This window comes from Quercus lobata, chromosome 10 (genome assembly GCF_001633185.2).
Source record: "Quercus lobata isolate SW786 chromosome 10, ValleyOak3.0 Primary Assembly, whole genome shotgun sequence".
NCBI lineage: Eukaryota > Viridiplantae > Streptophyta > Magnoliopsida > Fagales > Fagaceae > Quercus > Quercus lobata.
This window is the reverse complement of record NC_044913.1, coordinates 6778490-6850317: the sequence shown is the minus strand read 5'-3', so window position 1 is coordinate 6850317 and position 71828 is coordinate 6778490. Positions and strand designations below refer to the sequence as shown.

The following is a 71828-nucleotide window of genomic DNA, read 5'->3' as shown; positions in this document are numbered from 1 at the left end:
AGGATTGTTTCCCATCTTTTCCTTGTCTGAATTTTGTCTTGGTTTTAGGATGAAGATAAGTTTGATTCCGTCCTTTTGTAATATGTTTTTTTTTTCCACTGAAATTAATTCTTACTTAGGAAAAAAAATTCACATTGCTACATGTTAGTCTACAACTATATAATTAAATTGGTATTTTGGGTCTGATGATATATAAAGAGCAATCATCATAGAGTAAACATTATATGTTAAAATTTTATATTATTTATTATATTAAAAAAAAACCACCTTGAGTTAAATTATAGACATGAAATTTCAAATTTGACCTAATTACTTTTTTTTTTTTTTTTGTAATGAAAATTTGTAATTTACAACCTAGATATTATAATATGTATTAATCTATCATTTCTATCAACATTTGTTATAATATGCTTCTCACAATTACTTTTGTAAGTTACAATCAGTACCGTAAATAATCTTAAGCCTGTGATGAAAGTTAAATCTTTAAGGGGTAACTGATAAGCCCTCTTGTTTATAGGAAGCCCAAAAGGAAAGAGCCCACCATGTTAATTTTCCCTTGATGGTTTATTTATGAATCCCATTGGTTAATTTACTTTTTATCCTGTTTCTTTTCCTGTGTTCCGGTTTTTTTTTTTTTTTTTTTTTTTTTTTTTTTTAACTCTTTTTATTAGCCAATTTTTTTTCTTGATGCCAAAATAAAAACGGTATTTGGTCATCATTAAAACAAGAAGAGTACTTTTTATTTTTTATTTTTATAAAGTGGTAATTTTGATTTGAACATTGCTTTCATATGATTCTACCACCATTAAAATAATTCAACGCAACTGATATGATATACTTTCCTATTACATAAAAGTGAAACTTATGTATGAATTCCATACATGTGACTCACATTTATGTGAGAGAAATGTATAATTTACCGGATATATGACATGATCTCTCCTAACACCTAATATCTTTTTTATTAGCATCATCATCACAACAAAACAACTTAACAATTACAAAAGATATTTAAAAAAATGGTTGTCTCTAAACTTATATTGTTAAAATAATAAAATACATGGTTTAATAGTGATTTTTTTTTTTTTGAGTTATTATAAGATTACAACATTTACTACCATCTTTTTCACAATTGTTCTATATAATCGACTGTGATTAGACTTATGTCATTTTCTCATGAATTTATTATTGTTTTCTATCTTTGTAACAAAGTTATTGCACAAAAGATTGTACTTTTATATTTGATCCTTTTTTTAGTTATTTCTTTTTAAATTCTGACAAGAGGTTCAAACCTGTACTAATTGGAATTTTCTAAAACTATTTTTAATCAGAGGCAATGACCCACCACCACCACCACCACCACAATCTTTAATCTTTTTGGTATTTGTCATTTTGGGACCTTTTCTAGGTGTATAGCACCGCCCATAGTTCACGTTACCTGGACAAGTCACTCGGGTCACCAGTCACCACCATCAAATAGAAACTAAACCAACTTTTTGTCCAAGTATAATCTCATTTCCGTGTCTGCAGTAGCTTGTCCTATATTAGACTTTTCTTAGCTTTTGGTCCCTTTTTTTAATTACTATATTAAATTAATCAATCACCTAATAAGTTCCTCTATGACTTGTTAGTTGTTAGACCACAAGTCCTATAAAATTTAACAGTTTGTGAAGTAGTGTTGAATTTCATCATGACCAAAACTTCTAAGAAAATTTGCTGACGGTTGCATAGAACTCTATTTTTTAATCTGAATTTATAATTGTGAATTGAAATTTAGCATCTTATTAAAAATAATTATTGAATTTTAGTTTTGAAAAATCATTTCAATATTCAATGTGGACTAATTAGGTATTTAGACACGTGGTTAAGAGAGTGTGATGTGGGGTTACAATGGCAAAGTATGGAATCCCCAAAAAGAAGATTTTTATAATTATGATGATGACAATGTTTGACACAAAGGAAAAGGAATGTAAGCATTTGTCTTGGAAAAGAATTTCCTTGAAGGCATGATTCCTTGAGGATGAAGGAAAGTCATATAGATTATTTTTTGTTTCATAAAGTTGAATTTTACCAATAAACTAATTAATAAAGTTATTATGTTATTGTTATCAATTTTTCTTCTTTAAAATATTTGCAATCTTTCCCTCAATATATACACACTGCACATGCAAGCATGGTTTGCGAAAAAGTTGAAAAGTTAATGACACTAAGCCACAAGATCTGCAATTAGTACAATCTGTTTTTTAGGTCATGAATCATGATATATAGGCTTTTATGTCAATAATTTAACATAAACTAAACTAGTCTAAAATCTTAGGAAATTATTAGGACCTAGGAAACAAATAAAAAAAAACATAAGGTCACAAAAAAGCATTGTAGATGTTCAGATAATTTTTTCAATAATCTAAAATATTTGCAACCTGCAATACCAAATAATTACCATGGAGCATGGTTCAATATTGTTTCTAAAAACAACTAAACATCTAAAACACTATTTAAAAATTGGAGCTTATGTGAAACATGCATTATTGATCAAAAATTTAAATTTAGCCTCGTGTAATGCCATAAATAATACATTATATACGGTTTGTGACTCATTGGCATGGGACAATAATAATAATAATAATAATAATAATAATAATAATAATAATAATAAATGGCAAGACTAAACATTTTTATAATCCTAATAAATCAAGTTCAGAACTTAAAAGATGTCTCAATGCACGTTTGGATATAGTGTTCAGCATTTCTGTGTTTTTTAATGGGTCATGTGCACTGTTCACGGGACTCGCAAATACTTTTATTCAGTAAAAAAAATTTTAAAACTGGGTCCCATAATACTATTCATATATTTAAAAATTATTTTGTTACAGTATTTTCAGTTTTCAACAATAAGCAATATCTAAATAGACCTTTAATTAACTTCTTGGTTTTATTTTCATTATTCATATCGATAATTAATTAATAATATTTGTACAAACCAGGAAACTAGTCAAATGATATATAACAATATATAAGAAAAAATAAAATTATTAAGTGCTAGTTAGGATAAGTATTTTTTTTTGCAGATCAAAATTATGATTTTATTCAGTTTTTAATCAAAATAAACTATCTACTGTAAGTTTATCTAGATGCCCGTTAAACCTTGCTCATGAGTTACTTATTATCAATTAAAGTTTATTTCTTGTTTATTATGAAACGACTATAGTTATACATTAAAAAAGATTACGCTTTAAAATCTTGTACATATTATTTATGAGGATGCATTTTTAATTGAAAATTAGTTAAAGTATAAATATACATTAAAAAAATGAAACTTGAAAAAATTCCATATAAAAAAATAAGTTTAAAATTTTTAAATAAACAGAAAATAACAAACAACCTCTATGTTTTGAAATGAAAAATTGGCTCATGCAAATTGAAATTCTTAAGCAAAAATGAAAATTTAAAAGTGAAACAATTTATTTGGTGACAAAAACAGGAAAAATCCAAAGATTTTTTTTGTAGTAATGATGTGAAATCTGACAAGAAATCTAGTAGTAAATTTTATTTTTATTTTTATGGGAATATAGTAGTAAATTGAATTATATGTGTGGGGAGGATTAAATATGAATTTTGTTACATTTGTACCTATACCACGTGTCAAGTAACAGGAAACTAGCTTTTGTGTGTCAGAAAAAGCTTTTTCCACATATTTCTTGTCATAGAGAGAGAGAAGGCAGAGAGTATTATGTGCAGAAAGTAAGCAAAACACAACTCCACCACCACCATATATCCTATCAAACTGATGAGACTGCAAGAAAAGAAAGAAAGTGAACCTCTGATTCTCTCTCTCTAGCTTTGCTGTGTCTCTCTTTTCTCATTACAAAGCTCACATATTCTCACCAAGCCCATTTGAGTAACATACATATATTTTCTCTGCGTCACTCACCGGAGTCTTAACTGACACCATGGCCGTTGACTTCAGAGCTTACAGGGTCCACTCTGCCAAGCACTTCTCTTCTGTTCAAGCTGCACGCATTCACTCTGGTATTTTTGTTAGTTTTTATAACTTGTTTTGCTTCTGGGTTTGATAATTGATATATGTATTTGTGGTTTGTTTACATTGTTTTTTTTTTTTGGAAGGTATTTGTTTTTTCTTAACTGGGTAAGTGGAAAGTGACAGTTTTTTTTTGCAAAGTTTGAGGTTCAATCTTGTGTACTGGGTTGTCAAGTTGTCCATTTTACCAACAAGATATGTTTTTTTTTTTTTTTCTGAGTTTTAATTTTGTTTCTGGGTTATTGGATTGTTTGATTGGTCATTGATTTTAATCGAAAAAATAAGAAGAGGTTTATAAGTTTTTAACGTAGACCCATGTTGTCAGAAGACCTTTCAGTTTTGCTTTTTGTTATTTCAGAAAATGAAATTGATGCTTTAAATATATATGATTCTAATGGACGTATTTTGCTTTAATTATCAATCGGTTAGTATGGTTAGTATTGTACATTTTTTTTTGCTTGTGAGACAATAGACCTAAATCCTTTTGATTTTATTCACAATTATTACTTTTAGAGAATTTCAGTACTTTCTGTTTATAGATTTTTACCCTGTGCAGCACTCTAGAATCTTAGAAGAATGTTTTTGTAATACTAGGTAATCAAGAAAAATAGGCTTGCAAAGGGACTAATGTAAGATCTTGAATCCGAGGCTTTGATTAATTAAGAGGCTGGAGAAAGTTTTATTAGGTTGGAGGCTAATCAACCCCGCCTAAAGTGATCGTTATGACGAATTGCCCTGAAGATGAACTTAGTGTGCAAAAACAGAAGTGCAAAAAACAGTTAGAGGATATCAATAGTGATCTGTTAACACATCAGAGGTCTTTGGAATGGCTTAGGACTAAATTGGTGATATTGAAGAGCAAAGCAAATCCTTCATCCAAGTCTCGTGGTTCTGGCATACTTGAAAACCAGCAAAAAGATGATGACCATAATTTGACTGAGAAAACATCTCAAGGTGTGAGAGCAAAACGTGATACAGTTTTGGAGACATAAACAGGTTTTATAAGTATGGGGTGAACCAGTCAAAGGTGCAGCCTTGTGGTGGAAGGCTCGGGATGAGTTGTAGACTTAGGGGTTCAAGTCTCTACTAGGAGTTCCCCTAGATTACCTGTTACATGGGTTGACGGGTGGAGTTGTTTGGGTCTAAGGGGCCCTGCCTTAGTGAGGTTCAACGTCATTAAAAATAAAAAAGGGTGATGAATTCTAGAATGAAAGATGGTTACTTTATGTATTAGCTTCCTCTTCATGATAGGGTGTTGTTTAGAGAGAACTAATTGCTTTGCAATATAAGTTAGTTTCTTAGGAAAGAGATAAATAGTGACTGTTCCAACAAATTGTTTCAGGTTTAGATCACAGGGATTACAACAAAAGAGTTCATTCCCTTTCTCTGTTTTCCTTGTCTGTTTATTTGTGTATGTTTTTCGCTTTCACGTCCATTGTTTACATGTTAATTAATCTATCTGTGGTATTGTGGGTTTTTTTGTTGATTTGATATATCTCTGTTGTGATCACCCATTGGTCTCTAGATTGCTGAATGTTGTGTCTAACAATTCCTTTTTTTTCCTTTTCCCCTCCTTAAACAGAAAGTCACACAATCCTCTATGATTCAGACAATGATGATGATTCAAGAGCTTTATTTCCTTGCCCCTTCTGTATTGTGGACATCGATGTTTCTGTGCTCTGTAGCCATTTGCAAGAAGAACACTGTTTTGACTTAAAAAATGCGGTATGTGCTCTTCTTTATTTTCATTTCTTAACATTTTTGGAGATAGATCTTCGAATCTGCCTCGCCTTCTTGAGTGATAAACTTCCTAGTGAAGTTGGTCTAAATACCTGGGCGCTGCTTCCAACTAATCTGAAGTTGAAAATTAATATATTTACTTGATATGGTGCAGCCTATCAATCACCATTTCAATGAAAATAACTATAACCATTCAGCATTTATGACATTGAAAAAATAGGGACAAATGCATGTGAAAATTATGAAGTATTGTGTGTGTTTCAATTAGACTTTTATTAAGATTGAAATGCTTCAGTGTTGGTATCACAGGTTTGTCCTTTGTGTGCGGCAAATCTTGGGAAGGATGTGATAGGGCATTTTATTGTGCAGCATGCAAGCTCGCTGAAGGTATTGCTCCAATTATGGTTTGTCATGTTATAGATATAGAGTACCCATCTTTTTGAAGTATATATTCTGCTTTGTATTTATCAGTGAAAAAAAAATCTTTGCAGCGAAGGAGAAAATCTGAGAAATATGGCTTCTTGAGTGGTAATTCAGCTATGCTCGGAAAAAAGTTTCCGACACATCCTATGGGAAACAAGCATGAATCTACACCTGATCCACTCCTCTCATCGTTTATCTACCATATGCCTTTTTTGGAGCCTAAATGTATCCCTCAAGATGAATGCTTCAGAGAAGATGCCTCCTCTGCCACATCTGATGTGAAAAGGTATACTCCTAGGTATACTTCTTTCTGTTCAGACTTATGGGTTGGTCTATCTAAAAACAAAACTTACAGTGCGGTCAATTCTATTAGGAAACACAATATAAGAAATTTCAAGATATAATATGAACATTATTAATGCTGGTAAAATATGTCAGTGTTGTAAGTTTTTTAAGTTCCCTTTTCTTTCATTAATTTATTAGATGAGATTTTATACTTTTGAGCTAATGTGATCGTCTTTTAAATTATTAGTAACAGTAACCTGAATATAAAACATTAACACCATGCTAGCACCACCCATTGCTTGAGAGAGCATAATTTGATAACTACTGTTTTCATTGTTTAAAGTTCAATCTGGACATTTATTTGCAACTTCTAGTTTTTAATCAGTTTCTAATGAGGCTTAACTATTTTCATCTGCTCGCAACTAATCTCATCTCAAGTTTCACAAAACCTCTTTGAAGGTATCATGCTCCCATTTTGTTCCTTATTTGCTTGGTTTACAAGATTGCTAATTATTGAGGGCCTCTATCTTTTTCTTTTGTTAAGTTATCTGGTCAATGGGGTTTGGTTCTTTAAATTCCTGTGTGTGTGTGTTTTGAGTGCACAAAGGGTATCCATAATTTTTGTTTCTATTTCTTCTTCTCTAGTTGTAAGACTTTGTTTATTAGCTTAGCTTCAGTTGATTGTGATTTGTTGGGTTTGTAATACCAGCAACCAGCAATTTAGCATGCTTCCACAGTGTATATTGGAAATCATGACTTTTCAGTCATTTCATTTTTTCATGCCTTAACCACGGTTGTTTAGGAAGTGGCCCCTTAACTTTTCATCTCTGTCACTAATATGGCTTTGGATAAACATGATGAAGTCAGTGCACTCGTATATCTGAAGTTTTTTATTTGTCCAATCACCTGTTTCAAAAAGTGGAGCAGCAGGGAGTCTGCCTAATATCATTCTTTTCTATTATTTCTTCATGTTAATGTGCTAGATTGCATACTTTATTAATTTCTTTAAAATTAGAATCCCTTAGTTGATAATATACTATCGAATAAACATGCATATTTTTTAGCTCTTCCGATATCACTGAAGTCTCATCTGCAGTTCCATTGATGTGCTTTTAGGATGGCTTTGAACTAATCTAGAACTAATATTTGATTCGTTAAATACTGTTTATAGGTGTGATGATTAGGAAATGATTGTGAATTGTGATTGGTGAAGAACAATATAATGATAGGTTAGGATCAGGAAAATTATATACATGCATTTATGTGAATGGAATACAATGCTAGGCAATGTTACTGATGCTTCTTGTTTGTGCAGCATTGAGCCATCTTCACTGCATGAAGATCATGAACAGGATAAAGAAGAGAAGAGGAAGAAAGCTGCTTTTGTCCAAGAGTTGATTATGTCAACCATATTCTAAAAAACATCCCCATGCATGTTTGGTGAAGCTCAACTTTTTCAGAAGATGCAAAAGGTTGCTTCACTTACCAGTTGCCAATGACCCGTTTTCCACAGGCACTATGTTTTTCAATGGTGCATAACTTCAGGATATAAATTAGTTTCTATATTAGGTAGCCGACTAATACATCTTTTACATGTTCATGGAGAGCAGTGTGAATTTGTTTTCAACCTATCTACGTAATGGGTAGAAACAATCGTTTCCATATATAAAGCTACTTAAATCTATGATATCTAAATGCCAGGCGCAAATTTCACTGGTGGTGCGTTTTGTTTGTTGTTACAACAATGAGAATAATGGAATTAAAATAGGAGTCTTCCTTGGTTTATTTAATAATGAATAACTTTTCAACATGTCTCTTCATATTATTCTCCTCCGCCCTCTATTTTTTCTTTAACAAATGTTAAAATTGAGATCTCATTCATGATTGTTGAGAAGGTCCTAATGATCGGATTAAAGATCATAACATTCAACTTTCAATAAATAATAAAATGAAAAATCATCAATAATGATGATGTATGTTAACAATTACAAGACTCATTTAAAATATATACGTAATCTAATAATTTTAAGGTGGAAAGATACTGTAAGGACACGATTCTCTGGCGGTCCAATAAGGATGTTGGGCTCGCGCACGGAAGATCCCTCACAATATAATTTGTAGAGAGTGGGCTTAAAAAGCTAGCCGCTGGTCGTGGGGCGATGTCCGATCCTGGTTTTAGAGGAATTCAGGTAGAAAAAGGTGTTGGGCCTGAACATTTAAGCCCTAAGACGTCGCACCATATGGGATGGGACTCCTCGGAGTTGATCCGAGGACCATTGAGGCCTAACCTCGGTTATCCAAAGACGGACTTTCTTCAGTGAAGTCCGGTGTTGTTGAGATGTTCTCTCCCATGTGATCCTCCTTTTTCGGAGGTGGGATGGGATCCCCTTTAGATTTACTTGCTTTCTTCTTTTATACTCGTCTGTGTTAATTGTCCTTCGTCCACGTGTAGGGTCAATCTTTACAAGACTGATATTTGTCCCATCAGTCTAATCCCAGAATTGTTGGGTATGGTTGATAAGGCTGCAGAGTACGGCTCTGTCATGTGTTGGGTCTTATCTGGAAGGGTAGTAAGGATAACTTCCCCAAGATATTTTGGATCTCCTTACAAATTCGTCCCTATACCAGTTTTACCCCTTTATTTCGGTGGGATTCAGGATCTGCCGAGGACCAAACTGTCCTCGGCTGCCTTCCAAAATTGTTTTGTGCTCTGTACTGTAGAGCTTGGGCCACAGCTCTCCTCGGACTGGGCCTTCGGATTTTCCAGGAGCAATCGGGTTGGTCCTTAAATTATTGGGCCCCACAATAGCCCCTCAAAACCCTTCTATCCGACTTCCGGGTTGGAAGGGAGGGTTTTGGCAAACCCGGGCCCTTAATACGGTTTGTTTAGTTCAACCCCGCATTTATGTGAGCGGTTTTCCACCTGTCCAGGAGGTTAGCCGGTTTTCTAGGGATTCCGTTTAATTTGCTCGTGATCTACTCCTGCCGCTTGGCTGTCCCAGACGCGCCCTTAATGAATCCCCTTTACGAGGCTCATTTATGTCCGGCGGCTCATTTGATAAGGTGGGGAAGTGGAACGGACGCCTCTTTTTTCTTCAGATTCCTTTGGGAAACTTGAATGCATTTAATACCCTCCGTTCTGCCCTTCCTATAAGAAGGCAAGCAGGAGGCCATCACTTTCGTGCAGACTCCTCTCCTTCCCTCTGAGATTTGAAACCCGTAGCCTCCTTTAGCGCCTGCTTAGCCCGTTTGTTATACGCCATATCAGTACACGCCTACCATAACGAACGATGAAGGAACCATGCCCTTCCTCAAAACACCATGTTCCGATAAAGCTTGAAATGGCTCGATCGGGGCAAGGGTGGCGTAGACTTAAGATCTGTCCCGCCTCTCTTTCAGCCAAAATCCGAAGCAGGGGCTCGTCATGTCAAACTCTTGGCGTGACTGAGTCGAGAACACCCAATATCAGCACCACTCGGCTCCTCACGAGCGTACCTAACATGGCACCAGTGTGTTAGGAGTCAGGGTTGAGGCAGGGGCGAAGTGCTTCTGCTTCTCCCTTTCCTTGCTCACTGGTGCCCTCCTCCGTCTTCCTCTTATAGTCTTCCCAGCACCAGTTCCGCCTTGGTGCTGTCCTTCTCCCTCTTTTGCTCCTCTCTTTGTCTTTTCATTTCTCCCACTCTTCTTCTCCTCCTTCTCTTACTCATGTCCTCCATCTTCTTCATTGATTTCTTCCTTACTATTTCCTTCTTCTTCGTTCTCTTTTTTTTTTGAAGTGAGTTCTTCTTTTAGTATGAGCAACACTGAGGCAGAGATTGGAGAGACTTTGAAGACAAGTTCAAAAAGGCGCTTGATCGTTTGCTTATCTGTACTGTGGATGTTAGTATTGTTTCGGCAGCCCCTCTTTTGTATAGGCTTGTTGAAGCCTCTTTTTGTACATTGTAATAATTTTTCATATTAATAAAAGTTGTTTCTATTTCACTTTACATGTTCTGTCTCTTTGTTTTTATAAATTTGCAAGTGCTGCTCGGCTCAATAATACCGCATCTAAATCAATGACGACTAAGACCAAAATACTTAATAATAAAAAGATGTTGCCATAATCTTAATAGGAGTGCTTGGCACAATAGGGCAGACCAATAAAAAGTAGTACTTACCACCTTGGCTTGGGTCCGAGGACCATACAAGGCCTCGGTTATGTCCAGAACTTGTAATAATAATAATTTTTGTACTTGGTTTCCCCATAGGTTTGAGTCCGAGGACCATACAAGGCCTTGGTTCTGTCCAAAACTTGTAATAATAATAATTTTTTGTATTTGGTTTCCCCATAGGCTTGAGTCCGAGGACCATACAAGGCCTTGGTTCTGTCCAAAACTTGTAATAATAATAACTTTTTGTACTTGGTTTCCCCATAGGCTTGAGTCCGAGGACCATACAAGGCCTTGGTTCTGTCCAAAACTTGTAATAATAATAACTTTTCGTACTTGGTTTCCCCATAGGCTTGAGTCCGAGGACCATACAAGGCCTTGGTTCTGTCCAAAACTTTATGCCCTTCCCTTTTTCTCTTTGCACCTGTCTTTCCTCAGGTGTCTCATAAGTTGCCGAGCAGGAAGTTGTCCTCGGTAACGGTTATTCCTTGGTGTGGGCCATAGTCCGCGGGCTTCCATGCAGAACGGGCCTGGGCCGCGAATTTATTAGGCCCACAGATTTAGAGGCATTTCCGTAGTCTTTGGTCACGCGGTACTTTTTGGCGTCCCAGTATTCGAGGTGCGTCTTCACGAGGTTCCTTTAATCTCAGGGTTGCAGACGGCATTGGAAATCGAGCCGGAGACATTTTGTCTGTAGCGTTCCTTGGGACGCTGCGTAAATTAAATGCCATCACCTCATCTTTTAAATAAATAGGAGAGAAGGTTGCTTTACTTTCACACGAATTCTTCAGTCTCCCCTCTTAGTACATCATGTTTGAGGCGAGGATTGGGGCAAAGGAGCTCTCTCCGCCACGAAAGCGTCGTGTCTTCCTGCGACTCCAGATAGTGAGGTGCGGGCCAGGGAGGCGTAGACTCAAGAGAATATTTCAGTTCGAGAGAGGGGAAAGGATGTTTCTCCCTCTTTTAGTCAAAATCCGAAGCAGGTTCTGGTCATGCCAGATTTTTGGTATGCCCGAAGAAGGAATTTCCGCCATCAGCGCCGTCTGCCTTGTAGCAGGCAAATTTCTGCGGGGGCTTCCCAACTTCCGGCTCCCTGCATCTTTTCCGTAGATGGTGTTAGCCTGAGGTCAGGTTCTTTGGCTGCCTGAGTTATGGGCATGTAGAAGCGTCGAGGAATAGTTTCCTTAGACGACATCTTGGAACAGTAGCCAACCTCTCCTCTGAGATATCTCCTCGGCACCATCTTCACTCTTTTGTACTTTTCTTTTGCTTACACAGTTAACTCTAATGTAAGCTGGTTTCAGCTTTTATTGTACACTGTACTGTTCTTTTGTCTTAATAAAAGATGTGTTTATTTCTTTATACATACTTTTTTTTTTTGCAACTACCACTTTGGGTCTGAATATTAAGTCTAAGCCTGCCTTTAACAACATTCTGGACGGAAGAACACTTTAATACAAACCCTTATTAGTTTAAACTCGCAAATATTATCAAGTACAACAATGGCAATCCTCAATAGATTGAATTCATGGAACTAACCGAGATAGCTGCTGAGCGCTGCGTGATGCACGCTAGACGAATATCCGAGAGGGCAGCCGAGCAGCGATGGATTTGGATCGTGCCCTTGGGGTAACATACTGTGCCGTATCGTATTAGCCCCTTTGGCACTGGGGATCTGAGGGTAGACCGGGGAACCCGTGCAATTAAAGATTGACCCAACTGTTAACGAGAAGTTCTCTTCGGATGGATTTTGAGGTTTATATGCCATAGTAGTTTCTTTCTCTTTTTTTTTTAGTTGGTTTCCCCATAGGCTTGAGTCCGTGGACCATGCGAGGCCTTGGTTCTGTCCAAAACTTGTGGTCTTTTTTATGTACTTGGTTTCCCCATAGGCTTGAGTCCGTGGACCATGCAAGGCCTTGGTTCTGTCCAAAACTTATGATCTTTTAATGTACTTGGTTTCCCCATAGGCTTGAGTCCGAGGACCATGCAAGGCCTTGGTTCTGTCCAAAACTTATGATCTTTTAATGTACTTGGTTTCCCCATAGGCTTGAGTCCGTGGACCATGCAAGGCCTTGGTTCTGTCCAAAACTTATGATCTTTTAATGTACTTGGTTTCCCCATAGGCTTGAGTCCGAGGACCATGCAAGGCCTTGGTTCTGTCCAAAACTTATGATCTTTTAATGTACTTGGTTTCCCCATAGGCTTGAGTCCGAGGACCATGCAAGGCCTTGGTTCTGTCCAAAACTTATGATCTTTTATGTACTTGGTTTCCCCATAGGCTTGAGTCCGAGGACCATGCAAGGCCTTGGTTCTGTCCAAAACTTATGATCCTTTTATGTACTTGGTTTCCCCATAGGCTTGAGTCCGAGGACCATGCAAGGCCTTGGTTCTGTCCAAAACTTATGATCTTTTAATGTACTTGGTTTCCCCATAGGCTTGAGTCCGAGGACCATGCAAGGCCTTGGTTCTGTCCAAAACTTATGATCTTTTTATGTACTTGGTTTCCCCATAGGCTTGAGTCCGAGGACCATGCAAGGCCTTGGTTCTGTCCAAAACTTATGATCTTTTTATGTACTTGGTTTCCCCATAGGCTTGAGTCCGAGGACCATGCAAGGCCTTGGTTCTGTCCAAAACTTATGATCTTTTTATGTACTTGGTTTCCCCATAGGCTTGAGTCCGAGGACCATGCAAGGCCTTGGTTCTGTCCAAAACTTATGATCTTTTTATGTACTTGGTTTCCCCATAGGCTTGAGTCCGAGGACCATGCAAGGCCTTGGTTCTGTCCAAAACTTATGATCTTTTATGTACTTGGTTTCCCCATAGGCTTGAGTCCGAGGACCATGCAAGGCCTTGGTTCTGTCCAAAACTTATGATCCTTTTATGTACTTGGTTTCCCCATAGGCTTGAGTCCGAGGACCATGCAAGGCCTTGGTTCTGTCCAAAACTTATGATCTTTTTATGTACTTGGTTTCCCCATAGGCTTGAGTCCGAGGACCATGCAAGGCCTTGGTTCTGTCCAAAACTTATGATCTTTTATGTACTTGGTTTCCCCATAGGCTTGAGTCCGAGGACCATGCAAGGCCTTGGTTCTGTCCAAAACTTATGATCTTTTTATGTACTTGGTTTCCCCATAGGCTTGAGTCCGAGGACCATGCAAGGCCTTGGTTCTGTCCAAAACTTACGATCTTTTTATTTGTTTTATTTTTCAACCACCAGCCCCTACACCAAGGCGGGGACAGTTGGCCTAGGGCTGGAAGCCCCTAGAGACGCCCGCGCCCTTAGCACTGCGAGGCGTAGCCCCTAGCAGAAGTTTACGTCGGAGCAACAACTATATGTCGCCGGAGACGGAGGAGATCCCAGAAATTTCTGCTTGCCAATGAGTTGATTCCACCGCCACCTGCGCCAACGCGTAAGCTTTCCCACAGACGGCGCCAATTGTAAGGACACGATTCTCTGGCGGCCCAATAAGGATGTTGGGCTCGCGCACGGAAGATCCCTCACAATATAATTTGTAGAGAGTGGGCTTAAAAAGCTAGCCGCTGGTCGCGGGGCGATGTCCGATCCTGGTTTTAGAGGAATTCAGGTAGAAAAAGGTGTTGGGCCTGAACATTTAAGCCCTAAGACGTCGCACCATATGGGATGGGACTCCTCGGAGTTGATCCGAGGACCATTGAGGCCTAACCCCCGTTATCCAAAGACGGACTTTCTTCAGTGAAGTCCGGTGTTGTTGAGATGTTCTCTCCCATGTGATCCTCCTTTTTCGGAGGTGGGATGGGATCCCCTTTAGATTTACTTGCTTTCTTCTTTTATACTCATCTGTGTTAATTGTCCTTCGTCCACGTGTAGGGTCAATCTTTACAAGACTGATATTTGTCCCATCAGTCTAATCCCAGAATTGTTGGGTATGGTTGATAAGGCTGCAGAGTACGGCTCTGTCATGTGTTGGGTCTTATCTGGAAGGGTAGTAAGGATAACTTCCCCAAGATATTTTGGATCTCCTTACAAATTCGTCCCTATACCAGTTTTACCCCTTTATTTCGGTGGGATTCAGGATCTGCCGAGGACCAAACTGTCCTCGGCTGCCTTCCAAAATTGTTTTGTGCTCTGTACTGTAGAGTTTGGGCCACAGCTCTCCTCGGACTGGGCTTTCGGATTTTCCAGGAGCAATCGGGCTTGGTCCTTAAATTATTGGGCCCCACAAATACAATTTACCTTATATTTTATATAAATAAATCAATTGTTATGAAAAGATATACAAAATTATATTCCAGATAAAAAGAACTTGAAAGCCAAAGGAAATACATTTATATATATATATATATATATATATAAAATTTAAAAAAAAAAAAAAAAGGAGCCACAAATTAGTAGTATCATTAATGATATAAATAAAATCAAGCGACACAATAAAAAAAAGGGTAATATGTTGTAATTGATGCATAAATAAAAATTTTATTTGTAGTAAGATAATATAAAAGTGTTTTTACATCACTTATACGTAGGAATGGCAACGGGTCGAGTTCGGGCCGGGTTTTCCCATACCCGGACCCGACCCGCGGGCCAAGACCCACAACCCGGACCCGGTCCGTTTACTAAACGGGTTTTTTTCCCGGGGCCCGGACCCGCCCCACCGGGCTCCACGGGCCCCGCGGGCCCCGTCCAGCTAGGCCAAATTTGGGCCTAATTCTCGGACCAAATCATGGCCCAATCACAATCAAATTTTTTTTTTTTAACGCCCAGATGCCAAAAATAGGCCCAACCAGCTTAAAATGTGAATGGAAAAAAAAAAATCTCACACCAAATCAGCTTGTGTAAAGATCTTGAGTATAAGCATATGCATTATGCCATAGTGTAAGATTTTTTTTCCTTTTTTTTTTTTTTTTTTTTTTTTTTTTTTTTTTTTTTAAAAAAAAGAGGAAACAAATCAGTTCTTTTTTTTTTCTTTTTTCTTTTTTCTTTTTTTCTCTTCTTTGTTAATACAAATTTTTCACCATTAAAAAAAAAAAAAAATACAAATCACATCCCAAACATGAACAGAAACACAAATCAGCTTGATTTTTTGCTCTTCTCTGTTAATACATAATTTTTACTAAAAGAAAAAAAACACAAATCACAAACAGAAAAAAAAAAAAAAATCCCTATTTTGATTCTTTCGTATCTGATACCGTCGTCGTCTCGTCGATGTCGCCGAGGGACATACGCGCCACGGCGGCGTGCGCAGCTGAGGCTAGGTTGTATAGATCGTCGGAGGAAGACATCACTGTTTTGATCGACACAGATGACTAGATGAGTCTTACAATCAGCCAACAAGGAAAAATATCCGCTGGGCTTTGAAGGATCTGGTGCGATCGGCTGTGCCTGGAGAGTGAGAGTGAGGCCGTGAGGGTGGGTGAGAGTGAGTCTGTGAGGGGGGCGACGACCATGCGTGAGACGGAGCGTGAGACGGAGCGTAAGGTGTGAGGCCATGAGACGGAGCGTGGCTACGTGAGGTGTGAGGCCGTGTGCTGTGTAAGGCAGTGAGGGACGAGGGTGAGGACTGAAACGGTTTGAGCAGAAATGAGGGAGTGAGGGTGAGGAGGCAGGAGGCGTGAGCTGAGAAATGAGGGAGTTAGGGTTCTGTTTAGCTATATATATATAGGGGGGGTATTTTAGTAATTTTATGGTAACCGGGTCTTATCCGGGTCGGGTTTCAGATTTTTTTAATAAAACCCGGACCCGACCCGGATCCGCTTCGGGTTTTTTTTTTAAAAACCCATACCCGACCCTATTCTTTATCGGCCCATTAGGATCGGGCCGGACCGGGTATCCACGGATCGGATCTAAATTGCCATCCCTACTTATAAGTCATAGCTTAACACCTATCAGTTGTAAAGAATATCGTGCACTTATAAAATGATATGGATGGGGTTATTTTAATTAACAATTTTTGCAAATACATCTTGCAAGTTCCAACTTCTATTTTATCTCTTTTATTTCATGTAAATAACATTTCATTCTCTTTTCAATCTTCTCCACTCAAACTTGATGATTGAACTTCACTAGTCACACCCTTCGTCCATCCGTGCTCATGAATTACAACCACCTTACTAAGGCCATGAAGATTAATATCAAACACAACTGGATTACTTGGACCCATGAAATGATTCTACAAGTACAAATCGCCCCATTGGGTCTTGGGAATTTTAGCAAGTGCAAAACATCATTTTCCAGTGGAGATAGTATTCACAAGTATAATTGATATGCCACCTACGAAGAGCATAGAAATGAATCAAGCATTTATTTTTTTGGCTCAAAGGGTAGAAAATTTTTATTCTTTCTCAAATTTGGAATGGGCGGTTTTGGGAAAAAAAAATGTAGGTAATCAATTTTAGGATTAATTATCCATTTGGTTCTTAGCGTTTGTTATTTATAAGTTTGGAGGAGTTTCCATATCAGCTTTCATAGAATTAAGAATTGAGCTCCTAAAGAGAGTCCAGAAAAATCTCTTGAAGTTTTGTTTTAGTTTTATATTCTAGTCTTCATAGAATTATGAGTTATGAAATGGAACATTTATAGAGATTTATGAAATGGAACATTTAAAGGAATTTCAACCAACTATTTGGGTTTATAGTGGTTGTGTTTAGCCATGTATTTATGTCAACGAGTTTAGCTAAATATAATAGTTTCTCACCTTATCCAACTTCTATGGGAACTTGAAAGTAAATACTTTAACACCATACACCTATTATGCTTACTAAATAATTGCTAGTAACTTGGTAACTTTAATTTTTTATAATAAACAAACCATTGAACATTTTAAAAAAAATAAATAAATAAGAAAAAACCATTTAAAACCATGGGCTGGATTTTCCCTTCTAGCCCAGCTCATCGACTAATCAAAGGCCTATTAGGCCCAACCCTATCTAGCCCTTTTCCAACCCTTAGGTAATCCTTTGGGACTAAACTATTAATTAACACTAAATTTGATTATTTATTTTATTATATTAGTAGTTCAAATTTTGGTTCAATTCTTCTTCGATTAAATATTGAATAATTATGATTTAAATTTTAATAAATATCCATATTATGAAAATATATCACATTAAAATGAAAAAAGATTCAAATGTTGGCTATTAATTGCCATGTCATGTGCTATGGGGTGAATGCATTTATACCATATATTAATTATTCAACTAATATTCACTATATATTTTTATACAATTTATATAAAAAAATTATTTGGAAAACTTATAATAAAAAAATGATATAAAATATAACATCATTTGCTTTGATAACTATTGAAACAAAAACCATGCAAAAGTAAAAGCAAATTAAATCACACATACAATCAAGAATATAAAAATTGTAAGGACCAAATTTGGATCCCTAACCCAAAGGATGAATGAACTTAGGTCCAAAAAACCCAATACAATGAATTTGTAGAAAGTGTGTTGGAAAACCGGGCTTTAGTGAGTTGGACAACAAGTAAAGTGAATCCAGATGACAAGAAAATGTAAGTAAACTAGTTTAATCTAAAGAAAATCGTCATCGACACTGTTCGAGGAGACCAACTCTTATATATTAATTCTCAAGTTTGATCACAAGTTCAATTCTTGATTGCTACATTATTTTTCTCTTCATTTTTCGATCCCTCTTTTCTCAAGAGTCTCTTACACTATATATCTCCCTTTGAATGATCTTGGCTCTTCACTTGTGGATCATCCAAACCACTACTTGAGTGCTTGTCCCATTGGACACCCCCACGGGCCCTCTGTGAGTTGGGGCGACCAAAGCAGCACTGTTTAAGGGTCTTTTTCACATAAATGCGGCTAGAGAGTTAGTTGTAGAGCATTCAATGCGGTGGTAGCAGTTTTTTTTTAGATATTTCTTGACTCCCATTTGTCCTGTACGTTCACAGTGCATATCCTTATCAATAGAACTTCCTGAAACGTCATTCTGGACGACAAAACACACTTTCCGACCTCCTCCTCGTTAGCTGAAGAAACACTCCTCCTCGGCTTGCTTCCCCTATCATTCACAATCATAGCTTGCTTGTGAGGTTCAAAATCTTACATCTTCCTTACTATTGATCTATCCTTGGACTACTAAGCCTCCTCGCCCAAACCTAAGGCCCAACATATATTTTGGGCCCCTTGTCCCTACAAAAATAATCATGCTCTTAAATTAGCCAAAAAAAAGATTAAATATTTATAAATTCACCTAGCTATAATTGTTTACAGTGTTCAAATGCCAAAATCCAAGATCATCAAGGTCAAAATTGACAGATGCCAAAATATGCAATGGGAACTAACCATATTACCATTTCATCGACAAACATTGGCTAAACCAACGAGTCTTTTAGCTTTAGGCCAGCTACCTGTACCACTTGGATTGCATTGACTTCATCTTCTGTTGGGATATTTAGTGTGGGATAATAAGAAATCATCGTCTCCAATCGTGCAACCTTAAGTTCAAGTTGTTGAAAGTCTGTGTGGGGCTTTCACAAGCTAATTGGAACCTTCATTGCTGTTAGTTGCGCAACCTCAAATAAGGTTGTGCACAGGGAGAGTTGGGCGGGTTGAGGGAAAAAATTTCAACTAATCCGCCATTGGCGGGTTGAAAAAATTCCAAACTATTGCCAACCCACCAACCGCCAAAAATGGCAAGTTGATTGAAAATTTGGATGACTTCAATTAAGTGGGTTGGGCGAGTTAGGCAAGTTAATTTTAGTTGTGTTGTATACTAAGATTTAAAATTTATTTTACCATTTACGGATAAATTGAAGTTGTCTTATAAACTGTTGAGGAAAATATTAATAACTGACCCACTTTCTTCATTAAAGCACGCACATCTTAATCTATAATTACTTTCTAAATTTTTCTTTAAAAAAAATGAGAAAAAAAAAAAAAAATACTATGAGTACCCATGTCTATGGTCACTATGTATGCTCACAAATATGTTGGGAAAATTATTATTTTGTTAGAGATATATTAGCTCAATAATATAGACCCAAGTTTAATCCTACTTTGTGTGCAAGTCAAGTCTTCTACTTGTACTACAAGTCTATTAATCATTGATAGTGTATGGTTAGCCTAAAGTTTAGCTTACTATATATATCCATGTTAGATGTAAACTATTAAGTTAAATTACGTAGCCTTTTGTGTTCTTGTGTTACTCTATTTTATACTTCTGCTTCCGCATCTATTTTACCATATTTAACAAAGTATCAGAGCCAAACTTTGTTCTTGGCCACCAACAAAATCTGCCTCTAATCTCTCTCCTTCAAGCTTGCTCCCAAATCTACCATGCCTCTTCTCACAGATCTCCCTGACCAATGAGATGATACCATCTATGTAAATATATGTGTGAGTTTTCTAATCAGCACAAGGAATTAAAAAAAAAAAAAAAAAAAACCAGATGATGTCACATTTGCATAAATAACAGCATTTTATTGGTTGGGAGGTCAAAGAGAATCACGTCAACAATTTCTCTCACTGCTGCCTGGATAAAAGATTTCTATATATATGAAATGAGAAATCTGAATACATTTCCAAATAAATACTTTCACTTGTGACTAGAAGAGTGCACTGAGCTGGACCCATGAGGAAATATGAAATGAGAAACCTAAAAACCTTGCCATATTAATACTTTCATATGTGACTAGAAGAGGGCACTGAGATGGACCCATGAGGAAAAGACACTGAAAGAGACAAGAACGATTGCTGTGGAAAACTAGCTTTGCTGCGATCGGCCTTGAGTTTGTAAATTAATAAATGATTCACACTGCTATAATCTTATTCCTAATCCAATGAACAAGCAATTAAATTTGGGCTTTAAGCTCATTTCACTATGCTGGCTCACCAAAAAATTTGTAAACTTCAAGTGGGCACAAACGGGTCTTCTTCTACATAGCCAAATTCAAAACCTGAACAATCAGACCAAAAACAAAAAGAGAATTTTAGCCTAAATGAGCATATGAATATGACTAGGTGGGGATAGCAAAAATGCCCTTCGATCCGTTCTGTCCCGCTTTGCTCTACGTAACACATTTTGCCCACTACATCACATCTCGCCTCGAGTATATATATATAGCCCTGTCTTGCTTCGCTCCCCTTGTGCTCTTTTTCCATCCCCAAAAATAACACATTTTTCCTACCACGCCACATCTCGCCTTGAATATATATATTGTTCAATATTTTATACATGTCCTACTCAAAAATTAATCCTTATACCCTTTTTCTTTGTCCATGTTTCATCTCTATCTTATCAATGTTGAAATAGGATAGCACAATGTCGTTACCATCCTGTCGAGTGCGGGTTTTTCTCACCTCGAAAAGGTGAAGAATTGCTTATAATCTGATCCCATCCCCTGATTCCCGTTGTTATCCCTGATATTATGAATACTTCGAGCACCAAAAAAGAAAAAAAGATTTGCTTTAAACTACGACAATTGATTGTTTCAAATGTTCAATCATCCCGAGACAAGATGCATTGCATTAAACCTGCAATTGCAAACAAACACAGATTATCATCAATTTCATGGACGAGTAAAGAACTCCAGAAATGAGCTAAATCGGGAATCATCTGTATGCTACCGCTCTCTTCGAAACCCCATTTGCAGTGGCTACATATAACTAGCCTTCTCCAAGGCATTTTGTTGCAGGAATCATCTTTCAGATAGCAGGAGCCCTTACCAAAAACATTTTCATTATAATATAATATATTGAATTATAAATATAAAGGAGTAGTCGTTTTCTCATAAACAATCAAATGTAACTATTACAATATGAAAACAGCAATCACTCTCTTGAAGGGCTTTGCTTTTCTATCTTAGATTTTTGCCATCAATTTTCCTTTTCCATTCTATTTTCCAATAGCAGAATTTCATACTAAAGTTAATACTTAGTACTTTCAAATAGTGGACATGCCTGCACACATCATCAAGAGCATAATGTCACTGTTTTTTTTTTTTTTTTTTGGGGTGGGGTTATAATTCTTTATTAAGGGGAAAACATATTTACCAATGTTTCAAGACCAACTCTGCTTATTATGAAGACATAAATGACACTTTACAAGGCTAAAATGACAAAGGGACATCTAGCACTGTAGAAGTGGCACCTCAAGAGTAAATGCAACACATCTTTCAAACAGGAGATTATGTTATTGTGTAGACTTAACACAACCCATATCTCAAATGCAACAACAGAACTAATTGGCATGTATAGAGCATGACTAGAAAGAACCACCCAGGTGTGGCTTATCAAGTTGCTTACCACAACTGACTTATCTTTTCTAAGAAAGCTGTGTTCACTCGCTACAACTAAAAGTCAAAGAAGAAGCCAGAAAGGAATTCAGACACTGCTGTAATACCAAGTTGCAGCTTCCAAGTAAACTGATAATGGTGAAAAAAAGCCAAGCCTAGAGACGAGCAACTTTTTCTAAAGGGCTCAGTGAAAATTTGAACATATATCTTCTTCAATCAAAACCAAAAAGTAGCAAAAGAAACTAATCATTTTGCCTCTAGATCAAGGTTGAACATCAACCTCAACTAAGAGGGGTGGCACTAAGCATCCGGCAATCAAAGCTGACTTGAAAATCATCTTACGTATTGTATTTGCTTCCTTTTCAGTGTTAAAGAAGCAAATGCAGGTAAAAGAAACAATAATTTAAGGATTCTAATCCATGAAAATTTAATCTAAACTTTATTTTATAAATTGGTAAAATTAAAATTAAAAAAAAAAAAAAAATCCCAACAAACAAAGTTTAGATTGCACATGCACCAGGTGTATTTATAAATTATCAACAAAAAGTATTGGTAATTAGTAATTACACATGCACCAAGTGGGTGTTAAACTCACAAACTCAGCCTCCACCTTGCTCTTACAAGGTGAGGAGGTGACATTTAAACTAAGCTCATTAGCAATTAACCTAAACCGGACATCATGTTTTCCAGTCTTTTCTTTCACTTGACCAATAAGACCAGGGAAAGAAAGCCTTAGTAAAAGGAGACAAGCGATTGTGCTAGCCAAAGATACAAAATAGAATATGTGAACCACCTTTTTTCATCAACTGGAGTAGTAGTTGCCTAGTTATAATAAAAGAATTCTTAAATAGGACTCCTAACATTCAGTACAGACAAGCTACAGTTCATCCTCCCAATCACCTAATGTGTTGCATACTTAATATCAAAATTTCAATCAAACTACTAAACAACATACAGGTACTACTATTATCCAGCTGGGGTATATAATATGAATTAGTAGGTAAGTATTTCCGATGTTATTCTGTTTCATGAGAATAGAGAATACCACCTGAAAAATAGTACCAGCTTGCTCAAAGGGAGAAATGCATGAAAATCCCATATTTCCACACAAGCAAAAATTCTAGAAAGTCACTTTGAGTAACCTACCAGATGAAGAACAGGAGTAAACAAAAATAACATTAAATCATCATTAAAATATCTCATCCGACTAGGCTAGACATTAGCACAAAGAAAAAGAAATACAAACCTAAAAAAAATATATGACATTGGAGAGATCAAAGTTTTGTAAAATGGCAAAGCTAATTGCATAAATTTGAGAACATTGATGTCGTTTTGCCACCACTCAAAAAGCGAAGAGCATCATTTCCCTATGACGCATTCCAAACCTTCCTTCATCATATAGTATCACTCAATGATTTTCTGAATAACACCAGCTCCAACAGTCTTCCCTCCTTCTCTGATAGCAAACCTCATTCCTTGCTCACAAGCCACAGGCATAATAAGTTCCACAATCATCTTCACACGGTCCCCAGGCATAACCATCTTTGACTCCTCATCCTTATCATTCATAATCGTCGCCACCCTCCCTGTCACATCTGTGGTCCTCATGTAAAACTGTGGCCTATACCCTGCGAAAAACGGCGAGTGCCTACCACCCTCTTCTTTCTTCAACACATACACAATAGCCTCAAACTTAGTATGAGGCGTAATTGTCCCTGGCTTAGCCAAAACCATCCCTCTCTGAATATCAGCCTTCTGAATACCTCTAAGCAACAACCCCACATTATCACCAGCCATAGCATCATCCAAAATCTTCTGAAACATCTCAACCCCAGTCACAGTAGTACTCCTAGTATCCCTCAATCCCACAATATCCACAGTATCTCCAACCTTAATTGTACCCCTCTCAACACGTCCCGTGGCAACTGTACCACGACCCGTAATCGAAAACACATCCTCAATAGCAAGCAAAAAGGGCAATTCAGTTTGTCTTTGTGGGATTGGGATATACTCATCCACAGAGTCCATAAGTTCATAAATCTTATCAACCCATTGATTCTCACCACGTTTGATACTAGGATTAGCCAACAAAGCCTCTAAAGCTAACAAAGCAGAACCAGAAGTAATAGGAATATCATCACCAGGAAACTCATAAGAAGAGAGTAACTCACGCACCTCTAGTTCAACAAGTTGAAGTAACTCCTCGTCATCAACTTGGTCTTGCTTGTTCAAAAACACGACCATGTTTGGGACACCCACTTGTTTAGCCAACAAGATGTGTTCTTTCGTTTGTGGCATAGGACCGTCAGCACCCGACACGACAAGAATCGCTCCATCCATTTGTGCGGCACCGGTGATCATGTTTTTCACATAGTCGGCGTGTCCGGGACAGTCCACGTGGGCGTAGTGTCGGTTCTCGGTCTCGTACTCCACGGTGGCGGTGTTGATGGTGATGCCACGCGCTCTCTCCTCCGGGGCGGCGTCGATTTCGTCGTATTTCTTGGGGGCGCTGTTACCCATTGAAGCTAAAGCCATGGTGAGCGCGGCGGTGAGGGTGGTCTTGCCGTGGTCGACGTGGCCGATTGTGCCGATGTTGACGTGGGGCTTCTTTCGCTCGAACTTGCCTCTGGCGGCGCGTACGGTGAAGCGATGGCGCGTGGTGGGGGAGGCTGCTGATGTGGGGGTGGGAGTGTGGTGAAGGATTGTGGAGGGGTTGAGGAAAGAGGAGGAGAGGAGGGATTTGGGTTTAGGAAGGAAAGGGAGGGAAATGGAAGAGGAAGGGGAGGAAGAGGGGGAGGAATAGGAGTAGGTGTAGGTGAGTTTTGTGGAAGCTACTGAAGAGGAGATTGCCATAGTGAGTGGTTTTGGAGGAGAGAGTGTGGAGAGTGAGAGAAGGGGAGTTTTTTGAGAGAGTGTTAAGAGTTGAAATTGAAGTTTTGAGTAGTTGGGTTGTGTTATCTATTGGAAGAGAAAAGAGAGCCTCATATCAATATCATGAGGGGGAAGAGGGGTTTATCCGTTGCTGCTGCTGTTTTGGGTTTGGGGGGTCGGGAACTTGGGGGAGTATAGGATGTGGTGTGAGTTGGGTTACTTAAGGGATGATGGGTTTTATGTGCAATGCATGTTAGATGGTGCCACGTGTTATTTTTTTATTTATTTTCTTATGGCTGAAAAGTATTTGAATCTTTGAATTTAACTTATTATTGCTATTATTATTTTTCTAATGATAATTACATTTTCATTTAGTATGCATTCTTTTTTTGTATGAGTAGAAACTTTTTTATTTTATTTTTATTTTTTATGTTTGATTGCATTCTTGAGAATGTTCATGAAAATATTTTCTAGTGTTTAACTAGTATGGAAAATAAAAATATTCATGAACATATAGATAAATTTTGAGAAACCAATTAGCACCACATTTTATTCAACTAAATTGAAAAATTAGAAACAACAATGGAAAAAAATATGTGGAGGAATATGCTCCATCCAAACTAAAATAAGAAAATAAAACCTAACTCTTTTTGCTGAGGTATGAGCTATAGCATTATCCTGCCTCCTAATATGAGAGAAGGGGTGGCTCACAAGCGAACCAACAATTGACTGAAAGTCTTTAATAAGATGTCCAATGGATGGAGGAGATGCACTAGATTTATTAAGAGCCTTTACAACTATCTCGGAATCACCTTTAAAAACAAAGTTATGAATGCCTAATTCCAAAATGAATTGAATATCTCTTCTTGCCGCCAACATCTCAAGTAGAACCATGGAGGCCGGCATGGGAATTTTTTTCGACAAGGCTGCCATTACTTCCCCATTACAATTTCTCACCACAGCTCCAATGCCAGTCTCATTTGTATCTTCGAAGAGAGCCCCATCAATTTTTTTTTTGTTTTTTTTGTTTTAAATCATCATAGGCCGGAGGAGACCACTTTACCATATTTGGTCTGGAGCAAGAGCTGGAGTGAATCAAAGGCAATTTCTTGCCCCTCTGGAATTCCTGGAGATGATTGCTAGCACCCTCTGTGATTCTCTAAACTGGAAGACAATACAATTCACCATGCCAACAACATAATCCCACAAAATAAAATATCTTGATTGCAAATTGACAATACCAACAAATCTACAATACCAAAATTCACTCAAAAAAGAAAAAAAGAAAAAACCAAAGAGAGAGAAAGGTGAGTTGTGATGGTTCAATCTAGTCATGTGTGGGTTGTCGTTCCCAAATTGACCACGGGTGTGTTGTGTAGGTCTCAGAGAGAGAGAGAGAGAGAGAGAGAGAGAGAGAGAGAGAGAGAGAGAGAGAGAGAGAGAGAGAGAGAGAGAGAGAGAGAGAGAGAGAGAGAGAGAGAGAGAGAGAGAGAGAGAGTGTGTCCGATTTGGCCATAAGTGGGTTATGACAATCCGAACTAACCATAGGTCAGTTGCAAGGGTAGGTGGGGGTAGGGGTAAATTGGTTTATGCCCATAAGGGGTTTATTTTACAATCAACTTAAAATTATTTGATGACAATTTCAGGTTGAGAAAATACTTGAAATTGGGGATTTTTTTTTTCTCTTAAAATTGTTTTACATGTAAACAAATGAGCCCTTAGTAGAGAATGAGATACATGGTTTTTCTTAGATTATAGCAACCAAGTGACCAACTACGGTGGTGGCTATTCTAATTATAACAAATTAATTATATGAGTGCGGTTTCCAACTCATATACATCAAGTAATTACAGTAAGAATCTGATAATGCAAACTTGAAGTATTGGGTAGAAGGCTTTAAATTCAAGAATTCATGGATCACATAATACCTAAAACTACCTCTTGGATTATGGGAAATTTATAGGCTATTACAATTTGATAGATTGCAAATATGAAAATTAAGATTAGGATAGTGAACAGAGATTAATAGCGTTGGTTTTAAGAAATGATTTGCTGCATGTTTGATGCTTAATGCTGAGATACTTTAGCCTATGATGGTATCTAAATCCTTTTATGAGGTTATTCTTTTGAAGATATAACTAGAAATGATCTTTATGGTAGTCCGCAAAATTTAATGGTATGTATTATATTAAGGAGACTATAAAACTGTTTATTGCAAGTCCCAAGAGAAGTTGTTGGTAGGCAACTTTATCCCCCCATTTTTATCATCGACACATTTTTTAGGCTTAGGGCACTTGCCATTACATCAATATCTGACTTTTTATAATCCAAGAAATTTTGCTAACATAAATGATTACTATTTACTACCAATTTTCATTCGTCCTCCAAATGGTGATGCCGCCGCACTTTGCATATTTCAAATTTCTTTCAAAAGACTTGCGTTTAAGTTTAGACGGAGGAAGATTGGAGCAAAGGAAAGAGCCAATTTTCTCCTCTCCTCTCTTCTTATTTCAAACATAACATAACCTCAAGCATGGGATCCACATGCTTGTGAGAAGCGCACTTGCTAGTCTTAAGCTACGTTTGGATTCGGCTGAAACTGAAACGTGCGTTTGCGTTTTTCCTTTTTTTTTTTTTTTTTTTTTTTTTTTCACGCTTTTTTGAGATTGCGGCTACTGTTTATGCACTGTTCAATGAACAATAGCCGCAAAGTTGGACTTTTCAAACTTTTTTCAGCCAATCAGTGCACATCATGTACTATTCATAGACCCACAAATTTCACTTTTCAGTAACTTTTTCATTAAAAATGGATCCCACGGTATTATTCACACATTTAAAAATTATTTTGCTACAGTATTTTTCAGTTTTCAATTGTATCCAAACGGACCCTTAGTCATCAATTTAGCAATAGCCAACTGGGGCTCACATGTTCAACTCATTGGTTGTTATTAATTGTTAAAGCACACCATGGGTTTGTGGCTCGTAGGAAGTGAATTGACTAAAAGTGATTTACGTGCCATGGTAGCCCACGAAGTCAGCCTAGATTCCACATCTTTGATTCAGATTATTCATACTTTTTTACCTCAAAAAAAAGAAAAAAAAAAAAAAAGAAAAGAAAAAAAAGAAGAAGGTTATTCATACTTTTGGGAAACTGGTGGAATTTCCAAATCCACCGTTGAATAAATGGTGACCTAAATGTTTGTAAATGATTGGACCTTCCGAATAATATTCAACATTATTCAGCGAAAAAAGATAAAGAAAAGAGAGTATTACCAAACATTTACTTGAGAATCAATTCTTGCCTCCCAAAGAAAAATGAAAAGAAAAGAAAAAAAACTAAATAAAATTGTTGCCACATGTTATGAATTATTATAAAGTTGTAATTTAAAAAATAACACTGGCTAAACCTTCATGAACACTTCTTTTTAGGTAAATAGAAAATTCTCTTGGAAAATTTCAATACTTGGAACAATGCTCATCCTCAAAAATTATAGATCCTACCATCAATTTAATTAATGAAATCTGCTATTATGCTAGATGAAAAAGTATTACTCACTTTACTAGGATTCCTCCGTGGTAAATACAAGAACTTTCTAACAAAGATTATTTAAGTCAATTCACAGTCCACTCAAACTATCTCATATTCTCATATCAGATATGATTCGTAAAAAGTACATAACTTAAACAAATAGTAGTCTAAACAAGAAGTGTATGGTGCCCTAAAATAAGACCATTTTGTTTGTTAATTTCTCAAGCTGCATTGAGTTATACAGGCATGATACAGAATCACTTAATTTCCAAATTCAGATGGAAAAACTCATCTCAGTGTCGAAAAACCATGTTATATCTATTCCACAATAGAGAGATATATATGCCAACATTCCAATCAGTAGAAACAATCTTTATCACAGTCCAGATACACTGACAATTGACAAAGATATCAAGACCAAGCATTTCCATAACATTATTTTGACAGTTCAGTGAATCATGAACAAGTAACCCCAAAACGTTTAAATGATCTAAACTGACAGATTCTGGAGAAATCCAAACAAAATAATTGAAACAAAGTAAAGGAATTGTATGTACAAGTATACAATCCACAAATTTTGATTACCCTTATGAAACTATTAGTATGATGATGTGTAAATCTTCAAGAATGTGCAGATTTATAATACACAGATTATTTATCAGACCTGTCTCAGCTCAGCAGCATTGCTTGATGTGTGCGAAATGTGCAGATTTATAATACACAGATTATTTATCAGACCTGTCTCAGTTCAGCAGCATTGCTTGATGTGTGCGAAATGAAGAATGTGCTGGATTCAATCTTTGTGCTTGCCCCATCATGAGCCACTCTAGAAAAGTAAATTTCTTCAACAAGCATGACTCTCTGAGTCAATAACTCTTTGCCGCATGTCTCTCCATACAACACCAATCACCCATGTCTTATTTGGCATTCCCCTTAAAACAGAAGAACTCTCTATTAAACACATCCAGCAGCATGATTTGCAGCTACAAACTTATGTTTCCCAACTGTATATATGTCAACATATGAAAGATTATTGAGCTTTAAGCAAAAGTAGGAGCTTTGTGCATTGGGTACAAAACATCTTCAGCCCGTCCAACATGAGTAAAACTGTTTCTCTAATCTGGAAAAGTTAGTGATATATTCTAAACTTCTAATCAGTGGCAAGTAGAAGATGTGAGAAACACCACTTTCAATTTGTATAGGGTCTGTCTTAAAATGCTAAGTTTAGCATTGTGTCTCACTCTGCCTTACATAGTCAGGTATTTTTTCTTTACACATATTTAAAACCTTTTGACGGATCTCTGGAGATAGTCTTGTCAAAAGATCTGATATGGCCAGTTCATGCTTCCTCTTTAACTCGTTTAACTCGTCTTGCTGCTTCGTTAACAGAGTCTCAAGTTTCTCAGCGATTATCTTGACATCTTCTGATTCAAGATAGTTGTCTTCCAAAGGATGACCTCCGTTGCTAGAATGTAGATCTGCAGCTGCACTACTGTTGTCGCCAAGGTGCAGATCAACAGGCAGACTAGCTTCCTTCTCTTCACTATTATTGTCATCATCAGAAACACGCTCATCCTCAGACTCTTCATGCAAAGCATCAAAACATTGATTTTCTGTGTCTTCATGGGAATCAGGAGAGTTTTCATTATCTCCAGTTGAGCTAGATCCGGCAGCAACCGAATCCACCTGAAAAGACAAGTGTGAGGGGCTAGACTTTGCTGGAGAGCTTCCACCAAATGCCTTTGGTGAGTCAGACCAATACTTACGACCTGAAGGAAATCTTTCCAATGCAAGATTGCCAGCAGCAAGGGTAGACTCACTCAGGAAGGGAGAGCCATCTTCCTTGGCTTCAGATGCACTGCTCTCAGAACTTACAACCTCTCCAGTAAAACTATCTTCAGGGAGTTCTTTTGACGCCCAATCTGAAATATGGGACCGGATTTCTGCATCAATCATTTCAGCAATCGTTGAAACATCTTGATCACTCAGGTCCAACTCCTCGACCATTTCACTAGCAACAGCAACTGCAGTGTCTTCCTCAATATCAAATGGGAAGTGGATATGGCGATAATGACCTGGTCCCATGTGGAAACTTTTCAATTTAACAGCTGTAAATGCTAATCAAAATATCTTCTTCTTTTGGTTTAAAATTAGAAGAACTAAAAAGAAACAGAGATGGATAGACAACCTGAGGAGTCCGCAATTCGTAGTTTCAGAAATATTGTGTGAACATCTCTCCTCTGACCTTGAACTGTGAAATCTCTACTAATCTCAGGAGATGAATCCTTAGCATTTTCACCAATATCAATCTGATCAAAACTGCCTTCTGTGTTTGACATGTCAAAATGTGAGGACAATAACATAAAGGCCTTTGATATCTGTAGAAAATACTGAAACTTACTTGAATGGCGGGTTCTAAGACTTAGAGAACGCCCTATACTTTCATAATCCTCATCTGATCGGAGAAAAGGATCCATTAGAAGTTCCTTGGCTGGCAAGCGTTCAGAGGCTTTTGCAATACATTTTTCTATAAATGCTCTAACTGAAGGGTCTGTCACTTTTGCCAATGATGCTGGCTTTATTCCCTAGAAAGAAAAAGAACTGATATGACAATCTAGATACTAATTTTTTTTTTTGGATAAGTAATGAAAATATCTAGATACTAAATTTTTGATAAATAATAAGTTTTATTAAGAGAGATGGAATGCCCAAATACACACAACGCATGCTAGATGCACCTCACAACTAAGCCTTAAGATTGCAACGATTTATAAACTCTAATAAGTTGAAAGAAAAGAATCCTGATGCTTTCATCCATTCAAAAAAGGTTCAGAGGAACTGCAATTACAGGTCTAGAATAGTCTGTTCACACCCCTACAAAATTCTAGCATTTCATTCCCGCCAAAGACACCACATCAAGCAATGAGTGATGGCTTTCCAATTCTCACCATTCTGATGTCTCCCAAATATTCCTTGCTAACAAGCAGGTAAATCTATAACGTATAACCCCCCAAGGCATCACCACTGAACGCCAAATAGGGAAAAAAATCATATCCCACAACTCTCTGGCAAGAGGGCAATGAAGAAGCAAATGCTCCCCATCCCCTTTACACATACAAAACCAACTCACCCATTTACTAATATAAAATAAATAATTTTTCTTGCACAGGATTTCCCAAGGCTTCAAGTGTTTTTCAATCTTAAGACCTTTTATAACTCATCAAATTAAAAAATTTCAAAAAAACTTCAGTAAAAAAAAAAAAAAAAATCATAAATGTCACGATGAAGTGGTTGAGAATATTTGATAGGATGACCCTAACTATATCTTTCTCTTTCAATCAAACAATCATCTCACATTTCCATATGAAATCATAAATCAGTTGTCTAACACTATTTGAACTCTATAGACCAGAAGGTTTTATTAGGTCAGCTACTAGAAACTACACCAACTCTCACTAAATTTAGGAGAGAGCTCCTATGTGAGCAAAGAAAAGGGAGATCTATGTCAGAATGAGGACACGTATACTCAATTAACAACTTTCACATGCATCAACTAAATACAAGGGCTGAATTGTCCAGAAAGTGGAGATCCTATTCAGCAATGACTTATTTTCAGCTAATCCTAAACAGAATTTCAAAATTTCCTATAATAGCCCATAATGGCAATGATAAATACTGCTGGAAATTCTTCCACTATCAGTGCACTCAGAATGACATGGATTCTCTTCTTCCAAATTGTTTCAAAAAATCCTAAGAGTGTCTGCTCATATTATTTGGTTCAATCTGTACCTATCTCTACACTTAAAAATTCTATCTGATTCGGTGATTTCCCCACCGCCCCCCCCCCCCCCCCCCCGGGGCTCTCCTCCCCATTGACTGTATAAAGGCATGCACATTTTTAAAAGAATGCAAGATTTCAAGAACATAAAGTATCCACTATAATCATCTGCATTTAGAATCTTGCACAGACTAGAATATCCAATGACAAATGTACCCACATTGGCTGTGTAAAGTCATGCACTGGTTAAAAGCAAGATTAGCATGAAAAGACTATAAACATGGAGATGCCATTATCTTGCTTCAAAATTTGAACTTGTACAAACACATATATATCTTTACAAATTTGAATTTTCTAGAGCAACATAGAATCCAAAGGATCCAATGATCATATCATGTTACTGTTTTCAAAAAGACAGCTTTTCAAAGACTACAAAAGCTCTGGAATAAGACAAAGTCAAGCAATGTAAAAACATAATAGAAATTTTAAAACAAAATTCAACTGCAATAATAATTGAAAGGATCAAAGATTGTTAAGGCCTTACTGATGTCACTTTCTTGTATATTTGAGCTGCATTGGCACACTCAACATAAGGGTACTCGAAGGTGACCAACTCTAACAAGCACATGCCAAAAGCATAAATATCTACAAGCTCATTGTATTCCTCTTCATAAAGCTCTGGTGCCATGAACTCCGGAGTACCTGAAGACACAATAGCAATTATGTTGCTGCCCCCAGTAACAAAGTTTCCAAAATAAGTCTAATCTCAAAAGGAAAATAATAAATAATAATACAATCCTCACCAATGACACTATGAGCTGAACGAGCCTGGCGAAGAATGGCAGCCAGGCCTAAGTCACCAATTTTCACCTCACCTTGATTTCCATTGACAAGTATGTTATCACACTTCAAATCTCGATGAATAACTGGTGGGTCATGACTGTGAAGGTACTGAAGGCCCTCTAGAATCTGCCTAGACCATTTCTTCATAGCTCTCAAATCAACATATTTATGTTTCTTTCGGTATCTACACAATATTCAGAAATAAAACCCTCAACGAAAGCAAAATCAGAAACAAAAAAACGGAAATTAATAAGCTATAGTAGAATATAGAATCTCACTGCCGCAATGTTCCAGAAGTGAAAATCTCAGTAATGAAGTTAATGCTCTCATTTTTTGTGTCGACCCATGAGTAGTAAAACTTAATTATGTTCTTGTGCTTCAAAGTCTTGAGTAAATGAACTTCTGAATATAGACGCTCCAAATCTTCAGAGTTCCGTAATATATCTGCCACCTTAACCTGATTCCAAGCTACTTCAATTCCTTCCAATTCATCAAATGCTCGATATCTAAATTCCCATATTTGGATCAAGGACACAAAAATATTCCACATATAATGAACCTTGATTTTTCCAATAAGTCTAGGGACACAATATTTTCATAAATGTTGATATGGCCTGTTATGATTTGTGCATAATAAAACTGGTGTCAGTGGTGGATCCAAGTGAAAGTGTGTCGTTCCAATCACAACCAGCCACATCAACCGTTAAGAAAAAATGTTGTGTCCTAGCATTACTCTAATTATTCACAATGCACCTAATTGCAAGGTTTAGTATAAATTCAGAATTTAACATAGCATATAGAACACAAGGATACACTTTCTTGAAAGCTCCTCTACCTAGAACCTCTTTGTACTGCAAAACCACCATTCAATTAAACAAAAAAAAAAACCCATCAATAAATCACCAAAACAAATCAAACCCTACTTGTACTTTGAACAACTAAAAAGCCATTAATCAAAGAGAAATGAAGCATTGACTAATTTTCCAAGCAAAAATAATATTTGAACAAATTGAAAAAACACTTCAATTATAAACAGCAACATAGATTAAACCAAAAAACAAAAATTGAAATTTTGAATGAAGTAGAGGAATTAACTGACCCGACCATATCGACCAGAGGGATCAACCTCAATGAACTCGGTGTCTGAATCGTCTGGGTCGTGGTCGGACGACAAGTCCTGTGGCATTCTCGGCTCCAATCCAAGCACACACACCGAAATCGGATACCCCCTAATACTTAGTTCACTGAAATCCCAGATCAGAATTCAAAAACTGAAGCAAAAGTCACAATGAACCGAGTCAAAAAAATGGCAAAAGAAACCGGTTTTTGAAGAATCAAATGATACCCAGATGAGAAAATCAACAAAGAGTAATAAATCCTAGAGAGAGAGAGAGAGAGAGTAAGAAGTAGAAGAAGAAGAAGATGAGGAAGCGTGAGAGAGAGCTGTTTCGTCGAAGAGAAGAAGCTTTATTAATGGCTGAGCGAATCAGCCATTTGAGTGTGTCCAATTGACTTGTTGTAATTCGTTTTTCGTTTTTTTTTTTTTTTGGATTATGATATGTGAAAAGTTAAAACTGAAAACTAAAAAAGGGAAAGTTTTGGCCTTTTGGGTAATGCAGATAGTGGGACCTACTTTCCCAAGAATATGGGGTGGGGGACCCAGCCAGAAGAGAAGTGATTTTGCTGAGATGGCAACAACTAGCCACCACTTCTTGATTGTGGCAGGTATGATTACCAACAGTAAATCTATCTATATACAATCCATTTCACACAACGTTTTTTTAGTAAGTTTTTGGGGGGTAAAAAACTTAGGTAGTCTCGGAGCACTCTGAACTCTTACAAAGTGAGCGGATTTAATACGTGGGTCTCACGATAAGATCCACCATCAGCTTGGAATGGTGCTCTGAAACTACTTAAGTATTGCTTAAGTTTTTAACTGATGAATGCAAAATTAATAACATTTCCAAAATTTATGTAACCGCTTCTTTATATTTTTTTTAAGACTAAATTTTATGAATGCTTCCACCTATCACAATTTACAATCATAACATCTTGTGAAAAGTTATGAGATATTTCTTTTAAGAGAAAAAATATGTAATATGTTGTGTCACTAACACTGTTAATTTATGGCCTAAAGCTTGTAGCTCGACTAGCATCCCTAATGTTTTTAATGAAAGTGTCCACATTCAAACCCTAATGTTTTTCAAAATAAAATAAAATAAAATCCTATCTCTCTCATTATAATGAGTAGAAAAAACATTTTTTTTCTCTCATGTAATTATTAGAAGTGAAATATTTTTTTTTGAGTAATGCTATAATTACAACATTTTCATGATAATTTCACACCAAATCCGATGGGGCTAGTTGTTACTAATTTTAATTTGGGCTCGTCACTGAAATCACATTTTTGTTTATCAGAACTAGCCAATAACAACTTGTTACCTATGATATATTGTGGAATTGTTGTGAAAATATTGTTAACATAATATTGAGCTAATATAGATATGAGATAGATGTTGGACTAATGCAAATATGAGAGGGCTGTTATATAATTTTGCTATATGCCAAAAGTTTTATAGCTCGATTGACACTTTTTTGTGTTTTTAACTAAGATATTTAGGACTTAAATCCCATCCCCAACAAAACTATATAAGTAAAAAAAAAGAAAAATAAAAAACTAAAGGAAAAACTATATATCATTATATATAAAATTTATTATATAAGGGGATAAAAATTCATAAACTAAAGAGTACTTTTCAGTAATTCAAAGACTAGTAAATTTAACCAACGCGCATCCTTGGTGCGGTGGTCACTTCACAAGTATAAATGCTTGTAGGGTGTGGGGGGCAAAAGCTGAGATTAAAGTTTCTAGGAGGGAGTTTTACACACATATACACTCAGATTAGATTAGAGTAGAAATTTTATCTTGTTAAAAAAAGGCTAGTAAATATATTATTTTAATCAACCAAGCATGTGATGAGTTACATGAGTACAAAATAAATTATTCAAACTCTGAACTATCGATATACCAAAGTATGATTCTCTAAAAAAAAAAAAAAGAAGATATACAAAAGTATTTTAAAAAAAAAACTATTAGGTCATTTATAGTATCAAATAACAAATATATGAATTTGAAACATTTATAGCAATGTGGGTGACGCTCTCAATTCCCATGAATTTAACAAATGACTAACATCAAGAATGGAGATTTTTCTTTCTTTCTAAAAAAACTTTGGCATACCAGAAAAAGAAAAAAACACATGCAAGTGAAACACCTAAATTCAGCTAATAGTTTTGTAGTTTAGTGATATGTCCGATTCCTTTTATAGAAGAGAACTTAGGCTCCAATCCATCATTCTTTTTTAATTTGTTGTAAGAAAGAAGGAAAGGCAGTAAACAATAAAAAAGAGGACTTCTTGAGGCAAGAATACTCATACATGTGGGTGGTCTTTCACCAACTATTCAAGAGAGTGAACAGGCAATATGGTACCTTAACACCAACCATTCTAGACTCATAATGGGCTAATTGATATAGCTAACAAGTAACAAACAATAGCGTTAGAATTGTTGTGGCAAAGTATGTGTGAAAATGTATAATATTAACATTATTGACTAACGAAAGCTCAATAGAAATGGGATGACCGTACGATAACCATTAATAAGAGTCATATATTCTTCAAAAGTATTACAAATTTACAATCATAAATCTTTTGCACGTACCTTTTAAGTTTTAATTGATCCACAGACTTGTATTTAGGCCTTCTTTAGATAAATGAGTTTAAGCAGCCAAAAAGAAAGAAAGAGAAGTTGTAATTAGGCATCAGAAAAATGAATATACCTTTTGTTGTTAGAGAAGCAATGCATGGGTACGCACGGCATGTTGCCCATTTCTATGTTGTGATTTGAACTAAAAAAACCAAATCTTTAGGATTAGGTGCCTAACTTTGCCTCAGTTTTCACGACTCTTGAAGCTTAAACCTGGGTTCGTCCAAGAAAACACAAAGATAATGAATCAATATATATACACGTACACACACACACACACACACATATATATATATATATATTATAATAATAAGCCAGAGAAAATGACATACTTATTTTCTTGCAAGAGGCAGGTGGTTTACTTTTGCAATTGGACAAATGGTATGCATTTTGAAAACGACTTCCCTTCGAATAAAATATTCAATCACTGTCAAAGTTTTGTCCACAAAAGGAATTGCTTGGACATAAGTTTAATTTCTTTGTCCAAAATTAGAAAGAAAGAGAGCTTTTGGTTTCAAGTATGATAATCTACCATGCTAAACTGCCTATTAGCCATGAATTGGCTTCTATTTTATAGGCAGAGAAGAGTTGGATTTGTATGCAAATTGGAGTTTCTACCAATCAGAAAATTATTGCAATGCATTGTTTTCACAAAGCCATCCATGCAAATATAGGTCACGCATGCCATTCTGAATTGTACAACAATGTTTGACCTCATTTATAATATCCATTCATGGCCTTTCGGATTCGTTTTGTGGACAATTTCAACCTTCTTAAAAGGCATTTCTTATTATTAAAAAAAAAAATGCATATACATATTTTTAATGATTGTTTAATTTGGTAGATTCCTCTTCCACTCGGAATATTTTTTGCACGCATGTCTAATCAACAATTCATATGGGCAGCTGATAAGTTTAATATTTTAGGGACATAGAATAACTTTATTAAATTTGGGTTTAAATGATAGGGACTTTTACACTTTTGCATAATACTTTACGCACGCTTTACATAATGAAAACGTAACCAGGTTTATTCTGTCTGGTATAATCTCCCTAAGATACATTTAAAAAAGCTGACTATTTTTTTTTTTTTGGGTTGTTGCTGCTCGTTTGTGACTTTTGTGAAGGATAAACTTTTTACGTTAATGCTCTTGGAAAGAGAAGAATTTACATTTTAACACTTTAAACTATATTCTAAATTACATTTTACATTTTAAACTATTCAAATGTAAATTTTACACCCTAAATTTTGATATTTGTTGTGCTTTGCACCTTCAAAGTTAATTTTATAATTGATAGCATATGACTTGCATATGATTTTTACTTAGGTGGCACATAATTTAAAAATAAAAACACCCTCTGCCCAATAAATTAAAAACAAAAGCTCTCTAGCATATCATCTTCCCGAAATAAAAAAATCTGTCTATCCCGAAATAAAAAATCTAGCCCTCACATGTGCGTGTCCAACAGCTTCTCTTCTCCTCTCACAGGTTCCAGGTGATGCAACATTTTATGAGTGAGAAAAGGTATGGCATTAAAGGACGTACACACCGACATGCAAAGAAACTCTCACCAGTCATGATCAGATGTGCATGCACTAGTACTAGACACAGCATAACAAATTTAGAAGAGGCTTTGTAATTTTGTTCCTTTTAATGGCTCTTTGCTTTTCTCTCTGTCCCTCTTTTTTTTTACCTTTTGTATTTTGTGACTACTATTTCAGCAAAATTAAAATTTTCACAGGGTATAAAACCAATTTGAAGAGTGAAAACCAACCAAACCTTAAAAATAGAAACCCAGCATGAAAAACCAAAGAAGGAAAAAATCGCCAACTAACTTAGTGGGCTGTCCTGAAAAATCGCCATAGTTTTGCTGAGAGGACAGAGACACTGAGAGAGAGAGAGAGAGAGAGAGAGAGAGAGAGAGAGAGAGGTGGGTTTCTCTGAGAGAGAGAAAGGGGTGTAGAATCTGTAGATACCCCCTTGTTCACTTCCTTAGCACAGAACGAGCTGTAGCTGGCTGCAGTTACTGCATCCGCCATTGTTGTATTAGGTGCTGCAACAGATTTTTGATATGAGAGAGGAGGAGATGCAACACGTGAGAGAGCTTTTGTTTTTAATTGATTGAGGAGAGGGTATTTTTGTCTTTAAACTGTGTAAAAATAATGTACAAGTTATGTGCTTTCAATTTTCATCTAATATAATATTAGTAAAGCTAACTTTGAGGTGCAAAGTGTTACAAAAGTTAAAGTTTAAGATGTAAAATATGCATTTGAATAATTTAAGGTACAAAATGTAATATAAGGTATAGTTTAGAGTAGTAAAATGTAATTCTCCTTTTGGAAAGACGGAGAAGGGTTCAATTTGTCAATCAAGGTTCTTTACGGACTTTAGAGTCCACTTGATTCCATAAATGGACACGATTCGTCATTCGTGTTCCAACTTGTTACAAAGACGAATAAGACTCGAATGAGAATTCATGGTCAAACATTGAACACGATAAGATTAAATTTTAAGCCACAAGAATAACATGTCAATTTGCTACAAATGGCAGCCAAAGGTTATATAATAAAAGAGTCTTAATATGAAAGTTGAATTCCATTTGAGATTGCTAAAGTTGAAGTCTGCGTAAGATTACTGCAGGGGCCGACAAAATTTGAGACTTAAAAAAGCGAAAATTTTATATGAGGTTTTTTTTATATATAAATATTAATTAAATAAAATTATATAATACTAATTTGATGTAAATACAAAAATTGATGAATAATACCAACTAAATTAAGGTTAATTTTATATAGAAGATTGAATATCATTGTTGAACCATAAATTTAAACAAAAAGAACTAAAAAAATATTAATCTTTTAAAAAAGAAACTTACTTTAACTTGAATATATTACTGTGCATAGTTAAGTAAAGTTATAATCTAAATTTTCATTTTGTATATTCTTTTTAAGAGAAAGAGATAGATAGATATTATTTGGTATGTGGCTTAGTAGGAGATTAGTTTACAAAAATTAAGCTCTCAAACTATTAGAGGAGATTAGTCATCATTGATGATTTATCACATTTGTAGCATTTTTTTTGAAACATTTTAGGGTTTCAATTGGTTTAAATTTTTATTGATCTCTTATTTTGGAAGCCTTGTTAGAAATGAAAAAGAAAAATACTAAAGATGTTACAAAATGTTCACAGTATAATGTGATAATGATTGTAATTGATGAATTTCACCAACTTAATTTATTTGTGTTTGCATTATTTTTTTTGTGATTGGTGACATGTCAATTAAACCTATAGTATTTTTAGCATTACTCGTAAAAAAATTACTAATTATTTAAAAAATGTTATATTTTTAAAAACTTTTGGGCCTTTTATAGAGGGAGATGGGGCATTTTTTTAAGTAGAGAATTTTTTTTTTTTTTTTTTGGTTGTGGAGCCTTAGGCCTACCCTGGATTATTGAATAGAGTTTTAAAATTAGAGTGTTTGGTAAGTTATAACTTAGAGAGTATGTTTGATAAACTGTAATAGGTATATAATAGCTATAGTAATATAAAAGTTATTTCTATGATTGAGCTGTTTTTTAGTTTGATTATGCTTTTATGGATGGTATAGTCATTTCTTATGAATAATTATTCTTTAAAATGAGAAATAATCATTCTTCTTTAAAAAGATTGTATAATAGTTATTCTTTTCTTTAGTAGGTGTAATAATTTCTAAAATTAATATATTTCCAAAAATAAACTTTCCATATACACATAAAAATTATAAAAATAAAAAATCATAAAAAAATAAGTTATCTTTCTCTCAAATTTAAAATATTATTATTTTTAAGGAAATATAATTTGTATGAATAAGATATTTCCTAAAATAAATCTTGAGGTTATTTTTTTATTTTGAGAAATAAACACACACACAAGGAAGAGGAAAATGAGTTCTAACACAAAAACACACCACAACTTCACTCAAAAGCCATGATACATTTTAAGTGAAAATGGAGCAAGTTATACAACATGCGACATACTTTTTTAAGCAATGTGGGACAATTACCTATTCTTTTATTTTTGAGAAACAAATACAAATACAAATACAAATACACATACACAAGGGAGAGGGAAAGAGGTTCTAAGAGCACTATCAACAGTGAAGCTAAATAGCCATATAGTTATTTTAGCTTCACCAAAACACAAAAAATGCTCTCACAGTAGTGTATGTAAAGCTAAAATTTTTTAGCTTTAGGCTTCCATACGAAACTACTTTTGGCTTCATACGGAAGGTGAAGCTAAAAGTTAGAAATATTATTTTAATTTCTACCTCTATTAAAATAATATTTTTTTTATTCTTTTTCTTTTTGCTCATTCTGCCCATTGTACTCTCATTCTCACCCTCTCTCCTCAGATCATCAAACTCTCAAACTCTTAAACTATCGGCTCTGTACCAGTCCGACTCGGCCACTCCAGAACCCGAAACTGACACAGACGAATTGAAAGACGAAATTTCGAATTCGGGTCATGACCGTTTGGTGAGGAGGAGCAAGTCTGACAAGGTTGGTGGTGTCGTGGTTTGTCGCCGATATTCATCTTCATGTGGATTTTCAACTTCATCACCAATCTGTTCTGGGTTTAGTGGTGGTTTGATTTTATTTTATTTTTTTCTTGTCGTGGGTTGTGGTTGTCACATAGAGGTTGTTGTTGGTGGAGGTGGATGTGGCTGGTTGAAAGGTTTTTTAGGGTGGTTGTTCTTGGTTGGCAGTGGCTGTAGATTATGCATTGATTGGTTTGTGGTGTTTTTTTTAGTGGAATGTATTATTTTATTGTGATGTTTATATTATTTTATTGTGTTGAAAGCTAAAATAGATCCACTATTGCTAGATGTTTGGTAAAATGAGTAGGTATAATAGATAAAGTAACTTTTTGTGATGCCAAATAGCTAAAAAAATAACTCCATTGCTGTGGATGCTCTAAGAGCATTAGTGGAGCCAAAGCAAAATGATTTGTGGAAAGGTAACATATATATATATATATATATATATCCCACTTATTAGTGGTATTTATCCACGCATCATTGTCTGATTCCTACAAAGAATCATTGATAATGTTAGGATAATGGATAGTATTTAACATTTTGGTACTATGAAAATTACCTTTAAAATCATCAGTGAAATATTGGTGAGAACTCATCACTAGTTCTTGAATAAGTTCATTCATGGGAGAATTTTTCTTATAAGATAGATTATTAATATCAATTTCAAACTTTGAAGCAAATTTGAATTTTACTTTCTGTCCAAATGGATCAGTAGTAATTCCATCATGTTCAACAAGAAAGGGATACAAAGCATTAATAAATGGCAGACCAAGAATCACTTTATCAGTCATATTTTTGACAAGAACATAATGAATCTTGAAGCAAACATTATCATGGCACACATGAGCATTATTCAATTCATACTTAATTTTCATTTGAGAACCATTAGCAGAGACTAATCTTTCAGTAGATTTTTCAAAATATTTTGAAGGAATGTCTGGCTTGCACAAAAGCCAAAATGTTTTATTGTCCTTCACAAATATGTTGCGGAAAATCCGGAATTGATTCATGATACTCCGGATTCTGCGGAAGATTTTGATTCCACTATTTGTCTAGCCTGCACAACGGCCAAAACTATTACAATATTCAAAATGAGTCTGAAAAGCCACAAGCCATGATGGTAGAGATGAGAAGATGCCCTGACAAAGGCTTCATTTATGCCAACAAAAAATGTCACCTTTGTTGGTTTCTTTCTTATTACAATATTACTGTGCTTCCGTCTCTTTCCATCAGCAGTGCATCCCCTTCCCCCTTTATGGTATCAACAGTGCGTCCCCTTCCCCCTTTATGGTATCAGAGCCACTCTTTTCTGGCCGGTGGTAGTGTTGTTGTGTTCTTTGTCTCTTGTCAGTGTCTACCCGAACGCTTAATATTCCGTTGTTGTGTTCCCTTCTTATCGTCGTTGGCACTACCCTAGTCGTAAAGTGAAGTCTTAGAACCTAGCTGTAAGACTCGTTTGAGCCAAGAGAGAGCATGTAGGGTATGAGAGGTATAAGGTTGGTTAGGGTATGTGTTAGGAAATGCAACGGTTGTGAGAAAAACATGATAACTGAGTGTTGAACCTAGGATAGTATGGATAAGTTGTGGAGATCCAAATCCTCTATCAGCTCCAGGATTAGTTGTCCTCCTGATATTGTAAATGAAGAAGATCAGACTATTGATGATAATGAGTTAATCCCTGATTTTCGTAAATGGACTATTCCTAAAGTTGATACTAAAACTATTTATAAAACTAGTTTTGTTGAAAGTGCTTTTCATTCTGCTTACAAAACTAGAACTGTTGAACAAATTTTCTCTATTTTGAGAGTTGATGAAAAATGTTGTTTGTTCACTAAAAAGAAAATTAATGACTTCCTTGCTGCTAAAAAATTCAGTTATTTGCATATTGGTATGGTTCAAGTTGCTATTAAACCACTCACCCGAAAGGGTATTAATGCTTCTGTTCTCATGTGTTTAAGAGATGCTAGATTTAAAATTTTCAAAGATAGCATTGGTATGAATACTGCTTCTATGTATGATGGTCCTGTTTATTTTAATTGTTATCCTGATTTTACTCTTGCTTTGGATGATCCTAATATTGTTAAAGCTTTGACATTGAATATTGCTTCATCTGGTTATCACATGGAAGAGGGTAGTAAGCTTTTTGCTTTGATCTATCGCATTTATTATAAACTAATGGGAACTCAAATGAATCCTTGTGCTATGATTCCTAGAGAACCTTCAGGTAAAATCATGTTAATTCAATGTTCAACTCCTGATGCTAAAATTCAAGTTCCAAAAATGATTCAATGGCAAGATGTTAAACTTCCTAATGATTGGTTGTTGGAACAAGAAACCCCTCCTGCTAAACCTATTTTTGATGAACTTGATCTTACTCATATTCAACAATATCTTGATGGTACTGTTAAAATAAGTTTTCAAAACAATCCACCTTTGAGGATCAACGAAGGAAGACATTCCTTTGCTGGATCTGAAAGTATTTCAAAAAGAGATCGAGAGATCAATGATTTTTTGAAAAAGAATTTGGAAATATCCTCTGATTTAAAGCTAAAAGGTATTTCAAGTGATAAGTCTCAAGTTAGCTCTGTTTACTATTCTACTAAACCTGAAACTTCATTCAGTAGAACTGCTAATGAAGATGAGGAAGACTCTGTTTCTGTTACTCCATCTGATTTTGATTCTCCCCTTATTGAAAATCCCTCTGTTTACCAAAATCAATTAAGAGTTTTGACTGTTTTAAATGATGATTTTGAAATTGATTGGGATTCTCTGTACAATGAGTTTATGCTTTCAAAAAACATAACCAAAAGAAAATATTTCCAAAATAATTTTGCTCAGTCTGAAAAAGACCGTGTTAAAGGAAAATGGTTGGAAATGATGAATCAATTGAATTTTTTTTTTTTTCTTGAAAACCATTATGTTTTAGAAGATGAGGTTTCAAAATAACATTTAAATGTGATAAAGAAATCAAATTTTGTTAAAATTGATAAAACCTTTATTAGGTCTAGTCATCCTCCTCTTGACTCAATTTTGATAACTACTAAGAAAGATGAAGTGACAAAAGAAGAAGTGAAGCCTCCCCTTTCAAAATTGCTGATGATCAAACTCCCATTGTTAGTCTTATTGAACAAAACAATTTTACTAATCAATCTTTACATATTATTGGTCAACAGCTTAACCGTATTGAAGAAAAAATTGTTGAAAAACCTGTTTCTGAAAAATCTGTTTCTGTTAAAACTGAGAAACCTTTGATTGATTTACCCAGTCAAAGAGAAAAAGTTGTGTTTAAAACTTCTCAGTTCAAGACTCTTGAAATTGTTGAAAAAATGCTTTCTGATTTAAAAGTTAAAACTGAGGGTACTTTTACAAGTACTCCAACTGCTCGAACTATTTCCAAAAAAGAAATTGTTTCTGAAGAAAATACAGATTCTGATACTGTTTGTTCTGTTTCGTCTGTTCTTGCAAAAAGGATCTTTGATGATGATTTCCCAGAAATTAAAAGATTTGTTGGAAACTCCAAACCCATGTCTTTTACTAAAAACTGGTATTCAAAACCCACTCCTCCTGATATGCGGTTTGAAGAGAGATCTTTTCAAACACAGTTTTCTGTTTCTGTTGATAAGCTTTATGAATGGAATATTGATGGTTTGTCTGAACAAGAAATCATCAATAAAATGAGTCACATGTCTATGGTTGGTATTGCTTATCAAAATAATCATGATCTTGATCAACCTGAAATTGTTAATCTGCTTGTTACTGGTTTTTCTGGTACTCTTCGTGGATGGTGGGATTCATACATCACTGAAGAATCCAGAGAGTCTATTAAACATGTTGTTAAAAAGAATGATGAAGGTTTGCCCATTTTTTATGAAGGTATTGGTCGTGGTATTCCTGATGGTGTTAATACCTTGATCTATACTATTCTCAAACATTTTGTTGGTACTCCATCCAATATTTCATCTTGTGTTTCTGATTATTTGAATAATTTGAGTTGTCCAACTATGTCCGATTATAGATGGTATCAAGTAGGAATGACAACGGGTCGGGTTCGGGCCGAGTTTTTCCATATCCGGACCCGACCCGCGGGTCTGTCTCAGAAATTCGAACCCGGCCCGTTTATTAAACGGGTTTTTTTCTTTACCCCAAACCCGCCCCGTTAGGCCTCCACGGGCCCCGTCCCTCATGCCCAGCCAAGCCCAAAATCAGAAACACAAACTTCGATCTATGATTTTCCGGCCCAAAATCACAAACACAAACACAAATCCAAACACGATCACAAACATAAACACAGAAATCCTAAACACAAATTTTGGATCTATGATTTTCCCTTTCAAAATCACAATCACAAACATAAACTCATATTGAGAATTTGAGATGAACTGAACCCAGAAAAAGAAAAAGAAAAAGGAGATCGAGGTGGAGCGAGGCCGTGAGGCCATGGGCGAGGAAGATGAGAGGGGAAGACTAAAGAGGGCTGTGCGACAGTGAGATCGGCGACAGTGAGGCCAAACGGAGTTGAGACTTGAGAGAGTACAGAGCTGTAGGCTTGTGATAGTGTGGCGACAGTGTGAGATCGGCGACGGACTGCCTGTGCTTGACTGCTTGTGGGCTTGTGGCCGTGTGAGACAGTGAGTGAGAGAGCTGAGACAGAGTGATTGAGTGAATGAGATAGTGAGCTGGAGATGTGAGGCTGGGGCGTGAGGCTGAGGGCATGGAACGGAAATTAGATCAGATTATGAGAGGCGGCTGGGTTAGGGAAAATGGGAAATAGGGTTTTCATTACAGCTATATATATAAGGGGGGTTTTTTTGTAATTTTAGGGTAACCGGGCCATAAACGGGTCGGGTTTCGGGTTTTTAAATAAAAACTCGAACCCGACCAGGACCCGCTTCGGGTTTTTAAAAAAAAAACCCATATCCGACCCTATTCTTTATCAGACCGGGTAAAATCCGGCCCATTAGGGTCAGACCGGATCGGGTATCCGCTGATCGGATTTAAATTGCCATCCCTAGTATCAAGATGTTTTTACTTCCAGAGTGATGCTCCGAAAAGATTGTCATAAGCCTTATTGGAAAGAAAAGTTTATTGACGGTCTGCCTCCTATCTTTGCTCATAAGGTAAAACAAGAATTAATGGGTAAAAATGATGCTATTGATTATGATAATTTAACCTATGGTGATATTTTCAGTACTATTAAAAAACTTGGTATCAATATGTGTAATGATGAAAAATTGTTGAAACACCAATTAAAGAATAAAAGAAAAGCTAAATATGAAATGAGAAATTTTTATGAACAATATGGTTTGCCTCCTATTGCTCCTTCTAGGCAAAAAAGTAAAAAACATTATAAAAGCCATAAAAAATATAAAAAATACAGAAATAACTTTGTTAAACCTAATGATTTCTATGCTAAGAAGAAAAATGTTTCTAAAAAACATGTTAAACAAAGATCAGGTAAAGGTAAATGTTTTAACTGTGGTAAGCCTGGACACTTTAGTAAAGACTGTAAAGAAAAACCAGGTAAATTGAAAAACATGTTCAACATGTTAAACATTGATGATAATGTGCAAGAAGAATTATTCAAAATCTTTGAATCAAACAACTTGTCTGATTCTTTGAAAGATGATTTTTCTTCTTCATCTGATTCTTGCTATCAATCTGCTGATGATTCCTCTGATTCTCCTAATATTAAACTTGGTTGTAGAGATTCTTGTTGCAATGTTGTTAAAACTGTTAATACTTTCACCAAGAGTGAAGAAGATGAAAAATTAATAATTCAATTGATAAATCAAATTCAAAACCCTGAACTCCAAAAAGAATATTTGGATAAATTTAAGAAAAATTTGATAAAAGATGAAATTGGTAAAAAACCAAAATCAACTATAAGCTTTGAAGAAACTTTGGAGAGATTTAATAAAAAGAAATCTAAAGAACTAACTGTTAATGATCTCCAACATGAAATTCATATTGTTAAACAAGAGATAAATGAATTAAAACATGAATTTAAAAGCATGAAAAGTGATAACAATAATCTCAAACAAGAATTGATAATGTTAAAAATTGATAAAGATCTTAATAAATCCGGTAATGAACAAAATAAACAAAATGAGCACAATGATGGAGATGAATCCAGTCAACAGGCTCTTCTTTCTGATAAAGGTACTCCTGATACTTTCACTAATCCTCAACTTGCTTTTGTTAATAAAATACTTCCTCCAAAATGGTTTACAAAAGTTAAAATTGTTGTTTCTCCTGATTATCATTTCACTATTATTGCTATGATTGATTCTGGTGCAGATATGAACTGTATCCAAGAAGGATTAATTCTTTCAAAATATTTTGAAAAATCTACTGAAAGATTGGTCTCTGCTAATGGTTCTCAAATGAAAATTAAGTATGAATTGAATAATGCTCATGTGTGCCATGATAATGTTTGTTTCAAGATTCCTTCTATTCTTGTCAAAAATATGACTGATAAAGTGATTCTTGGTTTGCCATTTATTAATGCTTTGTATCCCTTTCTTGTTGAACATGATGGAATTACTACTGATCCATTTGGACAGAAAGTAAAATTCAAATTTGCTTCAAAGTTTGAAATTGATATTGATAATCTATCTTATAAGAAAGATTCTCCCATGAATGAACTTATTCAAGAACTAGTGATGAGTTCTCACCAATATTTCACTGATAATTTTAAAGGTAATTTTCATAGTACGAAAATGTTAAATACTATCAATTATCCTAACATTATCAATGATTCTTTGCAGGAATCAGACAATGATGCGTGGATAAATACCACTTATAAGTGGGATAATAATAATATTCATATTTATACCACTAGTAAGTGGATTATTATGGAAAAGAAAAACAAGGGAAAAGCTCCTGCACAAGACTATTCTCAAAACAAAGGGTTCCCAGCGGGACAACCTTTTAAAATGCATGAAGGCGCATCTTCTAGGGTAAAACCCAGTGGATCAACATCCCTTCAAGGAGATGTCCCGGCAACGGTGACATATTCCAATGGTGATATGTTAACTGCTTTACAAGAAGTTTTGTCAAGAAATTTACAATTCCACAATGGAACCTGTTCAGAATTACCAAATTCTATTAAATTCATCCTTGATAGTCTTCAATTTGCTTTTATTAGAAACCACCATGATCTTTTCCAAAAAACTCTCAGAAACCTTGAAATCCATCTTGTTAACCTCATTGCGCAAAATGAAGCTTATGTGAGCCACCTAGTTAACCCTATTTCAGAAAATGATCTTGTTTTAGAAAATAACTTTGCTTCAAAAACTGACATTGTTCCAAAAAATGAGGCTTTTGGAAGCCATCCTGTTAACCACCTATACATCACAGATGAATCCAATACTAGTCAACTCTTTGGCAAAGAGGACATCCATTCAATGGATAAAAAGACTATTATGGGCACTGATTACGCAAGATTGAGTCTTAAGACCCAATCTTTGTTGAAAAGTGCTGTTGCCAACTTGCCAACAGATATACAATCTCGTATTCTGGAAAGCAAGGCTATGTTTAAGTCTTCTGACTTATGGTTCGAACATTTCAAGATACTTGTTACAACAGTTATTCCTGATCCTGCTAATTCAGATGATGTTAGTGATATTCTTCAACAAGCTGATTGGAAAGAACACTTTGGGAGTAGTTTCAGAGTATGAAAAGAAACACCCGTTTCCCGGCCTTCTAGTCAATTATGATGATGGTTCAGATGATGTTAAGAGGAGTCCTAACTTGCTCTCCCAAATGTTTGAGTATGGCTTTATTAGGCTCATAAGACTAACAAGCCATGACCAAACCAGCCAGCTCCCACAAATCATTCAGACTGCTATTAAAAAATTTGTAAGTCCTTTTGTTTCGATCAGATGCTGGAGCACTTTGCCTCAATGGGAAAGAGATAACTGGATGAATGTCCAGCCTTCAAAACATCTCATTCTCATTAATGGATACACGCACCAAGGGCAATGGTATGAAGGATACTCTTATTTATCCTTCAAAAATCCTTGGGCTCTCGCAGATTGCTGGAGTGATTATTTTAACAATCAAATTCGTGAGGTTGCTCAGAATTTATGGAAGAACTATCACTTTATGGGGAATTCAGATAGAATTTCTGTTTTTGGTCCTAGACCTTATGCTAATGCCATTCCTCATTTGCGGATAGCAGATCATTGTAATCCAAGAAGTTTTCTCACTCCAGGAAAAACTCCAGAGTTTGAGCCACTTCTATACTGTGGATTTTGTAACCAATATGTTCTCTATCATGAGCATGAATGTAATGATGATCCTCCATGGGAACCTTATGATGACTACCCATCGGATGCTACTTCCATTGATTGATGAGTTTATTCCTGAGGTTACTACTATTGCAAGACTGATGCTACTTTATTTGTCTGGCTTGCACAAAAGCCAAAATGTTTTATTGTCCTTCACAAATATGTTGCGAAAAATTCGGAACTGATTCATGATACTTCGGATTCTGCGAAAGATTTTGATTCCCTTATTTGTCTAGCCTGCACAATGGCCAAAACTATTACAATATTCAAAATGAGTCTGAAAAGCCACAAGCCATGATGGTAGAGATGAGAAGATACCCTGACAAAGTCTTCATTTATGCCAACAAAAAATGTCACCTTTGTTGGTTTCTTTCTTATTGGTTTCTTTTGCCTCTAAAGGACACTAATAATGAGGCATTGTCCCTACACTTATAGGCCTATTGCTGATCTTTAAGGAGGATTCCCATAATCTTGTGGATTCCCCACAATCTTAGGTCAAAAAAGAAGAGAAAATCTATTTTACTATTCAATCACTATTCACCTGTTACTATTCACTGTCACTGTTCATGACACTGTTCACTCCGAATTTTGCCTATTTAAGGGGGGTTGTCCCTTATGTTTAAGGGTCCTCAAGTCAAGTTTTAGTTCTGATTTCTCTTCCCTTAGAACTAGCCTTCTTAGAGAGAGAACCCACCTTGCTACTACTACTACCTTGTTCACTCTTGTTCACTACAAACTTTGTAATTCTACAAACCTTGTAACTAGGACTAGTTCAAGTTTTGTAACTGTTAACCTATAACTGTTGAGATCTTGTATTCACTACTACTACTGTAAGTGTTTATTCTACTTTCAATAACAAGTATTTTCAGTTTTATGTTCATTATTTTACTTGTTGCTACCGCCACCTTGGACGGATTACCGCCATACCAGACGGTTCTAAATTGCTTTCATTTATTTTGAACTATTGTTCTTATTTACTTTGAAATATTTTGATATATACTGCTTGGCTGGTTCTACTGCCTTATTATTGTTCTTACATTCAAGCTATTTACTTTCAAGTTACTTCCATTATTTTCTTTACAATATTACTGTGCTTCCGTCTTTTTCCATCAACAGTGCGTCCCCTTCCTATAAATATATATATATATATATATATATATTCAGTCTCTCTCTTTTTTATTTATTTTTTCTCTCTTTCTCTCTCTGGCTTCTCTCAATTCTTCTTAACTTCTCTTTCTCTCTAGCGCCACCCCTATCTCCCTCTCAACTGAACGAAGCCTGCCTTCTCTTCGTGATGTCACCTAGGTTCGTTAAGATTGCCAATGTGGGTTCGTGGTGGTGGTCCGGTGTAGGTTTGTGGTGGGTTCATTGAGATCGCCAATTTGGGTGTGTGTGTGTTTACCGATCTATATTTGGGTCTTTTTGTGGGTTTGGTGGCTGTGGTGGTGGTGATGGTGGTTGTGGTGGTGTTTTGGTGGCTATGGATTTGGTGGTTTGGTGTTTGATTTTTTTTTTCTTTTGTGGGTTTGGTGGCTGTGGTGATAATGATGGTGGTTGTGGTGGTGGTTTGGTTATTTTGTTGGTTTGGTTGTAATTGTGGGTTGTGGTTGAAATGGTGGTTTGGTAGCTGTGGTTGTGGTTGCTGTAGTTTTGGTGGTTATGGCTGTGTAGGGTGGTGGTTTTTTTTTTTTATTCCTTACCTTGGGCTGTGGTTGAGGTTGTTGCTAGTAGAGTGGTGGTGGAGGTGGTTGTGGCTAGTTGAAAAATTTTTGTGAAAAAATTTTAAATTATTTTAATGAGTTTTTTTTACATTATTTTAATCAAATAGCTAAAAATATAGATTCATTGATGTTGGGTGTATTGTAAAGTGAGAAGGTAAAATAGATAAATTAGCTTTTTGTGGAGCCATATTGCTAAATTTATGGCTCCACCAATGTAGATGCTCTAACACAAAGGCACACTATAACTCAATTTAAAAGCCATGATAACTTTTAAGAGAAGATGTGGACAAGTTATATTTTACATAACACGCTCTCTTAAGCAATGTGGATGCTCTAACACAAAGACATACTATAACTTAACTTAAAAGCTATGGTAACTTTTAAGAGAAGATGGGGACAAGTTATACATTACATAACACGCTCTCTTAAGCAATGTGTGACAATTACTTTTTTTTTTTTTTTTTTTTGAGAAACAAACACACACACACACACACAAGGGAGAGAAAAAAATTATCATGACTTTTGAATGGTGTTGTGGTATGCCTTTATCTTGAGGTTACTTTAATGTTATAACTCACAATTAAATTTATGGATATGTTTACTTATTCCATTACAAGTTATAACACATTTTATTTCTAGTAATAAAAATTACTATTCTTGTCATAATCCTTATTTAGTATACCAAGGGTCTGTTTAGGATCCGCTTATTTTGCTAAAAATGAATTTTTTTTGTTAAAAATACTGTAGATAAAGGTAAAAATTAGTTGAAATAATACAATAAAACTCATGAATAGTATCAAAAAGTGTAGTGGGCCCATAAATAGTATACAAAATAAGCTGAATAGTAAAATAAGTCAACTTTTTAATTTTTGCCAAACATACACCAAATGTGCCCTTACAATAATAAAGTGTCTTGAACAAACTTGTTTTGTAACTAAATTAATGAAAAGTTTTGTCTAAAAACAATTTGTATGAGCTAAAAGGAAAAGAGACCAAAGGCCTTGCGAAGATGGGTTGGACTTTGGCTAAGGCCCACAACAATTAATTTTTAGAGATGGGTTTTCGGACCAATGGTGTTGCTCCCAAATTATAGCTCTTTGACAAAGTAGAAAAAGAAATAAAGATCTTTAAACAAAGAATATTTTCTAAGTAATTCAAGTTTAATTTATGTTCCTTGGTGTGGCCAAGGAAACCTTTCTACACTATTACAGTGGGAATAGTTGTTCTAATGGGTATTTTTCTAGATTCCAACCCTTAATCATGAGAGTTTCCTTCCCTTTTATAGTGTTTCAACTCTCATCTTGCCTTTCCATGTGGGGGTTTACTGGCCCTTCTCCAGAATACTTGTCTCATCCTTCCTTTGCAGGTCATGCTAGGCGGGATATAGGTTGTCTTTACACTATTTAGGTGTCATTTAACCATTAATGCAGTTGGCATGGTTGATGCAATGTATTCAATGTAGAGCTGATGGATGCTTTTCAGGAAAGTCCTCCTTTGTCATTGGCGTGGACCGTGAGCTGTCTTCCTAGGAGGGTGACTACCAATCTTGCATGAGTCCTTTCTTTACACGGGCTTCCTTCTTCAGGTGGGATACTTGGCCCTCCACTCCTCCTCGAAAACCATGGGGCCCACCGCATAATTGGTGAGTGGGCTTACTAGGCTTCTCAAGCTCTTTGGATAAGGCCTAGAGGTCCAGCTTCTCTAGCCTCTCATAAAATTTAATAAAATTTTTTTGAAGGTGAGAAATGACACAATAGGGATACAATAAAAGTATTTTATATTTTTATACTTAGACCCAATTAAGTCAATTAATGACCAATTATGATTACCATTAGTAGCATTCTCTCTCAAAATGGGTATCCTTGGAGTCATTTTGAATAATAAATATGGACATTTATGCCAATTCATTGTTTATATTAAAATTCAAAATAATATATTCTAAACTCTTCGAATTTAAAATTTAAATTTAGTTTTTGTGTTAGAATCTCTTTTTCTCCCTCTTGTGTATGTGTGTGCGTTTATTTCTCCAAAAAAAAAAAAAAAATGTTTGAGTTGAGGAAAGCTCTTAAGAAAATTACCAATGGGTGGTATCTCATTTAGGCAATCATGTGCAAAAGATAATTATTGTAATACCAAACGAGATCAATATGAATAGAGACCCGTATTTTTAAAAGTTGAAATACAACTCACAACTCTCATGTATATGCAAGATTTTATTTTATTTTATTATGATAATTTGATAATTGGGAGAGAGAATTTGAATCTTGGATATCTTCATTAGAATTACTAATAAGCGTCCATTGAACTATAAAGCTTTTGACCATTCGGATGGAATTCAAATCAAAGTTGGTGATTCATTTAAGTAAACATAATTTAGTTTAATCTTGATGCATTTATGACAACCAAATTTATTTTTTTAATAATCCCCATTACCCAAGGGATCTTTTAACATATTAAAATATAGGTCACATTTCTACTTACTAGGCTCCTAGATAAACATTAAACAAAAAATGAACAAATTTGACGGCCTCGAAAAAAGAAAAGAAAAAAAGAGCAGTTATTAACACCTCTTTTATTTTCTGGCCACAGAAAAGAACAAACCTGTACATGCCTTTGCATAAACTGAAGGTTTGGTGCATATTATGGTCACAGCTCTCAATGACATTAACAGAAGACAAAGTTTGGTGCATAGGGCAACTTCCAAAATTTGACACTAACCCACTAATCTTGTATATAACCCCACCGTAATGAACAACTTAAATGAATGATCACCTCATATGTCAGATCAATTTTTTGCTATTCCCCCATTATCATATCTATGAATATCCACCAATAATACAACAGATCCAACGGAAACAAGTAGATGACACAAGCCCATTTAATATTTGTTATAGAAAACACAAATACTGCAATACTGCATGCATTAAAAAGATGCAGAGTCCCTATTAAAGAACATCTACTTGTGTAACAATAAATAAACCAACAATCACTTTCGTAACATTTCTTAACCTCAGCATAAGCTGTGAACATCTCAAAGATAACAAATTTGGCAAATTTCCCAGAACGCTTTTGGAATCCTCATCTCTTCCACCCACCTAAACATTTTAGAGAGATCTAAAAAATAAGCCTGACTCAAAAATAGAAAACAAAATCACAAAGAGTTAAAAGAGATCTTTTGCCATTGGGAGCCAACCCCATTACTTTTTTTTTTTTTGCAAAAAAATTGTTGATCTTCCACTAGTCACCAAGCTTCTATTGCTTCTTAAGCGCGTTCATTTTGTCCCTGAGATAGTAAAGCTTGGCCCTCCTTACTTTCTTCTTATCCAGCACCTTTATCTCCTTTATGTTAGGTGAATACCTGTCATGCATTACCCAATCCTTTGGCCATTATGCAGATTCACAAGTTATCAACTTAAAACAAACAATGAGGATCACTAACAACCACAGACATGTGACAACTTCACTACTAAAAAAGGGAACACACCTCACATAGGTATTTTTTTTTTAGAGAGTTTCAACCTATGGCGTCCGCTCCTGATGATTGCTCTTTATCATCAGACCAAGACACCAATCAGTTTTTGGTGTAGGCGGGGATTGAACCCCAGATCTCTTATACAACCATCAGAGACTTTACCAATTGAGCTAATTGGAACCCACCTCACATAGGTATTAATAACAAAAGAAAAAGGAAAGAAAAAAAATTAAAAAAAAAAAAAATCAGTTATATTGCTCAGTATAAGTATACCAAATAATTATTTGATTCTTCTAAGAAAACATAGAAGCAAGTAAAACCTCAAAATATGAACATCTGGGCCAAGTGTCTTTTGCAATTTTAATACTGAGTCCACAAAGCATCAGAACCAAACAATAATTATAATTTTGACCTAAACGGAATTTCCTTGTATATTTTTGTCCACAGCAAGCCCATGTGAGTCCATTTCATACTGTTGCAACAGAACTGCATGTAAGATTTGTCAAAAGATAAGCCCCACCAGTCTTTTTCTCACGTCCGTTTATTTGACGATAAGTACCAGTTGAGCTATGGCTCATTGGCATGTTTCTCTGGAAGGTTATGTTATTGTCAAATCCTTTATAATGAGAGTTGAGTAGTATCTGATTGCTTCTGCCAGGCCATCAAAAGTTTCTTTTCCAGTTTAAAGCAGCAAGTCAAATGCAAATTGAAGTTTCAGGAACTCCAAAATACTTACAGTAGGAAGAGAGACTCAACTCCAACCCCAGCCACAAGTCTCCTAATTCTGAATGTATTGTTTAAACCAGCATTACGCCTTGCTATGACAATGCCTTTCAGAATTGAAATGCGTCGCTTGTTCTCAGGTACTTCCTGTCCACATGAACAATCATATTGAACAGAATCAATACTTAATTTCCTTCACAAAAGCAACATAACAACATAAACAATATCCCCTTGAAAAGAACTTGTCTTACCACTTTGAGTTGCACAATATAACCAGGCTTTATATCAGTTTTTTCTCTCTTCATCCTCACTTCCTCTACATCTTCCTTATCTAATATCTGCAGAGTGTAATACCAACCACTAACAACATGAGGAAGAGAAGAGGTTATTATTGATTCCTACAATACCAGCGCAAAGATGCAAGCCTGCATTATGTTCTTGGCAGTTTTATCAAGCCTCTTAAATTTGATGCGGGGAGCCAGATCAGAGACAGATGAAGAATAATCCTGAGACACTGATTCAACAGGATTTCCAAACGTTGTAATGCCCCTGCTGGTAAAACGAGGTAGCGCAGCTGCCCATTGGAACAAACCAGCCCTAGAACTTCTGCATAACACAGATACAGATGGTAAACCATTATTAGATGGTGTCGGTGGCACTGCTTGGGAGCGAATTCTTATCTGCTACAATAATTTTGTAGGCATCATACAATGAGGTCTTGATTGAGAGAATACAAGAACTAATAATTAATTCTCTAGAGTTTATGCTCCAAATGTATTACACAATGAAAATATTGAAGTATTATGGACCAACTGAACTTTTATAATTCATGGTCTTACTGGATAAGTGGCTAATAACTCATTTTCTCTCAAATTGGTAACCATATAACAGAAAAGCTAATGTGAAAGTTCTGATGGCATCAAATCTCAAGATTTTAAAGTCAGAGAAGTGGAGTAAAAGTAAAATAAACTAGTGAATACAAGACACTCTTCGGGAATGACATTAACAAAATCACAATTTACCCTGGTCACTTTTGCATCCATCAACAGTGACATACTTGCCAGAAGCATCTCTATATTGCATCAAAGAGCCATCATATTTCAATCAAATAATCAACCACTTAATCTCAGCTACAGTATGCATTGGACCTCATTACTGCACCAGTGGAAAGAATGGTGACACCCACTTATATAATACCACAAACGAAGCAGTTTTAATAAAGTAACCTTTTTTATAAGAACTTTTAGTTAAAGCAACCTCAGATTCAGAAGATTAACAATTACTATTTTGGCCAAAGCCAGATTTCATGTGAAACAATTGTCTTGTGAGCATGAGCAGCTCACACCATCTAGAGGAAATAAACATTTATATATGACTATGACTCAATAAGAAAAACTAAAATATAAGGAACAAAGATGTAAAGCAAAAAATTACATAAATTCTCTACCTAAGTCTATCTTCAACAAAATGTAGATATGTCATACATGGTCCTGGACAATATAGCATCTTTTCAATCACAATAGTGTAACAAAATTGGCAAATACGAAACACATACAAAAATACAGGACAGTTCTTAGTTATATGAAAATATACATGTATTTTGATAGATAAGACAAGATTTGAAATCTATGTTTGGTATAGGTGGGGATTTAAACCTAAAATCTCTTATTCAGCGATAAAAGGCTTTATCAATTAAACTAACTGGAACCTACCTAATTCTGCAAAAATATTTAACAATAAGAGAAAGTAGCTCTGCAACAAATTCATGGAAATGTTTTGTAAGTCATCAATTGAAAACAAATCAAAGATATGTATTTAAATCTCTACAATAACGCCAATACCAGTTAAGGCATTATAGCTACTGGCGTAGATTGAATCATCCAACAACGTAAAGGAAGCTACAATGACAACCTAGTCACTGACACACACTAATAAAAGTGTAAAACTTTATCCACTCTAAATTATGGGGTGATTTGCAGTGTTCACCATAAATTACAAATTTCTGCATTCAACATTTTCTAAGTTGAGGTTAATTCGCAACCCCGCAATCTAAAATTAGTGGGCTGATTGGGGTAGACATTGCAATTTAATGGGCACTAATATGTTAATTTTGAACCATGTTAGTGCACTCCACCACTTACCTAATCAAAAAATTTGTAAATTTTGATGCTAATTATTTAAGGAAGGGTTGAAATTGCAAACTAATCTAACAGTGTTGATTGCAAAAATTTAAACTTTAAGGCACACAATGCAAATGACCTCATAGTTCAGGTAGATAACTACAATTAACCCCTTCATTCACCAACTAAACATGAAATATATACAACATTAGTCCAATGACCAATCTCATTTTGTAACATAAGTTACAACCTTAAACCTGAACCACTAAATTAGCACACTGAAACCCAAAAACAGAAAGCAAGATTACAGAACTAAAAGCATGCTAGTGCAATAGAGTACAATGAGTCAGAATTTAGAAACATACACCAAATGTGGAAACTTTTGAAGACCCATATGAACTCCCAGCAAATTTGGGTACACCAAAAAGAGACCCATTTGAGTAAAAGCGAATTGATTTCAAATCAACGTTGTTTGAGCTGCATATGTTTTTTTTTTTGTCTCAGGACCAATCGGATGCTCCCACGTAAACATTGCATTGTTTTTTTTTTTTGGAAAACAAAATCTGCATTGGTTGAAAAAATAAAAAGACTAGGCATAGAATAATTTCATTTTGAATATACAGAAAAATAAAATTATTTACCTGGAGAAAAAGCAACTTTGGTCTTGCTTTGGAGCATATAAAGAGTTGAAGTGTAGAACTGAACTGAGACTTTGAGTGGGTTTATGAATGGAGGGTTGGAACTTGGAAAGACTACCCCTGATGGAAATGAAAGATTGGAGAGATGGGCTAGTCCTGGACCTATGTTTGAGTTGGTCAGTTGGATATATAGTTGCCATAGATTATGAAGGGCCCATATTTTAGACACTAGGGATTTTCATCCTTTTTAGCCACATGAATAGGCCCATTGGATGGCCCAATAAAGAATAATTCCCTTACCAATGAGATCAAATTCTCTCTCTCTCTCTCTCTCTCTCTCTCAAAGTAATTGTTTTTGAATTTGGGTCTCTTAGCTTCAAAAGTTGTAATTTATACTATTGACTACTACAATATCAATATGCTCCTTTTTTATTTTTATTATCATTAATCTATTTAAAAACAATGTTTACCTTCTATTAATATCCAAATGACATTGTCTATCATGTTTAATGACAAAATTTTAATTGATATTGAAGAAAGGGGCATATTGACAATGGTTTAAATTTAGACGTGTAAAAAATAGGTCTTTTAGGGCTTTTTATTTTTTACTTTTTTAATTGAAGGATGACTATACTTGTGGCCTAAGGAATCTCAATAGAAGACAATGTTGTGGAGAAGCATGCGAATGAGTTAGTGAGTTTCCTGTAGATTTCACCCAAAAAGAATGAGTGATGTACCAATTAGTGTGACTTGAGAGCCTTAAATAGGAAATTAAACCTCAAAATTAGAATCTATGGAAAAAAAAGTAGGGTGGGAAAATTCCATGGGCGTGCCGTAGAGATATAATGTGCCCAATCAACACTACTGGTTGGGCTGGTGTAAGACAAAGGAAAATATAGCTTGTCATGAAGGTGACATGTGGCTAATACTAGGGTTGATGTGGAAAACTTGATAGATTATATTGTGTGTGTGTGTGTTGCATGACTACGCATGAGAAGATGTAGGTGCGTTGCTAGATCTTTTGTTGGCGTGTGAGTGCTTGTGCGACCATCTTTTAGGGTAAGAAATGATATTTTGAAAGTTGAGATCAAAGGAAACGTTAATGGCAAGTGCTGGGATGGTGGTAGCGGTAGTAACTGATCCAAAAGAATATTAGTAGTGTTGAGCGGAACTGTGGTTGATAACAAGCAGGGGCGGGGGGCAACTGCCCCACTTGACTTGTCCCAAAAAATCCTTTAGGTACTTTTGTTCTTAAGAAATTTTCCTACCTAATATGGTGAAAAGCAAAATAAAAGACTCCCTTCAGAGAGATAGACCCTGACACCAACATAACAAAGGAAAAACAACCTCCCTCACATCAAAAGATTCAAAGCATATGACTTTTCGCCTACTTCATTATTCTTTTGAAGTAGCTTATATCTTGTGACAAGATTTTTGTCCCATGTTTTCACCCATTTCACCAGTGTTTTGTTTTGCCCTTTTATTTATTTATTTTTTATAATCTATTCATTATTCATATAAATTTTCTTGTTGAGTAATGCTAAGAATATTACAAATTTTACTACATTAGTCTTATAAGATGATTTATTACCATCACTGAAAATCAATTAATATAATTATTTATAATTTTGTCTAGTGGCACTAACTACATTTTTACCACGTCAATTTGTTATTCATGGAAATTCATTATTGGGCCCCATAATTAACACAAATAATTAAAAAAAAAAAAAAGACTTAATGTTCTTGTGTGGTACAAAAACCATAAAGCATCCACTACTTTAAAAAAAAAACATTCTAATCAATATCTTGACCTTTTCAATGTTTAAACTTCGTGTTTTTATTATAAACCTGTAGGGACATGATTTTAGTGGCCCAATCCTTGTTGGTCAAGTCTTGACCCAAAAAGTCCCACACAATGAATTTTTTTTTGTAGAGTATGGGCTAAAGAACTTGATTTCAGTTAGCTTAAACGGTTTGTTGCATGGGCTTAGGGGATACAGAAACAAGAACAAAAGGAAATAGCAGTGAAGAGAGATCCTTCTCAAATGATCAGGTCTCAAACTTGGTCAAAGGGCACAGATTCATGCAAATGAAATTTCTCTACAGTGTTCTCTCCTCTCTTTTTCTCCGTCTCTCATCCCCCTCTCTTGGGGGACTTTTACATATTATATAGGCCATCTCCTATCATCTGGGCTTTATACTTGTTGATCATCCAAACCCCCACTTGAGCACATGTCCTATTAGACACCCTTATCAATTCTTTGTGAATTGCAGTGGCCAAGGTAACACTATTTAGGGGTCTTCTCTTCATTAATGCGGCCAGGAGAGTAGTTGTGATACATTTAATGTGGTGGTGGCAGTCTTTGCTGAGATATTTTGGGTCTCCTTCCTTTTTGCGTACTCGGGGGATGGACTATAGTGGTTGGAACGCACCTTTGATCTAGATTTTGCAATGTCCGAGGAGGAATTCCTCCTCGGACATATTCTCTTTGCCTCGGTAGGCTTAAATAAGGATTTTGGGCCACGATGTCTCTTCGGACGGACTGGTCCTCGGACGGGCCCAGGGCCCAGTCAACCTATTATTCTAGGCCGGTCCCCACAATAGCCACTCAAAACTCCGATTTTTGATCTCATTCTGAGGAGAAAAACGGGGTTTTGACATTCACAAAGGATGGAATTAATGAGATCTTGGTTCGCGCGTGCGGGCAGTTACTTTTGACACGCTACAATTTACGAGGCGCGGCCATTTACTCCAGGTAACTTTATGTCTCCTTTATCCAACGGCGAGGCGCAAATCTGACGGCCAGCATTTTTCTTTGAATTTTTGAGCTGGAGTGATTTTCTTTCTCCCTTTTGCTATATAAGCACTAGAGCGGCTCATTTTTTCTTTTTTTATCTGCATATTAGAAGTCCAGAGAACTCCAGAGAACTCTAGCGCCCAGAGATCTACGAACACTTCCGTTCTTCAGATTTCCATAACCGTTCCTGCGAAGCGTCCTTCCTAGAAGAGATTTTCAAGCATCCTACTGGTCGTTTGTGAAGATACTCGTAAGTTCCGCTAGTTTCATTGCTTCGAATTTTTCCTCAGATTTCAATTTTCTCCTCGGTTTTATTCCCATCCCTCCAGTTCAACTTAGATGGGTAGATTCAAAGATCTAGTAGACACTCCGGCTGCCATGGAGGCTTTTAGGGCGAAATACCACATCCCGCAGGGGGTGGTTCTGCGGCACTGTCCCCCAGAAGGAGTATCGATAGATAGAGACGTGGGTGAAGTTGTCATTCCTATGATTGTCTTTATAGAAGGAGCAATGACACTCCCCATGCGTAGGATTACCCGGGACTACTTGTTCCACCATAGGTTGACACTGCATCAGTGCGCTCCAAACATGTTCATGGTATTAGGCTGCATAGATGTCTTGAACGAGCGGATGGGTCTAGGCCTGACTTGGCATGATGTGGTTCACCTGTACAAGTGCCATTTCGTCGAGAAGGGAGGGTATTACCTTAAATCTCGGTTTGAGGTCGTTAGGCTAATCTCCTGCCTCTCCATATCCAATAAGACTATGAAGGATGATTTCCTTATTGCCTTAGGAGAGTGGAGCAATGATTTTCATTGTCCAACTCGGGTAGGAATTCCAGGTGCGGCGCCTTTAGGGCCAATCCTTTAGAGAGGGGGCTTAGCTCTTTGGATTCATTTTTTTTTTTTTTTTAGAATTGAAAATTTTTTATGACTTAGCTCTGATCTCCTTCTTGGATATTTTGTAGATAAGGCTCAAGTTGCTTCTAATCTGAGCCACGTAAACGTTCCGGCCTTGAACTACTTGTTAAGGTCGGAAATCTACGTTACCGAGGACGGCAACTACGCGCGGCTCATTTGGTTTTGGCCTACCAACCCCTAACCCGCTCCTTCCAAGCCATCGACCACGCCATAAGGGCTGGTAGTCCAAGGTTGGCTAGGATTGACGTATCCAAGCCCAAGTTCTTAGCCCGACAAGATCTTAAGCCAGTCGTGTTACCTGGTGTTCGGAATCTTCCACCAGCCGTGCAACTGCCCTCGCCAGACAACCTTGAAGTTGCTGCGCCAGTTGAAGGAGAGACCGAATCATCTCGTCTTTCTCTTGAGGAGGAGATAGACGAGTTCTATTTTGAAGAGGAGGTTCATAAAGCCCCTTTGATTGAGCTTTCAGACCCTGAAGGAGAGTAGGATCGAAACTCCGTGGTCGGCGCTCCGATTGTTATAGCCTGCTCGGACGACTCTTCGGACGAGGAGGTAGACAATATGGCTGGCAAAGGAAAAACCTTACTAGAATTAATGTCCTCCCGAGGAAAAGGTCAATCTTTGAAGGTGCCTGCTCAGTCGCAGACCCAGGACCTTCCTCCAGTCGCTCCTCAGGTTCCTTCTAACCTTGGCCTCAAGGTTAACCCGGACCTAAAAAAGAAAAGGCCGGCTGAAATCCCTGAGGAAGGCGAGGTGGTGCCCTGCTAGGGCAAGCAGCAAAAAACCACCCGGGGGCAAAAGAATAAAAGGGCCTCCTCCGTAGAGAGCCGAGAGGAGGAGAACCGGGCTGAAGTGCGTGTTCAACCGTGCACTTGGAGCCCAAAGTTGGAGCTAGATGGAGTTGCTATCCCTTACACTGCATCGGTCTGGGAATACAACAGGGGCCGAGCATGGTACATACCTGAGGCTTTGGAGCAGCCAGTACTCCTCCCTCGGGATATGGAGGCCTACAGGCGGTTCTCTCAGCCCGAGCTCTTTCTATCCCTTAAGAGGGACCTTGCAATGGTAAGTGATTCTTCTACCCTTTCATTAAATCATTAGACATTGTTGCATTCTAAGACAATTTTTGTTTTGTTGGCAGATCACTTAGCAGGTGTTTGTGGTTGAGGAGTTTTGTCACAGCAACCGTAGCTTAGCTGAAGTTAAGGCCCAATCTCGGACAGAGGTGGAGAAAACCGTGGGGTCCTTCAAGCAGGAGAACTTTGAACTTGCGGAGAAGTTCAAAGAGGTGGAGAAAAAACGCCGGAGTGCTGAGGCCGGCTTGAAGAACGCTAAAACCCAGGTGGAGGACCAGCGCCAAAAATTGTACGTGACTGAGACCAGCCTTGCCATTGAAAAACAAACAGTGCTGGATCTCAAGGCCGCGCTAAAAAAAGCCGAGGAGCAGGTCCGGCTGGCTAAAGAAGAGGTTCAGCTAGCTCGGGAAGCAGCCGAGGCTGAAAAGAAGGCCTCTTATCAGCTTGGGGCTGAGGAAACTGAAGCCAGGCTCTCTGAGGAGATTCCAGAGGTATGCAGAGAATATTGCAGCATCTTATGGGCTCATGCCCTTGATGCTGCAGGAATTCCTATAGACTCGGTGCTGAGGTTGCCCGGGAAGGTCTTCTTTCCGCCGGAGATCCGAGAGAATCCTGATGGTGCTCCTGAAGCTTCTGAGTAGGCCATGGCTATTCCTGATGCCATCCTTGTGCTTGATAAAGCCAAGGATCTTGCCAAGGAGTCCATCTCCGAGGTTCCTCCTCCTTAGCCAGAGTAGAAAGAGAATCCTCTTGCTGAGGCTTAGATTTTAGGTTTTTAATTATTGTACCTTTTTTTTTTTTTTGAATGAGAGTTGTCTTATTTTTGTTCTTTTGTAAAGACCTCTCTTTGTATTAACCCCGACTTATTAATATAAAATGTTCTTTTTTCCTTTCTCTTCTGATGTTTACTAATACTGTTCCTCTTGGAATCGCACGAGAGTTGTAAGTCATTAGTTTCCGTCTAAAATTTGTAGAGGTGCCTCAAGTTAATAATTTCCTCTAAGCCTGTGGTCCGAGGAGTCATGCAGGACTTAGGTTCTGTTTAAAACTTGGATAGACGCCATAAGTTATTAATTTCCCCTAAGTCTGTGGTCCAAGGATCCATGCAGGACTTAAGTTCTATTTAAAACTTGGATAGATGCCATAAGTTATTAATTTCCCCTAAGCCTGTGGTCCGAGGATCCATGCAAGACTTAGGTTCTATTTAAAACTTGGATAGATGACATAAGTTATTAATTTCCCCTAAACTTGTGGTCCGAGGATCCATGCAGGACTTAGGTTCTGTTTAAAACTTGGATAGATGTCATAAGCTATTAATTTCCCCTAAGCCTGTGGTCCGAGGATCCATGCAAGACTTAGGTTCTGTTTAAAACTTGGATAGATGGAAATGGACCAATGCGATGATCATGGAACGAAACATAGGCAGAGCCGTTTTCATTAGTAATAATATCTTCTTAGATTATTTACATTCCACGGGCGAGGTACAATTTTTTCATCTAAGTCTTGTAGGTAATAGGCACCTATTTCGGCCACAGATGTGATGCGATACGGTCCCTCCCAGTTGGGTCCCAGCTTGCCCCAGGAAGGGTTCTTAGCACTGCAGAGAATTTTCCTCATTACGAGGTCGCCTGGACTTAGAGGTCACAGCCTTACATTGGCGTCATATCCCCGCTTTAGCTTCTAATGATAATAGGCCATATGGATCATCGCTTTTTCCCTTTTTTCCTCAGCTAAGTCTAGACTTCTCCTCAATAACTCGTCATTGTTTTTTGGGGTAAAGGTGCTAGACCTCAATGTGGGGAAGCTTTTCTCGATTGGGAGCACAGCTTCGGCCCCATAAGTCATTGAAAAGGGAGTTTCACCCGTTGATCGTTGCGGCGTCGTTCGATAGGTCCATAAAACGTGCGGGAGCTCTTCCACCCATCTCCCCTTTGCATCATCCAATCTCTTTTTCAGACCGCTTACTATGACTTTGTTCACGGCCTCGGCTTGCCCATTTCCTTGGGGGTAGGCAGAGTAGAATATCTGTTGGTGATGCCAAACTCGTTGCAGTATTCTTTGAAGTTCTTACTATCAAATTGAAGACCGTTTTCCGAGATGAGGGTGTGAGGAGTTCCGAAGCGCGTAATAATGTTTTTCCAAATGAATTTCTTGGCATTCACATCCCTGATGTTGGCCAAAGGTTCAACCTCTACCCACTTGGTGAAATAGTCGGTACTGACTATTATGTATCGCTTATTCCCTGCTGCTTTAGGGAAAAGACCGACAATATCAAGACCCCATTGAGTAAACAGCCAAGGGCTGGAGAGGGGATTAAGGATTCCTCCAGATTGGTGGATATTTGGGGCAAATCTCTGGTATTGATCACACTTCTTCGTATATTCTTGGGCATCTCTCTACATATTCGGCCACCAGTATCCCTGGGTGAGTGCCCTGTGCGCCAGCGATCTTCCTCCTGTGTGACTCCCACAAATTCCCTCATGTAGCTCCTCAAGCAGGGACTCGGACCCCTCTGGGTGTATACATAATAGGTACGGCCCAGAATAGGAACTCCGGTATAGCTTGTGGTCTTCTGATAACCAAAACCGAGGAGCATTCCTTCGTATCTTCTCGGCTTCCAGTTTTCCATCTGGTAATGTATCGTCTTTGAGGAAGTTCATTATAGGATCCATCTAGCTGGGACTCTTTCTAACCTGATGGACCTGACCTGAGTCTCTTCTAATTGAACTCGCTTGGACTAGATCCTCAACAAGGATTATTCGCGGCAGATCATGTGCCGAGGACGTGGCAAGAGTGGCCAGCGAATTTGCATGGGTGTTCCCACTTCTGGAAACGTGTGTCAGATTGAAGGATTCAAAACCCGACTGCAGGCGTTTTACTCGTCCGAGATACTCTTGCATTCTAGCATCTCTAGCTTCTAACTCACCCATCACTTGGCCAACGACCAATTTGGAGTCCGAGAACGCTTCCATTGTCCTTCCACCCAATTTTTGAACCATTGTCATCCCTTGAAGTAAGGCTTCGTACTCGGCCTCGTTGTTTGTAGCCGAGAACCTCAGTCTTAGTGATTTCTCAATGGCAATACCTTCGGGCGATATTAAAACTAGCCCAATTCCAGATCCTCTTTGGTTGGTCGCGCCATCCACGTAGACCTTCCAGCGCAAGGTCTCCCGTGCTGAGATTGTGCCAACCGATTTTCCATCCATGTCTTTCTTCTCAGTTATTGTTTCTATAGAGGGTTCAGCGAATTCTACGACTAACTCCGCGAGGACTTGACCCTTGACAGAGGACCTAGGCATATATTTAATATCAAAGGCTCCCAAAAGTGCACTCCACATGGCGATCCTTCCTGTGTAGTCGGCGTTTCGAAGCACCGCTCGAAGGGGAAGCTGGGTTAGAACGATGACCATGTGTGCCTGAAAGTAATGAGGGAGCTTCCGTGTGGCGTGCACTACCGCCAGAATTGCTTTCTCCAATGGTAAGTATCTCACTTCGGCCTCATGTAATGATTTACTTACATAGTACACTGGTCGTTGTACCCCATTGTTATCCCGTATCAGTACCAGGCTTACAGCATGAGAGGCTACGGCTATGTATGCAAACAGTACCTCGTTTGCCTCAGGGCTAAACATGATGAGTGGTCGCGACAAGTATTCCTTAAGTTGCTGGAAGGCCCGGACACAATCCTCCGACCACTCAAACCCTTCCCACTTATTTATCAAGAGGTAGAAAGGTCGACATCGGTCTGCAGATCGTGATATGAACCGGTTTAATGCTGTAATCATGCCAGTGAGTTTCTGTACTTCTTTCGGATTTTGAGGAGCCTATAGGCTATTAATCACTTTGATTTGATCTGGGCTTACCTCTATCCCTCTGTAGGTTACCATATAGCCTAGGAATTTCCCAGACCCGACCTCGAATGAACACTTGGAAGCATTAAGCCGCAACTTGTGCTCCCTTAAGATGCCAAAAATGATCTCTAGGTCTTTCACGTGCTCGGACACCATCTTACTTTTTACCACCATATCATCTATGTAGACTTCAATAACTTTGCCTAGTTGCGGTTCAAACATTCTGGTCATCATCCTTTGGTACGTGGACCCTGCGTTCTTTAGTCCGAAAGGCATCACCTTATAGTGGTAGTTTCCGACGGGTGTCATGAACGCCATTTTCTCTTGATCCTCTAATGCCAGAGGTATCTGATGATAGCCCTGGAAGGCATCTAGGAAGCTCATTCGAGGGTGGCCTATAGTCGCATCTACCAGTCGGTCTATTCGAGGTAACGGGAACGGGTCTTTCGGGCATGTCTTGTTCAAGTCTATGAAGTCTACATAGACTCACCACTTCCCCGTTTTTTTTCTTACCACCACCGTATTTGCCAGCCATTCGGGGTAAAAGACCTCTTTAATAGCCCCTGCCTTTTTCAGTTTTGTCACTTCGTCTCTAACGACACTGTCATGTTCCTTTGAGGGACGTCGGGGTGGTTGCTTCTTTGGAATGGAAGATGGGTTAACATTCAAGTGGTGACAAATAAGGCTAGGGTCAACCCCCGGGGCGTTGTAAGCATCCCATGCAAACACATCGACATTTCTTCTCAAAAATCCGACCAGTTCCTCTTTTTCTTGAGTAGACAACTCGGAGCCGACCTGGAAAAATCTCTCCGGGTCATTGTCAACGATAAACTTTTCTAAACGTTCACACCTTATCTCCTCGGCTGGCTCATTAACCTTCCCTGACGAGGTGGTTGGTTGCTATAAGTTCTCAGAGGCCGAGGACTCGGCATTGGACCGACGTGAGATGGTGGCCACCATACACTGCTTGGCCATGGCTTGATCTCCACGAATCTCTTCTACTTGGCCTCTGGACAGGTATTTTACCTTTTGGTGAAGTGTGGAGGATACAACTTCTAGGGCATGGATCCATGGCCTGGCTACTATCGCTGTGTAGGGCGAGTAGGCATCGACCACAATAAAGTTCACCTCCACCACCTCTGACCTAGTCTGTATGGGTAGTCTGATCTGCCCTTTTGGCGTAACAGTCTTTCCTTCGAAGCTGATAAGGGGAGAGTCATAAGCCGTCAAATCCTCCGGCCTCAGGTTCAGCCCCTTGTATAGATCAGGGTACATTACCTCTACTGCGCTACCTGGGTCTACCAGCACCCTTCTCACATCGAAGCCCTCGATTCTCAGCGTAACCACTAAGGCATCGTCGTGAGGTTGGATAGTTCCTTTCTTATCCTCGTCCGAGAATCCTAATATTAACGAGCTTCCCTTTTTAGGCCTTTTAAATTCTCTTCCCCCGTCCTCGGCAGAGAGCCGAGCCACAGACAGTACCCTGGAAGGAAATGACCCGGTTCTTCCTAGAGCGGCGAGGATGACATGGATGGTTCCTGTGGGGGGTCTTAAGGATACATCTTTTCGAGGCTCTTGCATTGCCTGGCCCGGATGAGCGCTCGAGGGGTGTAAAAGGTGATGTAACTTTCCTTCTCGGACCAACTAATCTAGGTGATTCCATAGATTCTTGCAATCCTCAGTGGTATGTCCATGGTCCTGATGGTAGTGGCAATACAGGTTCTGGTTATGTTTTGAAGGGTCTCCAACCATCTTTCTCGGCCATCTGAAGAAGGGTTCGTTCCTTACTTTCTCCAGCACTTGTTGTACTAGCTCTCTGAACACGGCATTCACCGTTTGTATGTTACTTTGTCCAGCCTGTCTCGAAAAATATCTCCTCGGCTGGTTATGGTTATATCGTTCCGACCTGAAATCATTCGCTTTGGGGGGAATGATATTTTCCTTTCCCTTGTAGCTGATCTTCTTCCACCCTTTTGTACTTGTCAATCCTATCCATCAACTGATGAACGTTGGCAACTTGTTTACCAGTGAGAGATTTCCTTAAGCCATACTCGGTGGGGAGACCTCTTTTGAATGTGCTGATAGCGACATCATCATGGTTCTCATCCAACTCGTTATAAATCTCCCAATATCTATCTGAATACGCCTTCAGGGTCTCTCCCTCGTGCATGGATAAGGACAACAACGAACTTAGGGGTCGAGGGACTCTGCTATTTGTAATAAAGCGAGAGTAGAAAGCCTGAGTGAGCTGCTTATATGAGCCTATGGAATTTGTCTTCAGGTTGTTGAACCATCTCATCGCCATTGGTCCCAAGCTGGATGGGAAGACTTTGCATATTAGGGCTTCATTTTGCGAGTAGATAGCCATTTTTTGGTTAAACTAACTTACGTGCTCCACCGGGTCTGCTTGGCCGTTGTAAATGGCGAACATTGGTTGATTAAAGCATCGAGGCAACTTAGCCCCTTCAATTCTGTACATGAAGGGTGATCTTGAAATCTGGTTTAGTGCCCTATTCATAGCATCGTTTCCCAAACCCTTGCTGGATGGGCTCTCATACTTTCGTACAGGGCGAGACTCCTTCTCGCAAGAAAAGGTTTCACTTGGAGGTGTTCTTGATTTCCGTCGATAACTCATGTCCTCCTCGTTAGAGGACGCATCTGAGCTGGAGGGAGATCGCTTTCGCTGCGCACGTCGCAACTTCCTTTTCAGGTCATCTATCTCTCGCTGCATGGCCTGATGACTGTTTTGCCTTTGGGATACGTGACTATCTATCTGGGTATGACTTTGGCTCGTCTGGGTAGTATGTACACTTCCCTCACGATTCCTTCTGCTGCCTGGGTTGGCAGGATTATTTTGCCGTTGGGACTTAATGGGTTCTGTCTGTTGAGGGTTAGCTTGGTGAGGATTCTCCTGGTGTGGATCTAGTTCTACCATGCTCGACCGTTGTGCTTACTGATATTTTAGTTCTCCCCACAGATGGCGCCAATTGTAGGGACACGATTTTAGTGGCCCAATCCTTGTTGGTCAAGTCTTGGCCCAAAAAGTCCCACACAATGAATTTTTTGTAGAGTATGGGCTAAAGAACTTGATTTCAGTTAGCTTAAACGGTTTGTTGCATGGGCTCAGGGGATACAGAAACAAGAACAAAAGGAAATAGCAGTGAAGAGAGATCCTTCTCAAATGATCAGGTCTTAAACTTGGTCAATGAGCACAGATTCATGCAAATGAAATTTCTCTACAGTGTTCTCTCCTCTCTTTTTCTCTGTCTCTCGTCCCCCTCTCTTGGGGGACTTTTACATATTATATAGGCCTTCTCCTATCATATGGGCTTTATACTTGTTGATCATCCAAACTCCCACTTGAGCAGATGTCCCATTAGACACCCTTATTAATTCTTTGTGAGTTGCAGTGGCCAAGGTAGCACTGTTCAGAGATCTTCTCTTCATTAATGCGGCCAGGAGAGTAGTTGTGATACATTTAATGTGGTAGTGACAGCCTTTGTTGAGATATTTTGGGTCTCCTTCCTTTTTGCGTACTTGGGGGATAGACTACAGTGGCTGGGACGCACCTTTGATCTGGATTTTGCAATGTCCAAGGAGGAATTCCTCCTCGGACATATTCTCTTTGCCCCGGTGGGCCTAAATAAGGATTCTGGGCCACGATGTCTCCTCGGATGGACTGGTCCTCGGATGGACCCAGGGCCCAGTCAACCTATTATTCTGGGTCGGTCCCCACAAAACCAAATTTGCTCACAATTTTTTAATTATTTATTATTATCTATTAATATTTTTTAGATTAATTTTCTTTTTATTATTGACTTTTAATCTTGCTTTTGTAGATTAAAATCCTGATTCCGTCACTAACGACAAGTGACCTAAGTAATGGTAAATAATGGGCACCTAAAACCATATTAAAGGCCATAAAAAGGTGGTTTTATTACCATGTTAAATTTATTGAAATGTACCTTTGATTCCATGTTAAAATAGAAAGAAAGAAAATAAAGCTAATATAGAAAGACAACAAAGGAGAGAGAGAGAGAGAGAATGCAGAGATTAATATGGTTTGGCTTGATGAACCATGTCCACAACATAAAACGCATAAGCGGTTATATTTTTGCTCATATAAATTATGTTACAATGAATCCTATTTTGGAGAATGTATAGGGGCTAACCTAAGCTAACCATAGGATTGTAGTATTTGAATTATAAGTCTTATTTACCTTGTTTACTCTAAGTACATGGATCTACGGTATACATGTACCTATAATATACTAGTACCTCTTAGGCCACACCAACCTTTAACAAATTGTATGAAAAGCTTTATAAGCATAATATCCTTTTTAAAAGAAAGACTCTGACCCAAGGTAGGTTAGGCTACATCGATCACATTCAACTTTCATAGATCATCTTTTTTTTTTTTCTTTTCTTCTCTCTCCCTGTTTCCCCACTTTGGTTGATATGTTTCTTTCTAAGGGCTATTCAACTGGTAGGGGACTAGCTAGGTACTGACTGCTTGTAGACATAGTCAGCGGGACCATCCTTCACTTTGTCTTTGTGCTTTCTCCCCACCATGTTGAACAAAATAGACCCAAGCCAACCCTCGTGCATGGTACCAACCTAATTAATAAAAACACACAGAAAATTTTAAAAAACACAATACGACATTAATATGAAGTCATACTTTCTCCAAAAAAAAAAAAAAAAAAAAAAAAAAAAAAGGCTGTAAAATGAAGACTCAGAAAACTTAATAGATATCTATTTATTTGCATTTTCTTTTGCAAGTTGGCACAAAGCCATAATAGGATTTTTCCTACGTTCTTTTTCTTTTTTTATTTTATTTTTTATTTTTTATTTTTTTTGCTTAAGGCAGGTTTTAATTTATGAAATAGGTGGAATTAATACCCAATATTTTGTGGTGAACATATGTACCTTCTGGCTTAGGCAACCATGCCCATTGACCGACGGAAAATAACTTGGA

General features: G+C 37.1%; 4 protein-coding genes across 13 annotated transcripts; 1 reads left to right on the top strand and 3 right to left on the bottom strand.

Annotated features, from left to right (window-relative positions):
- Positions 1 to 3683: 3683 nt before the first annotated feature.
- LOC115965376 (protein DEHYDRATION-INDUCED 19 homolog 6-like) lies at positions 3684 to 8238 on the top strand. Of its 4 annotated transcripts, none has more exons than XM_031084579.1 (6): positions 3684 to 4029; positions 4634 to 4993; positions 5622 to 5764; positions 6089 to 6166; positions 6271 to 6500; positions 7803 to 8238. In XM_031084579.1, exons 2-6 carry the CDS (start codon positions 4762 to 4764, stop codon positions 7903 to 7905), a joined length of 786 nt encoding a protein of 261 aa, XP_030940439.1. In that variant the 5' UTR covers positions 3684 to 4029; positions 4634 to 4761; the 3' UTR covers positions 7906 to 8238. The 4 variants fall into 4 exon arrangements, with proteins under 4 accessions (XP_030940439.1, XP_030940440.1, XP_030940441.1 ...); XM_031084580.1 differs by having other exon boundaries at positions 3688 to 4029; positions 6271 to 6488; XM_031084581.1 differs by lacking the exon at positions 4634 to 4993 and having other exon boundaries at positions 3690 to 4029.
- Positions 8239 to 23034: 14796 nt separating this feature from the next.
- On the bottom strand, positions 23035 to 24919 carry LOC115963675 (elongation factor TuB, chloroplastic). Its single transcript, XM_031082769.1, has one exon. The coding sequence runs from the start codon at positions 24728 to 24730 to the stop codon at positions 23282 to 23284; it is 1449 nt and encodes a 482-aa protein (XP_030938629.1). The 5' UTR covers positions 24731 to 24919; the 3' UTR covers positions 23035 to 23281.
- A 3757-nt stretch (positions 24920 to 28676) lies between these two features.
- LOC115963456 (probable serine/threonine-protein kinase WNK3) lies at positions 28677 to 36840 on the bottom strand. 7 transcript variants are annotated; one of them, XR_004085834.1, is made up of 9 exons: positions 36737 to 36840; positions 33998 to 34142; positions 33712 to 33749; positions 33177 to 33404; positions 32859 to 33082; positions 32600 to 32757; positions 30466 to 30862; positions 29016 to 30352; positions 28677 to 28941 (listed from the first exon to the last, which is right to left on the bottom strand). XR_004085834.1 is itself a non-coding variant. In XM_031082455.1 (9 exons), exons 1-9 carry the CDS (start codon positions 36784 to 36786, stop codon positions 29502 to 29504), a joined length of 1944 nt encoding a protein of 647 aa, XP_030938315.1. In that variant the 5' UTR covers positions 36787 to 36839; the 3' UTR covers positions 28677 to 29501. The 7 variants fall into 7 exon arrangements, 6 of the variants coding, with proteins under 6 accessions (XP_030938315.1, XP_030938311.1, XP_030938310.1 ...); XM_031082455.1 differs by having other exon boundaries at positions 28677 to 30352; positions 30466 to 30603; positions 30679 to 30862; positions 32931 to 33082; positions 36737 to 36839; XM_031082451.1 differs by having other exon boundaries at positions 28677 to 30352; positions 30466 to 30603; positions 30679 to 30862; positions 36737 to 36838.
- Positions 36841 to 54227: 17387 nt separating this feature from the next.
- On the bottom strand, positions 54228 to 58003 carry LOC115964278 (50S ribosomal protein L19-1, chloroplastic-like). The gene is made up of 6 exons (XM_031083620.1): positions 57933 to 58003; positions 56463 to 56519; positions 55939 to 56053; positions 55699 to 55845; positions 55461 to 55594; positions 54228 to 54610 (listed from the first exon to the last, which is right to left on the bottom strand). The coding sequence occupies exons 1-6, from the start codon at positions 58001 to 58003 to the stop codon at positions 54505 to 54507; spliced, it is 630 nt and encodes a 209-aa protein (XP_030939480.1). The 3' UTR covers positions 54228 to 54504.
- Positions 58004 to 71828: the final 13825 nt, after the last annotated feature.

Bases quoted from the DNA above. Each gene is read 5' to 3' on its own strand.
- LOC115964278 (XM_031083620.1), bottom strand. From the start codon at position 58,003: ATGGGTCTCTTTTTGGTGTACCCAAATTTGCTGGGAGTTCATATGGGT. The intron at 56,520-57,932 runs GTATGTTTCTAA...GATGCAATATAG, and splicing joins CAAAAGTTTCCACATTTGGT to AGATGCTTCTGGCAAGTATG. The intron at 54,611-55,460 runs GTAAGTATTTTG...AATGCATGACAG, and splicing joins GTTGAGTCTCTCTTCCTACT to GTATTCACCTAACATAAAGG.
- LOC115963456 (XM_031082450.1), bottom strand. From the start codon at position 36,786: ATGGGCAACATGCCGTGCGTACCCATGCATTGCTTCTCTAACAACAAA. The intron at 33,083-33,176 runs GTGAGATTCTAT...AATATTGTGTAG, and splicing joins ACTTCTGGAACATTGCGGCA to ATACCGAAAGAAACATAAAT. The intron at 30,863-32,599 runs GTAAGGCCTTAA...TTTTCTTTCTAG, and splicing joins TATACAAGAAAGTGACATCA to GGAATAAAGCCAGCATCATT.
- LOC115963675 (XM_031082769.1), bottom strand. From the start codon at position 24,730: ATGGCAATCTCCTCTTCAGTAGCTTCCACAAAACTCACCTACACCTAC.
- LOC115965376 (XM_031084579.1), top strand. From the start codon at position 4,762: ATGACGAATTGCCCTGAAGATGAACTTAGTGTGCAAAAACAGAAGTGC. The intron at 4,994-5,621 runs GTGTGAGAGCAA...CTCCTTAAACAG, and splicing joins GACTGAGAAAACATCTCAAG to AAAGTCACACAATCCTCTAT. The intron at 6,167-6,270 runs GTATTGCTCCAA...AAATCTTTGCAG, and splicing joins AGCATGCAAGCTCGCTGAAG to CGAAGGAGAAAATCTGAGAA.